We start from the raw sequence: 72,089 nt of genomic DNA on the forward strand, positions 1-72,089 counted from the left end.
GCCCTGGCGCACGGACCGTTTTTCCGTTGTTAAAATAGCAAACGTGGATTTGGACACGCCCTGAGTGTACCTGCGCCGTGCACTTTACACTTTGGGTTTAGATCGTTAAAATAGGGCCCATAGCGTGCACAGCTGTTACTTTTTTAATAAAGTTATTATAGTCTTAATGGTGTTTAGCCAATCATAAACCTCACCACAGGCTCTACTCTTCAGCACAATGGTAACCCTAAAAACTCACACATACCAGAAAACCATTTAAATTCCAAAATAATAGAACTTTAAACATTAAAGGGGTGGTTACATGCGATTTCACTTTTTTAACTTTAGTTAGTGTGTAATGTTGCTACTTGAGCATAAACAGTATCTGCAAAGTTACAGCGCTGAAAGTTCAATGCAAACGGAGATATTGTCTTTTAAAGTTATGGCATTTTATTGCCTACAAAAACGGGTGGTTTGGACTACAACAAGCTTCTTCCCGGGTTGGTGACATCATAAACCCTTGCTATTAACATAAACACGCCCCCGGGAACACGCAACAAAGTGGGCGAGGCCATGTGGCGCAGCATAATGAAAGCGGAAGAGTTGTTTACACCGAACGCGAGCTGCGCGACGCGACGCGTCAAAAGATATAGAACCCATTATAATCTGTGATATTTTCTACACTGGATGAGGCGCTGAAGACAGATTCCAGAATCTACACGAGTTCAATGCTGGATTTACACAAAGGCTTTTACTGAAAGATGAAGCAGTTCCTACTTTAAAAGCAGAAGCTGCTGTTTATTGTCTTCAAACTGTACTTGTACATTTTATTGTTTGTAACTTACATGTCTTTTAAACGTTATGTTATAGTTCTGTTGCTGTTTTTAATGCATCTAGGACATATACAAAGAGCAACTCATTTTTGCTAGCCAGTTAGCTAAGTTCTAGTGCAACAAACACTAACAAACTTCTATGTTCATAGACAAACAGTTGTTCATGCTATAAATTAAAAGATACCTTTACAAAAATGCGACTACTCAGGCATGTATTTACTACAGGAAAGCTTTAATCAGGATAAAACTGTATATTGAAAGCTAACAAACAGCAGTGACAGCATATCTAAACACTTTGACACAAATACTAAATGAAATACCATTCCTAAACGTCCTTTAAAAGCCGCGATTGCAGAGGTTCTGCTTTATCCTCTTCATCTGGGTCTGATTCGGCTCAATTTGATACAGCAATATAGGCGCTTTTATTTACTTTCCACCTAAAGGCCCTTTCACACAGGACGCGGCATGCGCTGCGCTCGCCGCTGGGTTCAGCGCAGCCCTTCAGATACAAAGCGATTTGCGCTGCGCTGGCCAGAGCACAGTAGGCGGAGTTTTCCAAACATGTAGCGGGAGTTTTATACATAGTCATTTGATTGTTGTTCCACCTTTCGGTCAGCAGTAAAGTATATGTCCCGGGCCGTGCTAAGAAGTGAGCAATAGCAATAGCCCTGCTTGTAAGAAGAAAGAGAGCAGCTCTTGACAGTGTCTGTCATGTCTCCATGACACAGCTTTTCTCCCGATGTCACTATACGACCAGCAAACTTGTATTGTATCCACAAGTTTCCGCGGGGCGCTACTGTAAAAAAGAACGTGGGTACAACTTCCGGTGAGGCGGTGGAAGTAGTATACTGACGGTATTTTGTGTGGTAATTAGCGAGGAGGCCAAGTATTTTACGGATGATTTAGTTTATAAAGTTGAAAAAAATGTCTTCACGTCGTTTAGGGACAACATGTGCTGTGCGTGGCTGTACATACAACCGGACGAAACTAATTCAGTGGCTTAAACGGGAGTGTTTTGAACACAAACCGAAAACCAAAGCAGAGTGTTCCTGTCAGCGATGGTACAGTTTCCACCGCCTCCCAAATGACGATGAAGCTAAAAGAATGTGGCTAAAGAATTTAAATTTAAAAACACCCCCCAAACATCTGTTTGTTTGTTCGTTTCACTTCGCTGACAAGAAGCCAACACAGGATAACCCGTACCCAACGCTCTTTCTTGGCTACGAGAAGCCACCGGAGAAGAGACGCAGACCCAGGACTAGACATGTCACAACAACAGGTAACATTAATGTAATGTCAACTAACTTGCTAGATTTGTTTATAGTTTTTTTCTTTCTTTTTCTAAAAAATACCTTAACTGTTCTTCAAATACTTGTTTTTAATATAAGAAAAACTGTCTGCCATGGTGGTAGACAGGTGGCCAGATGTTTTTACCAAATGAATAACTAACTAAATGAACTATTAAAAACTAATTCAAAATCCATAACCACAATGGCATATTACTTAACAATTAGTTAATAGTCCTGTGCCTCAAGTAAAGTCATCATAACACAATGATACCTTTGAAAATTAGCTAATGATTAAAGCAGACAACTGAAAGTTGAAGTACATAGCTTTGACCATTGTGGTAATTAACATATGAATTTACATCATTAGTTAATATATGTTATTAGGGAATTAATACATAAAATGTCATTTAATAACTAGCAGTTCATATGTTACTTAATCTATTAATCATATATAATATTAATTAGTTGCTGATGCAGTAATTATTAATAAATTGTTTAGTTCTTGATGAGTCATACATTATAACTGTGCATTAGTTAACCGTTATTTAATGCATATTAGTGCACCTGTATTGTAAGGTGTTACCAAACAAATCATCATTGAAGGACTAAACACAAAAACCATGGACTGCCACTGCTAAATATGTACTTAATGTATTCCCTGCAGATGAGCCTGATGTGATGGAGGTTTCTGGGGAGCCAGATCCTACCTCACCGACTTTCCATGATGCCCAAACACAGTGGTCAGACCCAGCTGTAATGACTGAGGCAAATCAGACACAATTATTGGTTAGTTAACCAATAGTTTAAGCTCACTCTGGAGTCTGTCCCCATCCCCCGGGAAGTTTTCAGTTACAAGTTTATTGCGCTGAGGAATGTGGTTGCCGCATGGAGAACAGAGTAGAGACACAGAAAATCTGCATCTTCCCTGCATTTTCCACACAGAACACAGACTCTATGGCATTAATGTATAGACAGACTGTGCTATAAATGAACCCTTCTCATGAAATGGTATCCATTATTACTGTTGTTGTATTGTACTCATCGTATTTACATGTTTTATGATTTTTAAGTGGTATGACATGCAAGGTAACTTCAATCATGCCATGTTTAGTGTCTACGGGTTCCCAGCGGGAAGATTTGAATGTTTGTGTATGCGGTATGTCCATACCTGCGCAACACATAAGTATTACAAGGATCTTGTAATAGTCCTTCTTCAAATCTCAGCCAGTTTAATCTTAATCGGTCATAAAAGCCCCAACAAGGGGAGGTGTATGTCACCCGGAAATACAACATCCTCATTGGCCCACATCATTCCTAAGAGGTTGGCTTTGACCAGAGGTTAAAAGTCAGTGGATAGTGCCACTCCCTCTCTTTCTCCTTGCTCCTGAACGACCGAACGGACTGTCCTTGCGGCGGGCCTAGGCGAGGCCTGCAAGGCCTGTAGGCCTCGGCCTACAAACGAGCCATGTGCTCCTCATCCAACATGGAAAAGACTGATAAAAACTCCGGGCTGAATCCTCAAGACCTCTCCTCAGATGGCAGAGCCGATGCTCCTCAGCCTAAGGGCACCTTGCAAGTATCGTACATTTTAACACTAAATAGCAATTTAGTATTAATTTGTAAGATGTACCGTTGCTATTGCTGAGGAAACTGATGATTCCTTTCCAGATTGCCTTTGACATTTCATGTAGCTCTAGTAACAGCATCTCTTCCGGTTCAACTCTATCATTACTCATTCTGACTTGTGTATGTGTGTGTGACCCTTTGTGTATGTTATGTTACGTGTTTGTTAGTTTAGTTATGTGTTTGTGAGTTAGTTAATAAAGATTGTGCACAGGACATGTTTGGTTCTGACTCCGTCTGCTAATGAATTGCCGCTTAAGTGATAGATCCGGACTACCTGCTCTGAGTAGTACAGTACAATAAGAAATATTATTTTTCCATAACTTGGAAATTAACATTTCATAGAATTAATAAACAATCAACACTGAGCGTTCACTGGACGAACAGGTTAACTGATTGTAATATTAATTTTAATGTAGCTATGTCCAGTTAATCTGATTAACGTATTTGCATATTCATAATTAATCATAATTAATAATCATAATGAGTTATGAATAATTATTAATATTTCCCCTTTGAGTTAATTGGCTACACAGCAGTGGAGGACCACACCTACTCCAAAGGCACTACCATCACATGTGGTATGACAACTTCACCATCCTCCAGGTCGCTGCTTGTTGCAGATGTTGTATTGAAAAACGATGAAGACTGTCTGCTGTACACAGGGATTCCACTACTTGAATTCAAAACCCTTGTGTCTTGCTTGCAATGTTTTGCTCCCACATCATCAGCATTGACAGCATAGGACCAAATCCTGTTGACATTGATGAAGCTCAGACAGAACTTTGTTATAGCTGATTTAGCAAGGCGCTTCAAAATGTCACCAGGTCAGGTCAGTAAAACACTGAAATTCTGGATAGATGTGATGGCTGAGCACACCCAAGATCTCATTCCATGGTTACCTCGCGAAACGATAAAGCCACTTTGCCGCAGGTTTTTATGGACAATTTTCCAAACACAACATGTGTAATTGACTGTACAGAAAGTATCTTGCAGAAAGCTAAAAATTTGGACTCAAGAACAGAATCTTACAGTCACTACTATGCTAGCAACACGGTCAAGTATCTAGTAGCAACTGCTCCATCTGGAATTGTTATGTATATTTCAGAGGCATATGGTGGCAAATGTAGTGATAGATTCATCACGCAGAACTCTGGATTTCTCAACCATTTGCGTGCTGGAGATGAGGTGATGGCGGACCGTGGCTTCACCATCAGAGATCTGCTAGAGGAACGGAACGTTCGTTTGATCACGCCAGCCTTTACTCGCAAGAAATGCCATCTGACAAATGAGCAGGTCACACGCACAAGACGAATTGCTAATGTTCGCATTCATATTGAGCGAGCAATCAGGCGTCTCAAGGTATACAGGATACTCTCTCAAACTGTGCCCATTTATTTTGTCCCTAAAATCGACAAAATACTAAGAATCTGTGCAGCACTTGTAAATCTGCGAGGGGAGCTTATTTCTAAAACATGGGTTTAGTCATGTGCATTGTGTAAGATATGGTGTCTGTAAATAAGTACAAGATGTGTAGTAACAGTACTGCAGAAACATGCTCAACAGGTGCCTCTGTGTTTGTGAACACAACAATAAATACTTGAAAAATAGATTTTGCTGATTATATGTTTATATTTTTACTTAATGTTTTGCATGTAGGAATTGTTCCTATTATTACTATTTTTATTTAATGAAATGTTCTGAATACCACTGCCAACCAAATTTGTCGTTAATGTATTCAAATGGCACATTCATTTATTCTTATAAAGAAACTCCAAAGCACAATGACTAAGTGTGTAATTTTTTATTATTATTATTATTTTGTTGTTTGTCAGCTCACAACTAGCTGTCACCATGCCTTAAAATTTGAAAATTGGAACTGGTCTTAAAACTGGAAAATTAACTTTTTTTTCATGAGAACTGGTGAGACAGCAATACACTGTCTTTGTGTAGGTCTATTTCTTCAGAATATCCATGTACTAAAACCCCTAACTACTCATTAAACATCTGCAGGTATGTTGGGCAGAGATTTAATTTCTTGTCAGCAAAATCATCAGCCAACCTAGGTAGCATGTGCAAAAAATAGAAATTCTGCAGCTGTTGCACTTGTGCATCTGTGTAGTTTTTGTCAAACGGAATGTCCAATTCAATGTCCTCACTTGGTGTCCAGATAACCAGCTTGCAGCTCTGTAGGCCCAGACACATCATGGTCAATTGTGTCTGAAAGAAGGATTAAGAGTGCATGTTGGTAAGAAGAATCTGTATAATTAATTCATTATAAGTTTAAAATACAATGTTTGTCTAATAATAGATAATTTAATAATAATAATAAAAAATAATAATTATTCACCTGGAGGTAGTATCCATCCTTTCCTTTGGGATGAATCAGGTACTGTCCATCACCTAATCTTCTGATGTCACCATTTGGCCATTCCAGAAATTCTGCCAGTGACATGGAACTTTTGAAGAGGCACTTGATCTCAAGGATACCGTCTGGGCTGGCTCCCAACCAAGGATGGTCAGGGTGCACAACCAGGCCCCTCTTCTCAACAGAATGCCCTCTGCTCTCCATCAGTGTGATGACATTTCTCTCATTTTCTTTGCCATGCTGTCTTGCTGTATTGCCGGTGAAGGTTGGGTACAGATGCTCATTTAGATATTTTTGGGGATCTGTGGTGCTTCGTTTTGGGACTCGTTTAGCTGTGCTGGCTGTTAGACGCAGCTTTCTAGCATCATGCCATAACTGTGAAGCACTCTGCATCCTGGTTTCTTCCATCAGTGTAGCTGCTTGTGCAGGGGACACTTTGATGTAGGCCTCATAAAACGTTGTGCACTTTAGACAGGTTAGTGTTGTGCTGTGTTCAGTATGACAGAGTGTAGTACTGTGGGCTGGATCATGTTTGCTGGGGCCTGCCTTGCTACTGTCTACATCTGCTCTGTAACTCAACTGAAGAAGACCATTTGTCTTGAGCTGAAACAGTGGGGCCATCACTGATGAATTGCTGTGGGTAATGAACTCTCTGTGGTTCTTAAAAAATTGGGGGGAGGATGTTGATTCTTGCACAGAACTTCCTAATGGAATATATGGATATATGTGATATGGTCTGTGATGGTTAAAATTAATGTCCTTCACCTTCCTCATCCCTACATTCTTCTTCACACCAGAATTCCACTTCCTTTGCACATCAGTGCATGCCATCCCTGTCTTGCCCTGCCTGACTGCATTCTCAACCTAAATTGAATTAGATTTAATTTTATCATGCAGTCTTAGACTAAAGAATTAATGTGAAGGCTACTGTGAAGCAACATATGCAGAACATGAATGACACACAGTAAACATTTCAGTTTAGTGCATTTATTAGGTAATTAAAAATATCACAATACAATAAACAATTTTTGTGCCCTTAATTTTTCTTACTTTACTGACCTTCCACAAAAGTGCTGCTGCATGACTACAAGAGCGTCCTTGCCCTGCAATACATGAACAACCCGCTGTCTGAACTTCACCTGTCACTGACGCTAGCACCCAAGCCTTGTGATGTGATACGTGCAGGCTCTGACTCGGCTCGATGTCCGCTTTTAGATACACAAGGTCGTTTCCGACATCCTTAAACAACACCCGGCCAACTTTATCACTGTGTAGATACTGATACGCCTCTGAGCTTTTCAAATTGCTCATCGCCTTACCATCACAGGCTACTGAAGCAACAAAATAACTAAAAATACTACCGTACGTAATACAAGGCCACTTCTTCATGTCATCCTCCCAACCATCTACCGCGGAGGGTAAAGGTAATATTATTTCACCCTTTTTAAGTTCGTTGAGTTTGTGTTCCCACATAACCGGTTTGGATCGCTATATATTACTGAATGACTTTCACTGTTGACAAGTGTCGAATGAATGAGTGTTACGTCCTGCTTGTTTACTTTGAACCGGAAGACGCTCCCACGTTTGACGCAAGGCCTTATGGGGCGTAGGAAACTTGTGGATAGCTCTGGAAATTACAACTCAGTAGCTGTTCATCCATTTTGCTTTCCGATTGTTTAGATGCTCCGTTTCTATTGGCCGCGCGGGTAATCGTCACAGAGCGCAGCGGCAAAAGTTGAACTATTTTGAACTTTGACCGCGGCGTGCGCGCAAGCTGTGCTGTGCCGCGCTTGCGCTTGCGCTTTGGCCGACGCCGCCCTCGCGCGGCGCAAGCCATTGAAATGAATGGGTTTCATAGCGCAGCGCATACCGCGTCCTGTGTGAAAGGCCCTTAAGCGCGTGATAACGGATGGTAAGGGGCGTGGCGTTTCCAGACACTTCAGCGAATCACGATAGACTGGGCCTGTTACCAACCTGCTAACCAATCTGAGCACATTGCGTATGTCGGAGGGAGTGGCTTCATAGAAGCAGGAAGTCAAATGAGCCGTTCATATGACAGTGGAAACAGAGGTGTAGAATAAAGATAAAATATATGAAAAATACAGCGTTTTCAAAAAAACGAAGCATTAAGACATGTTATACTGTGCCCCAAAAACACAATCAAGCCTAGAAAAAAAAACCACGTAACCACCCCTGTAATAGATCTCCCCCTATATCAATATCGAGCAAAACACATGAAATAACACTTAATTTTAACATTTACTCTCCTTTAACAGTCAGAAGCAAAGCATGCTGGAAACTAGAAGTCTGTTGTAACTGATTGTAAATTCCATGAATGTGTGTATATACAGCTATGGAAAAAATTAAGAGACCACTCCAAGTTCAGAAATCAATGTTAAGTGGTCTCTTAATTTTTTCCATAGCTGTATGTGTGTACAATACATTCACATGTATGTGCAATATATGTACACAATAAAGGATAAAACTTTATGAATGTAATGCTATATTTGTCTTCATTTATAAATATTTTATATGTATCAATATATAGCCATACATGGTCAATGCATATATTGCAGTATATTGAAAAATATAAGCACTAGTTTCCCATATATGGAAATGTATTATTTAATATATCGCATTATATTTTGCAGTATAGTCCCATATATTTTTGTTCCGTAAGGGTTGGATGGTGCTCAGAAACATGAGCGGTCCAGTCCAGTCAGTGGCAGAAGAGAAGAGCAGCGAGTTGTATGCGTGTGAGTTAGAGGGCTGTTCATGCTATTATGCCGTAGCTCAGTTTAAGATAGAAATGTGAATTATTCCTCTTGTAACCCATGTTATCCACGTCGAAGAGATTGTGTTTCCAGCAGAAAATAAGGCTTACATTGTATTTCCTGTGTGAGAGTTTGCAGCATGAGAACCAGGTATGACATATATTTTCTTTAACATTAATTACCTCAGGACCTAGAAAATACTAAAGTAAAACAGCATAAAATCAAATAAATACATAGGCAAAATTGGTAATACATTATTTAATTTAGTTGTTTGTTAATTTGTTCCAAACAAGCAGTTTGCTTTAAACTGGAGCAAGTTCTAATTTTAGATTAGTTGTGCAAATGGCCTACATTAGTGTGCTATTGATATCATGTCCTTGGATTACACTCCAGTGTCATTCTAATGCACTGAACTGTAGTTGTATTTCCCAGAATTTTGTCCTGTAATGAACCATAATCTATGATGGGTAAGATTATTTTACAACAGTGTGCTACAAAAAGATGTAGTTCTGTGCAATAGTTTGTGCTGTGTCATTGCACCACAAATACTGCCATTGTGCAGTTCAGCACTGCACCAGCTATTCTAAAAAAGTCAATAACACTATATCTGCTCTGACCTCCAGTACAGACCACCAATACATGTACTGTTGGCAAGATTGGCCATGCAGTGATCTGTTTATTATGTGCTAGAAACACTATGTGCTAGAAATCTCGTGAACTCAATCTCGACTCGTCTTGTGAGATACCCGTCTAAAGTATCTTAGTAAAAGACAACAATACTCAAGCACTGTAAAAGGTTTTGACTGACTTCTCTTCTGTATGATTTCAGTCTCTTCAGACCTTACTGCACATGATTTATGAGCTTCTACAACTTTTGACCTCTTAACTGAACTCCTTTCCATAAACTGATCATAGAAATAAAAACAGTATAAATAAAAATGTTAACACTTTACAATATGGTCTCATTTATTAACATTAATATATTAACCAACATCAACTAACAATGAGCAATATATTTGCTACAGTATTTATTAATCTTTTTTTATGTTAGTTAATAAAAATAGTCATTCATTGTTAGTTCATAATAGTTCACAGTGCATTAACTAATGTTACCAAATGAAACCTTACTGTTTGTGCTTAATAAGATTAAGAGAAATCTGTTATACATTTTTTATGGTAACACTTTACATTAAGTGCAACCATAATCACACTCTCTCTATATTCAAAGTGCAAATAAGACCAATTTTTTCTTTGATACAGAGCTAAGAGATGGTTACAACTACACTGCCCAGCCTAAAATAGCTTTCATACTGAGAGATATTTGCATTCATCAGGGAGCCGCTTTCAAAATGTGGTGTATTGAAATCGCGTTTGAATGCGCGCTTGTGTTTACTTTCACTTTCACGATCGCGCCTACTCTGTAAATATGGAGCGGTGGCGACCGTTATCCAACTGAATTAAATGTTTTTTAATTAAATACAAAGCTAAAGGACAGTGGAGGCGTAATGTAAATGTAGCAGTGGCATATATATATATACTGTACAGTCCAAAAGTTTGGAACCACTAAGATTTTTAATGTTTTTAAAAGAAGTTTCGTCTGCTCACCAAGGCTACATTTATTTAATTAAAAAATACAGTAAAACAGTAATATTGTGAAATATTATTACAATTTAAAATAACTGTTTTCAATTTGAATATATTTGACAAAGTAATTTATTCCTGTGATCAAAGCTGAATTTTCCAGTCTTCAGTGTCACATGACCCTTCAGAAATCATTCTAATATGCTGATCTGCTGCTCAAGAAACATTTAATGTGTAAAATTGTACAAAATATTTGTGTACAGTATATTTTTTTTCAGGATTATTTGATGAATAGAAAGTTCAAAAGAACAGTATTTATCTGAAATCTAATCTTTTGTAACATTATAAATGTCTTTACTGCCACTTTTGATTGATTTAATGCATCCTTGCTGAATAAAAGTATTCATTTCTTTTCAAAAAAATAAAAATAAAAATTCTTACTGACCCCAAACTTTTGAACGGTAGTGTGTAATGCTACAGAAGCTTTGTATTTCAGATAAATGCTGTTCTTTTGAACTTTCTATTCATCAAGGAATCCTGAAAAAAAAGTACACAACTGTTTTCAACATTGAAAATATTCATAAATGTTTATTGAGCAGCAAATCAGCATATTACAATGATTTCTGAAGGATCATGTGACACTGAAGACTGGAGTAATGATGCTGAAAATTCAGCTTTGCATCACAGGAATAAATTACTTTGTCAAATATATTTAAATAGTACACAGTTATTTTAAATTGTAATAATATTTCACAATATTACTGTTTTTTACTGTATTTTCAATTTATATAAATGTAGCCTTGGTGAGCAGACGAAACTTCTTTTAAAAACATTAAATGTTTGGACTGTACTGTATATAACTTATTTATTTATTTATTTTTTTCTTCTACAGCATCTGTATCTGTGTGTTTGCAGTATTGATAAACAAAGGTGAGTTTAGTAGGAACCACATTTTCATTGGCTAAGTCTGACTGTTTTATATTATGCATCAGTAACAAAATTTTAAAAAATGTAATCAGGAAAGAGGTAGAATTGATTTTCAAGGCTGTGTTTCATTTTCAGTGTGTCTGCAGGCCACTGTTAAAGGGAATATTGGAGGCTTTGCTGTCTTGCCTTGTTCTTCTATTGACAATGACCTTAAATATGAAGATATAACAGTGTATTGGAGACATAATAGCAGCCAAAATGTTTATGACATAATTGAGGGTAAAGGTTCAATGGAGAAGCAGGATCCGGCATACAAGAACAGAGCCGAAACCTTCCCTGAGGAGTATATGAAAGGAAACTTCTCACTCAAACTCAACAAACTTCAATACAGTGATACAGGAAAGTACATCTGCTACATCACAAAGACACATCAAAATCCAAGCACACAGCTTTTCATCGAAGGTATATGCAATATTATTATTGTTTTTACAAGGTTGTCTTTATTTTTTAAAAGAATCCAAATTTGAATACACTGTTAATGACTGATTTAACAAAAAAAAATCTCTAAATGTTTTTCTGATGTTTTGTCTTACAGGCGGCAAAGGAAACCAAGGAGTGGAAACAAGAGCAGAGAGGATTGTGCCATTTTTAATCCTGTTTTATATTCTGCATTTTATTTGAATGGAGGAATGCGCCTTTGCGCTTTTGTTATGGAACGTCATCACTGTCCCGTGTTCTCATTGGTTCGCTGGTGTATGGGTAATTTCATGGCCAGGATAAGCTGTGATCAGATCGCTCGCCTAAGTGGAAAAATTAGCTGCTGCCAGATCTCGATCACTGAATCACATTGTATTTGATACAAAACTAACTAGACTAAAATAAACAGGGGAAAATCATAACTAAAACAATTTTCATAGTATTTCTGTAACGAGGCAGACTCGGGGAGATCCATTTGCAGCTTTATTGAGAAACTCGTAGTCATACAGGCAGGGGTCAAATACCAGCAGAGACAGTGTTGGAACAAACTCAGAGTCAAATACCAGGCAGATAATCGGGACAGACGGCAGGCAAGACAGGGTAAACAGGCAGAGATATCAGTAGGCAGGCGGCGGGCAGTCAACAGGGGTAACAGGCAGTCCGAGATCAAACACTAGAAATAACGCTCAGAATTGTAGCCGGGGCAAAACAAGACTTCGCAAAGCATGATGGGGTGTGTGTGTCTTTTATAGTCCGGGGAAAACAAGGTTCAGGTGGCAGTGTAATCAGTCCAGGTACAGGGATGGGAAATGTAGTCCAGGAATGGTTAGTATTCGGGCGAGGGCGCCCTCAGGTGGTGATCGGAGGGAGCCAGAGAGGCCGGGTTTGTGACCATTTTATTTTCTCCAAAAATAAATAGTTTGAGACAGTCTGTAACTATCAGAGGATGTTAATGGATAGTCTGTCTGTTTGTTGAAGTCATCAGTTTGCATAATTTCAACCTATTTGTTTTAAAGTATACTGATATTTTTATTTATTATAGCCTACTTATATTTAATATAATTACATTTTAATTTTAATTTATAATAGGCTGCTAATACTAATTACAATATACTTATTTTTGATTATTAATTTAAAAAGTACTTCTGGAATACATATTGACACCATGGTGTTTCTTCAACGTACGAAGAAAGTGTAATGCCTTTTCAGTTCAAAATGCTTACACTACGTCCTACACCTTTCCTATTTAACTTAGGGAAAGTGTTTAACTGACATGTCAGGATATTTATATATCTGATTATGTTCATCAGAAAGAAGAAAGTCATATACAGCTAGGATGGCTTGAGGGTGAGTAAAGCTTGGGCTAATTTTCATTTGAAAGTGAACTAATCCTTTAAGTCAGAGCTGGATAGGCTTGTTTTTGGAGTAAAGCTAAACAAGAAAATTCATTCAGCACCAATTGGAAATTGTTAAAATTTGAAAGTGGGAAATATTTAAGAAAATTTAGTTCTAATTTGGCTAAATCAAAACGTGTTGAAGAAATTAAGGTTCTCATTAATTTCGTATATTACCAAGATTTTACCTGAAAATTTATCAGATATTCAGAAAGCGTATTTAGTTGACTATTTGTGCTTTCATTAGGTCAATGCAAAGGTGGCTAGAATATGGAGAACAGGTGTCTTCTTATTTTTAAACTTAAATTAAATGAAAAATAGGTTTGTTTCAGAAAACTCTAAAGAAATTTCCAAGTTTTGTAATAACTTTTATTCAAATTTGTATAAATCTAACTTTAATCTTGCTGATTTAGATACTTTCTGTAAGCACCTTGGTTATGTCAATTCTATTAATCAGGATAAAAAAGTGACTCGTTAATAACATTTTAAAAAAATGAAAATTGTACTCCATCTCAAACGAACGCAAATTCTAGTTTCTCTGAACTGAAATAGTAGGTCAGTCAGGTTATTTTTGCCTACCTTTTTATGAACACTATAAATTCAGATATACTTAGTTCATATACTGAAAAAAGGGGCAGAGCATTCAGGTATTTGAACTGTACTTGGCTAGATGTGAACTTTGAATTGGAACAGTACTTGAGCAGCGATGGATGACAGTTCACAAGTCCAAAAGAACACAAGTACAGACAAGATGCAAAATGCAAATATTCTCAACAAATATTGAGAAATGGCCATTGAATATTTATGTTCAGAAAACGCAACTTAAGAGACGGCTTTCAACAAGGAGGGCAAGGTAAAAAATTTTAGAGCTAACCAATCATTATCTTGCAATTGGAGTATATAAGATTGCTGACACATGTTTGGGTCCTCAGATGCTGACGCAAACCTTCACCTCCATCCTCCCCACCACCACCAGGATGGTCCCTGTCCATACCTCCCAGGGGGGTCGGCTACGCCTCTGCCTTCATCTTCAGGCAGTAAATGCAGAGTCCACAACCCTTTAGGATCCGAGCTACGGACGGGGCCTACGCCAAAGAACTTTATCTTACAATATTTTGCTTGCTGATTTTTAATAAATATGGTTTTCACGTTATCTTACCTCCCCGAGTCTTTCTGGTAGAACTGTAATTTTTTAAAGTTACTTAACTGCCAGTGCGATAATTTACCTGACAGGAAATGAAGCAGTTTTAAATGAGGAGGTAAATTTACACTGCTCACAGTGTTCACCAGTGATCACCAACGAGTGAAAAAAGTTCTAACATTGGTTAACTTTATTATTAGTTGAAGAAAGTTAATATTGAACTTTCAGGTACATAGGTGCCCCAAAATTAAAACTTGAACCAGAGGAAATTATAATAGTATTGGCTCATCTTAAGTTTACAATAAAACATGGCAAGCCAATATGTCATTACGTCTTAATTATAATTAAATATACAAATAAATAATAATAATAATAAAAAATCACAAAAGAGAACATGCATTTCAACGTGATCTCATGAGAATACGTGTATTTTTACGTTAAGTGTGGTTCTACCACACGTACATTTACTAACGTTTTCATACACACAAAAACGTACAACATTGACGTATTTATAGCACTAAAGCGTACAAATACTTACGTATTAGCAGCTTAAAAAACGTAAAACATCTAACGTAAAGTGTGAATGTATATGAATTACCATGTATTAATATTAAAATCGTGGCTTTAATGATTCAAATATGTTGTGTTCAATTGTCATTAACGTTACATAATGTTAAACGAGACTACACTTTGAAACCTTAAAATGAATAACATTTCTATAATCGTTTTGTAATATTTTGCTGTGCGATTTTTTTTCCTATGCAGTGACTGACAATACAACCATAAGATACACCAAAGCAACACATAAATTAACAAATCACACCCATTTTATTTGTTTGCTGTACTCCATATCTTTAGAATCCATATGTTTGCGAGGAACAGATTCAAATTCAGCCCTTTATCTGTCGATCTTCACCTTCATTCTCAGCAACAGCGACCGTCACAGTCAAAGCCCGCGCACGTTATGATTCAAATAAAAAAAATAGCGCCAGTGCGCCTGCGCCACCCTCGAGAAGCGTTACGACATGGTTTACGGCACTGATATCGAACGCTCATTGGTTCTCACCTGCTTCGTCGCAGATTGCGATATGCCGTGTTTCAGTGGATTGACATTTGAAATTAGTGCGCACCTTGACGGAGAGAAGAACAGATTCATAATTTCACGCATTAATAAATTGTATTCTGCTCTGTACCCTATAAAAACTATTACGTTACAGCCAGAGAGGACTGCGACTGGAACTCATCATCATTTTAAAGGTACAATATGTAAAATTTTTGCAGTAAAATATCCAAAAACCACTAGGCTAGTGTTATATATTTTGTCCAGCTGATTACAAACAATATCTCTAATGTTTTCAACTACTTGTAAATCATGAGAAAATTCCCATTCTAAACAGTGACACGGGGCAGTGCAGTCGCCTGTCAATGACGTCAGTTACCTTTGTTACCGCCTTTACTGACGTAGAAACCACATGACAACAGTGCCGTGGACAAATGCGGAAGTTGTGTCTAGTGTCCAGCAAACCACTAGCTTGCTTCAAGCAGTTCCTTATTTACTTCTTGCACGTTTTATGGTGGATTGTTACTTATTTATGGAACATAATTACTGTTTACCATCTGCCGCTGGTTCTGTCGACAAGGACAGCTCCCGTAAACTCATGACCGGAAAAGCGGAAGCGGCGCCGGCGACTGTATCATAATAAAAGTCCCGCTGCTCGTGAGGCGTGTGTTGATCAATCGCTCCAGATCCTCGTTCAGCTCCCGCAACACTCGGTCCTGCTCTGTTTCATACTACAGTTAACGTTAATAATCGCATCCACGAACATGAGTTCTTCCAGACTCCAATCCCTATTCTTTTGCACCGTCCGTTGAGATGGAGACCGCATGTTTTTTTTTTGTTTGGTTTTTTTTATTAAATGTTTAACAGAAGAAAAACAAACAAAAAAACAATAACAACAATTGTCATCATCATATAACAATAAAACATTACGCCAGAGTCCAGTCTTTCAGTCCAGATTAAGTGCCAAGTCCTTAAACACATCCATTGTTCTCAAAGCCTTCAGGTTTTTAGAGAATTCAATAGAGTCAAAATACATTTTCATCTCATGTTTAAATCTTAAAAAAAGAGGTTTGCACTTTGAGAATTTACATTTATGAATGTGATACTTGGCTAACAGAAAAATAAGGTTTATAAAATAAATATCATTTTTCTTTTCACATTCATGAAAGCCAAAAATTACATTTCTATAGGTAAATTTGAAATTTGGATTCACATAACATTTAATAAAGTCACAAATGTCACACCAGAATGTTAGTGTGTAAGAGCAATTCCAAAATAAATGTAAAGTAGTTTCAGGTTTCTCTAAACAAAAAGAACAGAGGGTATTAATATAATTCTTAAGTCTTCTGAGAGAACACTTATCTGGGTAAAACCTATGAATTAACTTAAAGGTTATTTCTCTTATTTTGTTAGTTATCAGATACTTGTGAGGTAATGTCCAAACTTTTTTCCAGGGAATGTTGCTCACAAGTCCATTCCAGTAAGAAATTACATATGGCACAGAAACACATTCCTCCTGAAACAAGACTCTAATTTTCTTATTGTTTTTTGATTTAGATAAAGAAAGGCACTGTTTACCTACAAATGTTTTACATAGATCCACCGAGTCACAAAAGGATGAAAAAGAAAACCCTTTAAAAAGCATAAGAACTCCTTGTGGCACTGCATCTGCCACAATCGCAAATTCTTTTGGAGTAACAGGAATTCCATGCTTTACTAAGAACTCAGAATAATTACAAATTAAACCATTCTCATTGAAAAGCTGAGATACAAAAATAATTCCATTTTTAAACCAATTATCAAAGAAAAGAGATTTATGTTTATACAGTAGATCCTTATTATTCCAAATTATATATGAGTGAGGTGTAAAATTGTGTTTAAAAATGAGGGACCAAGCTAATAACATTTGCCTATGAAACTATTTGATAATAATTTGATAGGGATTTTCATTATGTTATAATTACAGGTTAATAGGAATTTTAGACCACCTAGTTTTGAAAAAATAACATTAGGGATCAAATTCCAGATAGATGCAGGCTTATTAATAAAGTTTTTTATCCAATTTATTTTAAAGGTGTTGTTTAAAGTGGTAAAATCAAGAAAATTTAATCCCCCCTTCTCAATGGTGTTCATAAGTACAGATTTCCTGACAAAATGAGTTTTATTCTTCCAGACAAAGTTGAGGAGCATTGTATCAATTTTTTTGAGAATGGCGCTATCGACACTCAAAGAAAGAGCAGCGTATGTTAATCTCGATAAGCCTTCAGCTTTGGCTAGTAAAATTCTGCCCTTTAATGACAGATCTCTTTGGAGCCATATACAAAGTTTTTTCTGTGTACTCTCAATCAGTGGAATAAAATTTATGGAGCATCTTCCTAATTCATTCTTTGTTATAATAATACCTAAATATGATACCTGATCTTTAACTTGAATATTACAAATTTCTGACAAACTACACTCTTTGATGGACATCAATTCACATTTAGAAAGGTTCAAGGATAAGCCTGAAGCTTTGGAAAATTGCTGGATATTCTCTAGCGCTAATGGGACTTGGTTAGCATCATGCAAAAAAAGTGTGGTATCATCAGCCAACTGACTGATGAGTATCTGTTTGTTAGCAATAGAGATACCACGAAGACTACTATTAGAAATATAAGATGCAAATATCTGGGAAACTAATAAAAACAAATAAGGAGATATTGGACACCCTTGTCTAATACCATGTGACAAGTAAAACCTAGGAGAAGTACCATATTTTAATTTGATTGTACTATTACAGTTGTAATAAAGAGTTCTTACCGCCTTACAAAAATATTCACCAAAACCAAACTTTTGCAATGATTTAAAAATAAAATGATGTTCTACTGAATCAAAGGCTTTATAAAAATCCAGGAAAAGAATAAAACTATTATGCTCCACCAAACTGCTATAATCAAATAAATCTAAAACTAATCTAATGTTATTCATTATATGCCGGTCCTTCATAAATCCAGACTGAGTCTCATCTATAATGTTATTCAAATATTCTTTTAGTCTTTTAGCAAATACTATGGCAAAAATTTTATAATCGTTGTTAAGGAGTGTGATGGGTCGCCAATTGTCCAAATTGGTATGATCTTTCTTTGGTTTAGGTAATTCCTAATCGCGTGATGATACCCTGCGTTAATGTAGGAGGTAAAGCTTCTTTATCAATACTTTCTTTAAGAACATTAGTTAAAAAAGGTGAAAGTTCATCAGCAAATAATTTGTACAGCTCGGCTGTAAGCCCATCACATCCTGGGGATTTATTGTTTTTCAAACTCTTAATTGCACTTAGTACTTCCTCATGAGTAACAATGTCATCACAACACATTCTATCATTTTCAGAGATAACTTTAACATTAACTGAATCCAGAAACAAAGTTGTTTTCTGCTCTGAACATTTTGAAGTATAAAGATTTTTATAAAAATTAGCACTAAAATTAGCTATAACCTTTGGATCTTTTACTATTTTGCCATCAATGCATAACTGCTCAATTGTTGATAGGGTAAAATTACGATTTTCAAGCTTAAAGAAATATGCAGAATTAAGTTCTCCTTCTTCAAGCCATCTTTTCCTGGATCTTATATAAGCACCCCTAGCCTTCGATAAAGTATAAATCATCTAATTTACTTTGTAAATCTGCAACTTCATATTTTTCCTCCGAAGACATACAACTAAAACTACAGGTTTGAGATAATTTCATGATCAGGCTGTCCTCAAGAACCCTTCTCTTTTTTGCTAAGACTGCTCCAACTTTCCTTAAATAAACTCCAATCTCAAATTTTAGAAGCTCCCAATTGATACAAAAAGAATTTTGAATTGTGGCTACTTTCCAGTAGTGAGCAATTAATTCTTTAATTTTATCCTTTACATCTGGTAATTCTAAGAGTGAACTGTTAAGTTTCCACAAAGATGCTTTGCTATGGCCTGGTGCATAATCTGCCGTTAAAGGGGTGTTAATAAAGATAGTTTTGTGGTCAGTCAAAGGAGTACAATGAATGCCAACATGTAGATCAAATTTGGACATACATTTTGATATGAGCCAATAATCAATTTGAGATTGTCTTGACCCATTTTTGTTGGCCCAGGTAAATTCTAAATTGTTAGGGTATCTTTTTCTCCAAATGTCCACCAATTCAAATTTATCCATTAGCCCTAGCAATGCAGGGCTAAAACACGCTGTCGTCTTTGGTGGATACCTATCCAAATAATTATTAATTGATACATTAAAGTCTCCTCCTAATATAAAAAATGCATTAGGGAATTTATTCGACCAATATGCTAATTTCTCATCTAACTTGTCAAAGAAAATTTTATTATCCAAATAAGTATTGTACCCATATATATTTCCCAGAATTACTGTTTGTTGGTTAAGTGAAATCACTAATAAATGAAAGTGGCCCAAACTATCTGAATCTGATCCTAATATATCCCCATTAAATGTATTTCTCAAAAATACTAACCCCAGCAGAGTGTTCAGTGCCATGTGAACTCCAAATATCATTACCCCACTGAGATTTCCACCATTTGTAATCATCTTTAGTAGAATGACACTCCTGAAGGAAACAAAAATCTGACTTGTGTTTTTTAGCGAACAAAAAAAGAGCTTTCCGTTTGACACTATCCCTGAGCCCCCTGGCGTTAAAAGATATTAATGACAATGACATGAACAACGAACAATGCAAATAAGGAAAAAAACAAAAAAACAATTACAACGAAGTAATTGACTGAGTGAACTAAAAGAGTGCACCCGTTCAACTTATTTGTATATCATCTGTATTCAAGTAGTAACCATTTCAATGCCCAAAGTAAAAAAATAAATAAAAGGGATAAGTAAAATTAAACCAATATTTAATCAGCCTTTTAATAAAAATAACAAAACTTATCTATATAAAACGAATTATTGATATTGATATGAAATACCATTAAGATATTAAAACATGTGTTACTAGGAAAACAAAAATTTAACTTTAAGCATCAGTTCCTACTTTTTGAAGGGAAAAAAAAAAAAAAAAAAGATAAGTAAAAAAAAAAAAAAAGATATATATATATATATATATATATATATATATATATATATATATATACACACACACATATATATATATATATATATATATATATATATATATATATATATATATATATATAAGTGTAACAGATCCTAAGCAGAACGCAAGCTAATCCCAGAGAAAAAAACTGCTCATGAGTAAACGTTACTAGTGCACTAAACAACGTTAGGCCTGTTGACTACATCTTTAGCTGTCAGTCTTTTACCCTCAATGACAGCGAAGGGACCGTGAAAGCCAGCCCTCTTCCCTTCCCTTCTAGCCTTCTCCACAGTCGGCCACAGAAGAGTCCTAGCATCTTTGTCTTTTTGCGAAAGATCCTCGAATACCTTAATCTTCTTCTCTCGGAGTAAGTCGGAGGTTTTGGCGTCTTTCCAAACTTTGTCCCGCTGGGAACGCGACGAAAACAGGACTATTATACGACGGGAGGATTTTTCCGCTGCAGACCGAGGAGGACCCAGCCGATGAGCGATGTCAACTCCGCGGTGCAAATCAGCAGCGATGCTTGGAGAGACCTGGCTGAAGAGGTCGATAATCATCTGCTTCACGTTATCTCCTGATTTCTCCGGAATCCCAGCGACACGCAGATTCCACCTTCTCTTGTAAGCATCCAAATCGTCACATTTGTCACGAAGTTCGACGTTTTCTTTCTCCAATTTTCCGATTTTCTTTTCCATTTCGTCAGTTTTTTCTTTCAAACACTTCACCTGTTCACTGTGGAATTCGAGGGAGCTGATTATCTGTTTAATAGAGTTCGAGTTCTCAATAACCGTCTTTTCAACTCCTTGAATTCGGCGCAAAGTTTCTTCGTGCATGGCCTCCATTCTCTGCATGAATATCATTAGCATAGTATCACTCACCGCTGGACTATCAGAACTCGGTTTGCTTTTTTTTTGGCAGGATTGGGTTCAGGTGTATCGGGTAAAGGCACAAAACCACCAGACTGTCCAGCAACGGCATCCATATCAGAGCTCAGTGTTCTCCTTGCATAGCTGTGCATAGCAAAGTGCGTTTCTTCTTTTTCATCCATATTCTCAAATCAACACAGCAGTTTGTGGCTAAAACACGTGGATTAAAGCTAGTGATTAGCTAGCAAAAGGTGCGTCTGTAGAACTTAACAAAAAAGCAAAGAAAAAATAGAAGAAAAAAATACGCTTAAGTGCAGCTATTTAACTCATAAAACAAACATCACCTTTGAATTAGTTCTGAACATGAACATATTAGAAATTAGACCGGGATATGAGCAACGTTTTTTAGAGCCACAGCAAAACCGTCCTCTCACGACGCCATCTTGGCCTCGCCCCCAGATGGAGACCGCATGTCCCAAGTTTCCGCTCTAAAACTTGGCGTCATCAAACTACGCCTTTGTTTTGAATAGGCTTCTAGCGACCTCTAGCGGAAAAAAATATCACAAATTGTACCTTTAACTTTTGGTACCACTTTTGACATATTTGCAAAAAATAAATGATTGTAATTAACGTTACGCTTGTTTGTCTGTTTTTCATTTATTAATAGTATGTAGTTTTAAGAAATTGTTATGGGTAGGTTTAGGGGTAGGTGTAGGATAAGTGGCTCAAAATATCGTTTTAATGTCATATTTTTACTAAAATTAATTTTCCTACACATTTCTGTCCATTATGATTTATTCTTTTAACATTATGTATAAAATGGGTAGGTTTAGGTTCGGGGTGGGGTTTAGGGATATTACATTAATCTAAAAATATTAAAAAGGGAACATTTATATATATTTTATACATATATTTTTATGACATGAAAGATTCGTAAATATTTTACGTTTTATTCGCAGTAAAAACGTAAGTATGTTTACGTTTTGGTGCCATAATTACGTCAGTATTTGTACGTTTTAGCACCATTCAAAACGTACAAATATGTACGTTTTGTGTCTTTTAAAGTTACGTATTAATAACTACGTATTAACAATGAGACCAGGCTGTACATTTTCACTTTCTGACATGTCATATAACACGCAGGAGCAGCTTTCATGTGCCTTTTAGGATTCAGGACAGATGACACACCTGAAGACAATCAGGTTCCTTTATTGCTTTATAACTCTGCTTTCAATAACATTCATTTTATCAATTTGTTGTTAGTTTATTAGTGTCCTAAATGTTTTTCAAATTTTAGCCAATTTATTTGCCAAGAAAGGGACAGAGGGGTTTAATATAACAAGGATTCAGCACACAATAATAGGTTGATGACAAAGTATTACATGACACAGACGGTTTGTATTGAAAACAAAAGCAGCCTTTGATACTGTGTGCCTGTAGGCTGTGGAAATAAAGAGTCAGTATTTTGGTGTATCCAGTGAGGCGATGGATGGCCTCAGGAAAGAAGCATGATGTGCAGTCCTAGTCACTGTGCTCAGTAATGGTGTGGTAACATCTCATTTTGGTGAAAAAAAGTTCTGAATGATGACTGTAGATTTAGATTTAAGTTTTATAAAACATTTAAACATACTGATTAAATAAAGACCAACATGTCATAACTAATTGTTTTAACAATACAATTAACAACACCTTTTTTAACAAACAGGATTTAAACATGCATGATTGGTCAGGTGCTCTTAGAAAAGATGCCATGTGATTTACTAGACATCAGATGTTTTGTGTAAACCACAAATCCTGTTAGACTGGATCTAAACCTATATTTGTATCTACTAAGCAGGAAGTCTCTGTAGTTATGACTTGATAGATACTCATACATCCCTCAGACGGTGGATAATAAAATAAATAGAATAAAGGAGCATCTCCAAATTTGCACCTCAACTGACTTTGTTGATCCTTCATTCAGCAGTATGGGTAAGAAAACTATTTTTTTTTTTTTTTTTTTTTTTTCTTTGCTGAATGATAATTCTTATGTTGCAGTGCATTGATGAATCTGAGAATGATTCTTCTGTGTTTATTCTAGATCATAATCTGACCATTGTGTTATTTGGAAACTCTGCGGCAGTTCAGTTGCAACATGACAATATTTTACTTGGAGAACTACAAGCAGATATTGAAAATGGTGAAATATCCAGGACCGTTTCTTTGCAGATGAAGATGTCAGGACGATGTGTCTCAGTGATCAACATGATTGGCTTACATGAGACTGCAATTGATCTAGATCTGCTCAGTGGTCTACTAATGAATGAAAAAGAAATCATCTCCTTCGTCTTCGTTGTGCAACTGGGTCAGTTAACAGATGCTGATAAGATGGGTATTGAGTGGCTTCAGAGAGTATTTGGTGACAGAGTTCTTCCGTTTGTGATTATTCTCTTCACCTATGAGAATGAGGAAGAGTCTGACTCTATAATAGATGATCTGAAGAAAAACTATGCTCTGGAGCAGCTGCTGAAGAAATGTGGTGGAAGATATCATACTTGCAGCAAAACCATGAATATCCAGTCAGAGATGAGAGACCTGATGAACAGGATTGAGCATCTGTTTATTGAAAATAACCAGCAGTGCTACACTAGTGAGATCTACAAGACTGCATTAAGAGAGAGAGAAGACGTGCAAGATAGGACATGTCAAAGTGGTAAGAACACCGATTAAGTTTCAATGATGTTATGTTGGTACTCTGTTTATTTTCCCCTGACTCTAAAACTTCTATTCATGATTTACCACTTGTAACAGATACTCAGTCGAGCCAAGATTCTGAAGCTAAATTCAGCTTTTAATGAAGTAAAATATAAACAAAGACGATCAAAAACAAAACAAGAACTTCCAAAATAAAATAAATGAACAGACTTGACCAGACTAACACTGTGAAAAGAGTATAAATGCACAATTTCAAAGTCCATGCTCCATACAAAAAGTCCATACAAAAGACTTTAAATGAAATAATTAACTAACAGAAAATAGTGAAACCAAAATAATGAATTCAAAAAAGCTAGAACAGTATCATAGGCCCAAATATGTTAGTGTTATGTTTTGTTAAATATATTTTTTTAAAGGTGCCCTAGAACTTTTTTTTTTTAAAGATGTAATATAAGTCTAAGGTGTCCCCTGAATGTGTCTGTGAAGTTTCAGCTCAAAATACCCCATAGATTTTTTTTAATTCATTTTTTTAACTACCTATTTTGGGGCATCAGTGGTGTAGTCGGGGCGATACGCATGCATACGCCGTATGCTTACTTTTTGCTCAGGGCTGTTTGCGTATTACGACTTCTAAGGATCAGTATTTGCGTATACCCACTTGTTTTTTGCTTCGAAAGTCCATAAAATATTGTCCTGTTACCTTCCTCCCTTTAACTGTGTATCCAGTGCTGTTGTGTAAACTCGTGATTCTTTGATGTAATTGGTGTATGAGCACTTCTGTCATACCTTTTCCCACTCATAGTAGGTTAAAACCCAGGCTTCACAGTGCGTGTTCGCGCTGCAGTGAGAGAACTCCGATCAAAGCCGGTCGGTGTTTTGAGTGGTTCATTGAGCGCATTTCTCTCACTGCAGCGGTCACGGCATAAGAAATATGGTGGTGAGTAAATAAGACTATTAATTAATCATATAGCCTACATCATGCATTCGGAGCTTTTATAAGCGCTAAGTTCCCGTACGAACTGAAAAGACCATCAGCGCAACTGAAGCCTTGTTTATAATGCATTAGTGGTGCGGGAATAGTAAACATAGACTAGGCTGCTACTCTGAATCTTATCACGCTCCAAAAGTTTGATAAAATTTCCATTCCGACACTGATGATAAAATGTGCGGTCCATTTGAATTCTATTGAGAGTTAAACACTTTACAACGCTATAGAGAAAGTCAAACGTGACCAAAAGACTGAAAAGAGGACAAACATCATCTTGCGCCAACATTTATTAGGGAGCTTTTTAAATTATTCATGACCCGCCCTTACTAGAATTTATATCGTTTTATATAGGTAAATTTGGCTTACTTGTAGAATCTATAATCTATTAAGGGAATATATTTTCACTAGATTTATATTACACCTGTGACATGTTCTGTTGTTTCTATAGGCTATGTGTAGGTTGCTATTTTTCATAACAAATGCTATGATAATGTTTGACTTATTATGGCACACTGAAGTAGAACATTCTTTCAAACTGATAAGATTACATGTGCATAAATAATATAAAACTGAGTTTACAGAGGTTACCGGGGAAACAGCTCTATTTCTGCTGTTCCATGAGCTCCACCTACCGACAGAGAGTGGTTTAAATTTTCATTCAGCCTGACTACGGTTTTTGTTTGTTTGTGAAACTCATGGCCACATTTTTATAATGTTAATAAATTAAATTTTGAATAATTGACTTTTTAACATCCTTTTGAATAAAATTAAACTTTAATTTCAGATATATCATTTTTTACAGTGAATATAATTCCAAGGCAGCATGTTTACATAATAGTCAAACTGTAAAGCATTAAAAAAGTCAACCAATTTTAGGATGCACTGTATTTATTTGTTTTTAATTTTGTCATTAAAAACAAATATATACAGTGCATCCTAAAATTGGTTAACATTTTTAATTCTTTACAGTTATGTTACTAAACAACAAACTAAAACACATTTACTGTCATGTTTATGTTGTTTTTTAGTTTTAGTTATGTTGTTTTTTAGTCTTTTTTTTTTCTGGGTAATAGTACACCACTATTTTTTTTAGGACTACACCACTGTGGGGCATAAATAGAAATAAGCCGATTCAGGGTGTGTGGCCCTTTAAATCTGGTGCTCCACGCCCCAAGAGCTCGTGCTTGCCTTAAACAACATAAAAAAAAGTTCAAACAGCTAATATAACCCTTAAAATGGATCTTTACAAAGTGTTCGTCATGCAGCATGTCTAATCGCGTAAGTACAGTGTTAATTTGGATGTTTACATTTGATTCTGAATGAGTTTGAGACTGTGCTTTGTGGCTAACGGCTAATGCTACACTGTTGGAGAGATTTATAAAGAATGAAGTTGTGTTTATGCATTATACAGACAGCAAGTGTTTAAAAATGAAAATAGCGACCGCTCTTGTTTCCATGAATACAGTAAGAAACGATGGTAACTTTAACCACATTTAACAGTACATTAGCAACATGCTAACTAAACATTTAGAAAGACAATTTACAAATATCACTAAAATATCATGATATCATGGATCATGTCAGTTATTATTGCTCCATCTGCCATTTTTCGCTGTTGTTCTTGCTTGCTTACATAGTCTGATGATTCAGCTCTGCACAGATCCAGACGTTAATACTGGCTGCCCTTGTGTAATGCCTCGATCATGGGCTGGCATATGCAAATATTGGGGGCGTACATATTAATGATCCCGACTGTTACGTAACAGTCGGTGTTATGTTGATTCACCTGTTCTTCTGAGGTCTTTTAAACAAATGAAATTTATATAAGAAGGAGGAAACAATGGAGTTTGAGACTCACTGTATGTCATTTCCATGTACTGAACTCTTGTTATTTAACTATGCCGAGGTAAATTCAATTTTTGAATCTAGGGCACCTTTAAGTCTAAAATTATTTACATGAGATTAAGAAAACTTTAGTCATATCAGTCTTCAACAAAAAGAGGAAATGTCATTGTTTCTTTTAAGAGCACGGATTTGCTTTAACAAAATTTTAATATTTCTGTCACCTTTTCTGTTATGTCACAAGATCAAACCACAATTATTGAAAAGAGCATGGACTACACCTCATCAACCGAGACAAGAGAGAGACGTGGGGTAAGTGTCAAGTTAGTGTAAAAATAGAAGAGGAGCAGGAAGTTCGAAGGAATTCCACGAATGTAGACATACAGCTTATCCAAGTGTTTTTTAAATGAGTGGTTCCTTATTATCATTCCTTCCTTATCATAGATTCTCTTGACCTTTTATTGTTTTGGAGTTATTTAGATATTTACGGATAAATGTTAAAAAAAAAAAAAAAAAAAACATTTTTTGGACATTTTATCTGTCATGTGCACTGCTTTCCATAGACAGCTAATCATGTGCACACAGTTGAACATGGATGGCATGAAGGTTTCTTTCCAACAATTACTGGTTGTACTAAGATCCAAATGTTCATCTTTATTTCAGTTAATTGTAAATTGTTTTAAGCTAACTGCCTTGTGCTGTATGTTTCTCAGGGAGAGAAGCAATCAATAGATGGTGCAAGATTGGATCGAAAAGGAAACAGAAGGGGGGATAAAGCAGAGCATCTATTTCACAGGCTTTATCTTGATAAAAGGCTTCCCTTTAAACTAAAAGCTGAAGATGTTCTTCAACTAACTAAACATTCATTAGAGTCTCATGAGTCTTGTGCTGAGGAGGACCTGATTCAGACTTTCCTACAAAAACTACTGATGATGAACTACAGAGCAAGACACATTAAAACTATAGATACACAGCACGATAGACAACAAATAAACAATGACTTATTTGAAGACAATGTTGATCCCGATGTTTTCAGAGAAATATCTTTGTTTCCTGAAGAAACAAACAGAAGAGTTGCTGTTCACCCAATGGATGTTCAAATGGCCTTGTTTCATTGTGCTGATAGTTTCCTAAAGCAGCTCATTGTGACTAAACTGTCTCAGTGTCAATACGCTCTGCCTCTGCTTGTTCCTGATCCATTCACACAAGAGATTGAGTTTCCTCTCTGGACATTCAGACAACTCAACAAAAGCTGGAAGATGAAGAACGCCAACGATAAAATCATCAGTAAAATCCAGCCAATCTGGAAGGCAGAAACTCATATGGTGTCCTTTTTCAGGTTTGGCTCATTGACCTCATCCAAATCTCAGCTGATTAACAATCTAATCAACGAGAAACACAACACGTTCTTTCACATGAACTGCCCTGGCAGCAGCAAAACCAGAATACTGATGGATGGTGTGGTGGAGATCGCCTGGTACTGCCCCTCTGGGAAAGACACAGATAAATTTACTCAGTGTGTTGCGTTCTGTAACCTCCACGGTGATGCAGGAGCCAATGAGAAACAGCTGCAGATCCTCACTGAAATGTCTTCAGTCAATGTTGTTATTCTACCACGACTTGACCAGAATGATAAGAATGCAATAAAAATTCAAAACCTGTACAAGGACAGAAAGCCACTCATTTTTCTTTTTACTGAGGATGAATATAGTGCAACTGAGATGAGGACAGGGAAATACAAAATTGGACTAAAAAACAGAAATCAGTCAGATGTATCTGAGGAACTCACAGAAGCTATAAATGAATGTCTCTCGACCTCGTCGTCAGAATCATCTTCTATTTTTAGACTTGAAAATGTGTCCAAATACTCAGATATCAGAGTAGATGAGGAACATGACAATGACTGCAGAAAAGGAAAAAAAGCAGCCCAACAGTTGATGGGTTTACTGGAGGAAAAAGAATTGACAAAAATCAAAGAAACATTTCTGCCCTGTCAGGGGGAACTGTGGCATCAATGGTGTGAAAAGAACAAAGAACTACATCGATCTCAGGGAAATGAAGTAGACATGGAGCTAAACCAGAAACAAGATATGAAGATAATCCGTGCACAGCAGCATGTGTTGGATATTGGAAGTTTCATGAAGTTGTTTATTACAGAAATGATTTCACAATCTTCAAATGAGAAGATATTTTTTCTGAAATGGCTTGCAATCCTCCTGGATGAATATACCTCAGCCGACCTTTCTGCTCTTCATTACAAGTATAACGAAAAATGGTCAAAATGCAGAGCTGAGCAACACATGACCAATGACCATGCAGAACTTGATAGGATATCAAAAGAACTTCAAGCTGCAACCTTTGGTTTGGAGCACATCCTGAGGGAGATCGGTCAGATCTATGAATCATGTAAATCAGTGAACAGTAACAAGGAAGGACTGCCGTGTCATTTTTCTTCTCTCCCGAGTCTTGCTGCCGACATGATGATCTCTGGATTTCCCCTGGAGCTGATGGATGGAGATGCTGCTCATGTTCCTGTGGTCTGGGTTACTGCTGTTCTACATGAACTCATCAAGAAAGTGGGAGACCAGAGAGTCTTTGTGCTGTCAGTTCTAGGGATTCAGAGCTCTGGGAAATCCACTATGCTGAACGCTATGTTTGGACTGCAGTTTGCCGTCAGTGCTGGCAGGTGCACCAGGGGAGCTTTCATGCAGCTGGTCAGAGTGTCAGAGGAGATGAAAGAACAGCTGAAGTTTGACTATATTCTGGTTGTTGATACTGAGGGGCTTCGTGCTCTGGAACTGTCTGGAAGGTCAACAAGGCATCAAGACAATGAAATGGCCACCTTTGTTGTTGGTCTCGGTAATCTGACATTGATCAATATCTTTGGAGAAAGCCCATCCGAGCTGCAGGACATTCTTCAGATTGTTGTTCAGGCTTTCATGAGGATGAAGAAGGTCAGACTGAATCCCAGCTGCATGTTTGTGCATCAGAACGTTTCAGAAGTCACAGCCGGAGAGAAAAACATGGAGGGAAGGAGGCGACTACAGGAGACGCTAGATAACATGACAAAACTTGCTGCTAAAGATGAAGTCTATGTAGCAGAATGTTTCAATGATGTCATTACTTTTGATATACAGAAAGATGTGAAGTATTTTGCACAGCTCTGGGAGGGCAGCCCACCCATGGCACCACCAAACCCATCATACTGTGAAAACATTCAAGAGCTAAAGACAATGTTTTTTAGCCATGCCTCAAAATCAGATGGCTTAGAACTGACACAACTGAAAAGTCGCATTAAGGATCTCTGGGAGGCTTTACTGAATGAACGATTTGTGTTCAGCTTCAGAAATGCTCTGGAAATCGCAGCATACAGAAAACTGGAGACAGAATACAGCAAGTGGTCCTGGAGTCTTCGCAGCGCCATGCTGGAAATTGAGAACAAACTACACAACAACATAGGAAATGAAACAATTAATGAGGTTTCAGAAAGTGATCTTCAAGGAAAACTACAAGTAAAAAGTGAAGAAGTAGAAAAATCTATGTCAGAATTCTTTGACAAAGACAAAGATAAAGATATATTGATACAGTGGAAAGCATCGTTTTATATCAAAATCAATGAGCTTCAGGAAAACATTGTGAGAGAAACAACACGGAAATTAAATGAGATTCTTCAGCAGCGAGATATGAAGAAAAAGATTGATGCTGAGAGGACACGTCATGAAAATACTCTCTTTGAAAAGAGCAAAGAACTTGCAATAAAACTCAAAGACAAAGCCAATGATGAAACAATCCTGAAAAGAGAGTTTGATTCCTTTTGGAAAGACTGTGTTAAGAACATTACCAGAGCAACTCCTAAAATTAAAAACATTAATGTATTAAACGACATGAAACAACACTTCAGTAACTACAAAAGTGTCCCTGTAAACGCCTGGCAGAAGAGCAGGGATATTTTCTCTGTGCGCCATTATTCAGATTATGTACAGTTAAAGAAATCCAGTGAAACTACCTTCAGATCAGCTAAACAGAAGTTTGAGGTTGAGACCCAAATTAGAAACTTAGTCGATGACACTGCTCAACAAGTAGAGAAAATGATTGTGTCGTATAACATTGCAAAGATGGGCTACAACAACACCTACATTCAAGAATTTGCAAATCATATCAAAGAAAGAATAGAAAATTATGAGCAATGTTCCAGGGACTGTGTGTTAACAAAGGAATTTTACATAGATTTGGTTATTTCCATATGTAAGAAAGAAAACCAAGTAATTACTGACCAGTACAGAAAGTTCAGGGAAGCCAACGATCCTGTTTTGTACTTTGAAAAGAAGAGCAAAGAGTACTATAGTATTTTCCAGAAATATTGTCAAGGTGCAACATCAGCTGCCATTTTTGGTGGGATTATCTGTCAGAAACTGAAAGAGCCCATTCAAAAGAGTGTCCACAAAGATACTGCTAGAAATATGACAGACGAAATTAAGACAAATTGTGAATCGCTAAATGGAAACAGATCTAAACTAGAGAAACACATCCTCAAAACACTGGCAGAACAGGAGGATTTTGACAAATACCTTACATACTTTAATAGTCCCAGAGATCACTTAAAGAGTTTCATCAAAGATGAAGTCAATCGGTATATCACTGATAACTTCAGAGTCATTGTTCAGCCCAAGATGAAGGAGAACATTGACCTCCTGCAGCAGAAGATCATGGCAGCGGCTCACAGAGCAACTACATGGGTCAATACGACCAGCGGAGATGTTCAGAAGTGGTTGGATCACTTCACACTGCAACTCTCAGATGTGCTGATATTCTCTGTAAAGGACCTCAGTGGAGTGAGTCATGATGGTGTTGATGATTTCGATCTCCTAGAAGATGTGATACACAAAGAACTTTGTTCAGTATTATCTGAAATACAACATGAATTCAGCACAAAGACATTTCCAGTAAATCTGGAACATAACGACAGACCAGATGAGATTCTGATGGATCATCTCTGTCAGTGTTGTTGGATTCAGTGTCCATTCTGTTCAGCCACCTGCACCAACAGTTTAGAAAACCATACCGGAGACCACACTGTTCCTTTTCATCGAGTGGATGGGCTCACCGGGTGCTGTTATGAGGAAACAGAGTGTCTCAGTGCAGATTTTTGCACAACATTAGTGAGAACTGGTAAAATGTTCTACACAGGTCAGTGGATTCCATGCAGAGAATACAGAAATGCAGGAAATGTTTATGCAGAGTGGAGCATCACCCCTGACTTCTCTGAGCTGCCGTACTGGAAGTGGTTTGTGTGTAGATTTCAGAAAGATCTGGAAGATTACTTTGAGAAAACATTCCACAGGTGGGATGACATTTCGTATGGATGGAGACAATACACAAAAGAGCAAGCTATCGAGAGTTTGGATGAATACATCTAATGACAGACGAAAATGAGTCACGTGTAGGTCTAATTCATAGACCACAGTTGAGTTTCTGAAATTTTGGAGGAATTTTTTTTTATTATTATTATTCCTATAACATTCAATAATGATACATTCAGGATAAATTAGATCATAAAGTAATGTTTCCATTAATAACAAAGATGAAACTGTAAAGATTAATGTTTGTTAATTTTTAAGAGATTACAAATATTGTATTTTATGAATGAATAAAATATATGTGGATGTAATATTATGTTATAATACTCAAAATACTATAACATAATATTCAGAATATGGGAATGTTCATCATGCGGTTTTCTGCTTCCAGTGTGCCGTGGTCCCGCGGAGCAGCATTCGGTCTGACCTGCATGGACTGGCATTCAGTTTATGTGTGATAACAAGCAGATAAATGCTAATGATGTTTATTGTGCAGCAGTCATAAATAAATTGCCTTTGTAAAATGAAGTGGGACTTGTGTTTTTCACTCAAAAAGACACATAAACACAGAGTGTTTATACAAAGACTAATAAAGATGTAATTTAAAGGGATAGTTCACCCAAAAATGAAAATTATCCCATGATTTACTCACCCTCAAGCCATCCTAGGTTTATATGACAATGTTCTTTCAGACGAACACAATCCGAGATATATTTTAAAATATCCTTAGTCCTACAAGGTTTATAATGGTTGTGAATGATAGGCCAACTTCTGAAGACAGAAAAAATGCACCCATCCATAAAAAGTAATCCATAATGTCTCAAGAGGGTTAATAAAGGCCTTTTGAAGCGGCCTTTTCCATGATTAAAATGAATTGTGTTTCTCCAGAAGTTCAGATGAATGATACTGCAGCTCTGAAACAAAGACAGATGCAAATACAACCCAGTTTAGATTGGGTTCAAGGGTCTCAACATTCACTATAAACATTATAAAAGTCAACTCTGGGTTTGATCCTAAGCAAATGAAGAACACGTGCATATGAAAGTATGATGTTTTCAGTGAACAGACAATTAGCTACATAAAGAAAAAAAAAAAAATGAGTAACAGCTGCCATCCAGTGGTGAAACCAGAAATATCCAGTGTATCTTGGCGAAATTCAGTGGAAAACTACCATTTACCGCCTCTAGAGGACAGCAGAGCAACTGCAGGATACGAAGGTTAATAGTATTTTTTATTTTATTTTTTAAATAAATTTAAAATTCTTTAAATTTTTAAGTTGCACTTTGTCAGAAAACACATCAAGCTTGGAAAAATTAATTTCAAAATGATTTCAATAATTGTTTTTAATCGCAAACATTGGTAAGAACTTCAGATCATGTGAAAATATCCTATAATTGAAGCCTCTCATGACTTGTATGATGCAGGTTTTGTCAGACCGTGTACAGCTTCTCTCTTCTACAGTCAATAACAGATGAAGGAGGTTTTACAGAACAATCAGAGAATCTCACTGATCTATGAGAAGCACTTTAGATCTAAATAATGTTATTAAATGTCATTTCATTTGTGCTTTTGTCACTTACAAAGGTGACAGACCATGTTTACGTATGTCAAGTGAACAAACAACTGGAACAAGTTTCTGGTTTTGGTTTGTGTCTCAGTTGAGTTTAATAACATGCTTTAGCCATCTTTTTCTTTTATTTTCTTTTTTTTTTTTTTTTTTGCTGAAAATAGTCATAAAATAATGTGCATTTATTCAATATTTGTCAAATGTGATCATCTTGTATTACTTGTATTATTATTTTAAAATACTGGAAAAAAAATGCCATAGCACATCGAATCTGAATCATCTTCATAAAACTGAATGTATGATATTGTTATTGTTACATTTTCCAAGGGTCAGCATTCTCCCCTAAAAGTGATCGGGCAGACCAAATCGTAAATCGTAGAGACTTGAAACTGGTAGTATTGGTAGGCTGGTGTTCTCATACCGCCTACAATATCACCAAGACTCGCCCTGAAGGGGGCGCTACAGCAGTCAAAAGCACAAAACGACGCGTTTTTGTAGGCAAAACCCGGAAGCGAGTTAGCCTTTTAGGACTTCTGGTTCCAACGCCGTAAAGTCTATGGGTTTTTTGAATGGGTTTTTGTTAAATCGCCTGAAATAAGGTCTGTGGTTAACAAAGCCTCTAAATACTTTCACGTTTTGATCTATGACATAAAACACACCAGTTATAACCCACTTGTGATTTTTTAAACTTTTACTGTGTCCTAAATTCGGCGGTTGCTAACAAATTGCTAAAAGGGACTACTTCCTTTGGCGGGGACTTTAGACGTCATCATGACAAACGTGACATTTGGTCTCATGAAAAAGTGGATAAGTATTCATACACAGCGCATATATAATCATGTTTTTAAATAGAGTTGTTTTCTAAATAAAGTTTGAGGACGCTTGGTGGTGACGACGTTGATCCGCGACCATGGTGTGCTGTAGGGTTTAAATGCACCGATGACACATGAAGCCGATACTAATTAGGCCTACTTGGCCCCACTGCCAGGGTGTGGTGGATGGGTGCAGCAGGGGCCAAGAGGGTCCCGACTCCGTGTGGTGTGGGTCAGGGGCTGTGACACTGATTGACAAATGGGGTGGACATTATCTCTAATGCCATTATTTTAAACCTGTATAATTTTAATAACTAATCATTGTTAAAACATGCTTTAACCCTAGTTGCACCATAGCCTATGAGTTGATCTATGTCAACAATCTGATATGTCTATGTGATATCAGAGCTTTGTTGCTTTGTTTTAAAAAAAAAAAAAAGTACATTAAAGCTGAAATCCAACCTGAATGATGACAACACAGAATAAAATACTATCACTGGTGATCATCAAATCTTTTTAACAGTTTATTTTACAGACTTTGTGTTTAAGACTTCCACTTTTTCACAAACATTTGCTCTCTAGAAACCCAGTTTGGGTTAACATTCTTTGAAGTTCAAGTATTAGCATTATAAACACTGAATTGATACCAACATATGAAATTCAATTAAGGACATGCATCAGAAAAATTTGTAATGTTGGACAATAAATATATGAATATGACAGCTTGATTTTGCATATGTCTGTTAAAACAAAAGTGTCCGAAAGTGGGGATTATGCGATAACGCACACAGCAATGCATCATGTATTATAAGATCATTATGTTTGCAGCGTGGTCCATTAAAATGTACAATAGCCTATATATATATTTCAATTCAGATCTAGATACCATTATTATTAGTATTCCACTTGTTCCGAAATATATTGTTCACTGCAAACATGATGATCTTAAATGTATTAATTATTAATTTACTATTAATAATTGTGTAAAGTTGCATTAAAATGGAAATACTCAAAGTAAGCTAACTACGTTACCTCAGATGGTTGAATGGTTGGATTCCACAACTGGTAAAATAAAACATATATAAGACAATACAACATTTACTGTAGGAGCCATACAATTTACTGGTGACTTAATTTAAAAAACTGTTCTATTGTGCTTCTGATTTGGCAGTGAAATTCGCCGATTTTGGTTGCGTAAGATGTGAAGGATTCTATGGTCCAGTTAGTATTTTCACCCCATAATGGTAGCCGCGCTACCAGAGCGCCATCTAATGGCTGTTAGCAAAAAAATATCAGAGTGTCACCTCTTGGGTTCTATACTCTTTGGTCGCTCTCAGCTCAGTGAATTCAAGCGTGGTACCGTGATAGGTTGCCACCTGTGCAGTAAGTCCATTCGTCCTTTCTGCAGAGTCAATAGCTACAGACCTCCAAACTTAGTGTGGCCTTCAGATTAGCTCAAGAACAGTGCATAGAGAGCTTCATGGAATGGGTTTCCATGGCCGAGCAGCTCCATCCAACATCACCAAGTGCAATGCAAAGTGTCGGATGCAGTGGTGTAAAGCACGCCGTCACTGGACTCTAGAGCAGTGGAGACATGTTCTCTGGAGTGAATCACGATTCTCTGTCTGGCAATCTGATGGACGAGTCTGGGTTTGGCAGTTGCCAGGAGAACGGTACTTGCCTGACTGCATTGTGCCAAGTGTAAAGTTAGGTGGAGGGGGGATTATGGTGTGAGGTTGTTTTTCAGGGGTTGGACTTGGCCCCTTAGTTCCAGTGAAAGGAACTCTTAATGCTTCAGCATACCAAGACATTTTGGACAGTTTCATGCTCCCAACTTTGTGAGAACAGTTTGGGGATGGCCCCTTCCTGTTCCAACATGACTGCGCACCAGTGCACAAAGCAAGGTGCATAAAGACATGGATGAGTGAGTTTGGTGTGGAGGAACTTGACTGGCCTGAACAGAGTCCTGACCTCAACCCGATAGAACACCTTTGGGATGAATTAGAGCGGAAACTGCGAGCAAGGCCTTCACGTCCAACATCACTGCCTGACCTCACAAATGCGCTTCTAGAAAAATGGTCAAAACTTCCCATAAACACACTCCTAAACCTTGTGGAAAGCGTTTCTAGAAGAGTTGAGGCTGTTATAGCTAAGGGTGGGCCAACTCCATATTAAATCATATCGATTAAGAATGGAATGTCATTAAAGTTGTTAAATGTGCACGTAAAGGCAGGCGTCCTAAAACTTTGGCAATATAGTGTATATTAATGTACCTAGAACAGGAGGTATACGCAACTCTAAATTATCATGAATGACCTGCAGAGGGCAAAAGAGGATAAATAATAATGGTATGATGCATATATTTATTCTGATCTGTCTTTGTTATGAGACTAAATAGATATTAGAAATGATTAGAAAATTAATCTTATAATGATAATAATAATAATAATAACGTGTATATTATAGTTTCTTGATGCAAAAAAGAAAACTATATCCTCCTGGGACCCAGGAATAAAGTTTTGTCCTCTGTAGTAGACATTATATTTTAGTGATTTTCTCTGACATCATACATGTCACAGTTTTAAGTCAGGCTGTCATGTAAAGAGTACATTCAGGGCTTTGCAGAGAAACCAAATTTTTAGAAGTTTCACTATGACAACAACAACTTCTTGGTCTTTAAATATGACTGAAAATGAACTCTTATGGAAATATAATATTTTGTAATTATCATTTAAATCGAATAAATTTTCAAATTGTTTGTTATGAATCAACATCTCAGGAAAATGTTATGGGGTTTCAAATCAAAATATGACTTTCTGTTACGAAACAGGACATTGATTTCATACATGACCTCTGTAGAGGACACCAGGACCTAAATCATGTTTATCAGGCATTTTAGGAGATACAAGAAGTGAATAGGGAAAGAAATTATATATCAATATTCCTATTAATTATTAGATATTATTATGAAAATGTTGCCAATTATTACTCCCATTATTACACTTCTTTTTTCACTGCATGTTGCTCCAAGAATACATTAATATGCAAATTAGATACAGTGAATAGTTACAGTGTATTGAATGGAAAAACCCATGTATGGCCATTTTACCCACATATTGCATAAAGTAAAATGGTATATCAATAAATTCCATTACATCTTTCATAACATAGTTGAAAATCATCTTTATACAAAGTTTGGTTAAAAACTGAACCCTAAAAATTGATTGGTGATTAAAAAGAAATCCCATTGTTTTTGCCTATACATGTCATTTCATGCCATTTTATTTTTTTTAAACAACTTAGTCCTGGTGTCTTCTACAGAGGACATAGCATAAAATATGAATAATATATATATATATTTTTAAAAATATATATATACTAAATTCAAAAAACTTTTTTTCTGGGTATCAGGAGTATATACCAAGTTTTGCCTAAAGATGTCGCTAAATGAAAAGTGACCGCACGTAACCAAACTGCAGCTGCATACACAGCAAGACAAATGGCTCGTATTATCTCAAAATAGTTCATTATTTTGTGTTGAAAGATGCAATTATTTGTGTTTGTAAATTAAATTATGAAATATTAGCAAAATATTTAAAATGAATTACACCATACTGGAAATTATTAATGTTATAAAAATACTGTGTTATACAATATTGCAGATTACCAACTAATTTTCTGTTTATATTTTGCACAAAACATCAGTGGCTAAAATAAAGAGAAACACGAGGCACTTAATCTTTTTTTTTTTTTTTTTTTTTTTTTTTTTGACAATCTTGGTGTTTATTGTAAGTATTGCATTTTAACTCACAGCTAGAATCAGAGTGCATGTTTACAAAGAATGGCCACAAGTTCATCAGGACCTCTGTCCTCCCAGGGTGGAAAAGCTTAGCCTTTAACAAACCCCTTTCCCCGAGTCTCTTAAGAAAAAAAAAAAAAAAAAAAAAAACACAGATGCTGTTTCAGGATCCGTTAAACATTTTTCTTTTCCTCAGGAGCGACTTAGATCACAGAGATGTCGGAGAGCTGATCCCAGACAGGCACCATTTCTCTTGGAAGTGTCGTTGAATACGGGCCTGGGTCGGTACGGTGGCCTAAAAAGAACATGGCCCATTCTCTTCAAAAAATAAATTAAACAAAATAAAACAAAAACAAAAAAAGCACTGGCATCTAAGTATGGGCCCTGGCTTTAAATAGTGCAGATTCATAAACCAATAAAACAATATGAATGAAAAGGAGAGACAATGAAAGAAAGAAAAAAGAACCGTGTCCTCTGTGGAGGAGGACGACGATGGAGGTTCTCGTCTGTGGTTTGGCGAGGTGTTGATAGAGCAACGCTTTGAATTCGGTTCCAACGTGCAAACAGTGACTTTCCTCCGCACGACCGAAACAGTTTCTTCTAAACACAATGAATTTATACCCGACTAAAACAGTCAACACTTAAACTCTCTTAACAGGGGTGAGTAGAACTACTCGACACATATGGGCTGTTCAGCAGCCAAAAGCATTTGGTTGATGCTGGATCGGGACACTAGCAGATGTCCGTGCTGCTCTATTGCAGGCAGAACGATTACAAATTAGACTTGGCTTTAATATGCACTAAAAAGCAGCTCTGCATTTGGGAAAGAACAATAAAATAAAAATAATACATCACAGATGGAGTGGATTTACGGTTTTCAACAGAACTAGGGAACAGAATTGGGAGGGGAATGCCATCATAGATTTGACTAGCAAAATAAGTTAACCTTTTTACCTCTGATTTCAGATCAAGGAAAGAAAATAAATACGACTTGAGGAAAATCTGAATGCTTCTTTTCACACAAAATAAAGAGAAAAAAAATGAATTTAACATACAGTACAGCGGGAAGAAAGAGCTTGAAGCGCTTCGTGCCGAGTTTGGAGGCTTTCACACTGGGCAGGTTTGCTGCGGTCCGAGTCCGATTTTGTTCCCAGCGCGACCCCACAGCGTTGGTTTGGTTTCACACTTAATTCTAACATTTGCGATCATCGTACGTCATCACAAATGTGCACGGTGCATGATAGGGTCAATATATTGTTTTTTTTTATTAATTTGGTCCTATTATGCGCACCAGAGTGAAGGACACTTGGGTTTACTGTATGTGCGTCGCAAGGCGGCTTTCTGCTGCTTGCAAACAGAAACTTTTGAGGAGACAGCGGATTGCAAACCATTAATTTGCCGCTCAGATTGCACTCACTCACTTGTATCCATGGTAAATCATCACCAATGTCATCCCTTACATGCATTTTAACTAATGATTTTGCCATTGGCTAAACTGCATGCGCAGGTTACTCCGCTTCCTGAACGAGTGCGCACCCGAGCCCAAGTTGCATTCACATTCATGCGTATCGCACCACAGTTCCAGTAACTGAACTCAGAGCACCTGCTACAGGTAATCTAGGGTTCAGTACCCCGGTGTGCTCAGGGTTCCGCATGACAGCTTTCACATTACCAATTTTTCATGCGAACCGTGTCCCGTTTTGAACTGAACTGCCAGTGTGAAAGCACCCTTTGAAAGCGCCGCTCACTCCACGTCCACAGCACACGATACAAGTAGTGGAATGCCTTTCAGCTATAAAACAATAAATAATGAGCGCCACTCAGAGTTAGCATACCTTCTACAGAGGTCCACGCCTTGGCGTCCCATGACCACTGCCTCTTGTGTGATGTCCGATTTTAGTACTTCAGCGTGTTGTTTTTCTTCTCGTTTAGTTTTAAAGAAAGTCATAAAATTCCTTGGGGCAGCCAAAGAATTGAAACCATTTGCGATTCATCCAGCATAATGAACAAATAATACTGTCCATGCCACCACAAAAGACTCTCAGGAGGAAGATAGTCAATCTTTGCAAAAATATAATTTAAAATGCACAAAACACAAGACAACAGAGGCAATTTCTACCCATGGGTAACTACCTTTTTTCAACTCATTTTTTATTTTAACTTTAATTTATTAAACTATTGTATTTATGTACAAAAACGAGCAAGTTGGCATTGCTCTTTTGGACGGACACAAGCGTTGTGTCTCAGGAGTAGGAGTGCTAATGTGTTGTTCTGACTACAAGAGTTTATTGCTTATTTCTGCCAGGAGAGACATCTAGTTAAACGCAGGGGTGGATATTTCTCTGACGTGGCGCCAGTTCTACAGAGGGCTCTATGCGGTCGAGTGCAAAGATCGCTGGGTTTTAGCTGCAGCGTGGAAAGTGGTTCCACGGTTTAAATGCACCAAAAATTCCCACAGCCATGGGATAGTTGTTTTTCTGTTGTCTTTGATGAATGCAGTAGATCTTTCTGCTTTATTGGTTTTGTCACGTAGCACCAATGACAGTCCTTGTCGCCGTTGAGCAGCGGCGTTAGAACCATTAGACCGGATGAAAAGGAAATCGACAGGTTTGGGGCTTCTTGTGTTGATACGCTTCTCAGGTGATCCACTTTGGGTGGGTTTAGTTGAATAGTTTCCCTAGTGACCAGTTCACGACCCATTCATATAGAGAATTAACAATCAGGGGTTTGAATTAAAAATCAACATCTATTTTTTTATACATCTTAGCTTTCCTTTCGGAAAAAGGGGATTTAGATGCTGACAATTTTCAGAAAAATCTTATTCAGGAATAAAACACCATCTAATAACCCAATTAATTCACAATCACAGATTGTTTCCATCTCATTCATATTCTCTCAGATACATTCACAAACTTAAAACAATAAATCAGGCATTCTATAGGGCGGTGGTGTTCTGGTCACCTGACTTAAAAGTCTCTGATTGGTTAAGGAGGGAAAGGGACTCATTTCAAAGGCTGGGATAGTGTGTGTGTGTGTGTGCGTGTTTGTGTGTGTGTAAAAGGGAGCTCGTTTTATGAGCTGAAGGCCAGTTTGATGCTGCAGGAGGAGTAGCCCTCATCGCTGGCAGTGCTCTGTAGACTGCTGTGGTCGTCCAGATCGCTGGTGCTGGCTGTGCTGATGCTGTCCAGCTCTCCATGAGAGAACTCTGTGCTCTCCACGTCCACCTCCATCTCTTCTGTGCCCACAGAAAGAGAGTGAAACAAAGTCAGACAACATTTTCCTTACATTAGATAGACAGACAGACAGACAGACAGATACACAGACAGATACACAGATAGATACACAGATAGATACACAGATAGATAGACAGAAAGACAGATACACAGACAGACAGACAGACAGACAGATAGATAGATAGATAGATAGATAGGCAGACAGAGATAGACAGACAGATAGACAGATAGATAGACAGACAGACAGACAGACAGACAGACAGACAGACAGACAGACAGACAGACAGACAGACAGACAGACAGACAGACAGACAGACAGACAGACAGACAGACAGACAGACAGACAGATAGATAGATAGATAGATAGATAGATAGATAGATAGATAGATATTATTTATTTTTTATTATTATTATTATTACTAGCTATATAATAGATTATTATCATGAAGCTCCAACCTTGATCTGAATCAGAGCGATCTGATCGCTCGGAGCAGAGGGTGGAGCCTACGCTGTCAGTGCGTATCCTCTCGCCCTCCAGCACGCCCTCCAACACGTCCTCCAAAATGCCCCCGCCGCCCCGCAGCAGGTCCAGTCGCCGCTGGAGGTGACGCTGCTCTCGCTCCAAATTCTCCAACTGATACTGAGACTTACGCTCCGTTTCCTCCAGTTTCTGTGGGAAGACAAAGAACGGTGACTCACGGATAATTACAGAAAATCCCCAACAGCACATACAAAAGAATTCACAATGTTATCAATGGTTATTACAACTAATGCATAAGTAAAGACATATTTGGCACTACAAGACTTTTAATTTGTTTTTTCCTTTATCATTGCTTCAGGATTGGGAAATGTTGCAAGCCAGATTCAAACCTGTGTTGACCCCAAGAGCACTAACCAGTTGTCACTAAAAAACCTTCTGATAACTTAATTAACATCATGCTACATAAAACAGCAGGAAATGATGGAATGATTTAAAGAGGTGTATGTTTTGTCAAGCTCATGTGATTGATGGATTTGTTTACTACAGTTCTGAACCCAGTTCAGATCAATAATCCCTTCACACATGACCCTCATGACCTTATAATACATTATGCTAGAACAATACAGCATGATCCCCAGCTAAAACCACGCACACACGTGCGCACACACATAACTGGTCGGGACAGCTAAACCTGTTATGGAAGGGAAAACCAGTAAGACATCAAAACGAAGACCAAACTGAAAATAAAGGGTTATCTTCACATACATATTTTCAACAATAGCAAGTATCTGTCTGTAGTGCTTGACATGTGTTTTACAATAAAGCTCTTAAGGGATAGAAACTAAATTGTCACATTAAGGGACGTGGCTCTATTTACAGGAAGCGGTGTGTTCTTTTTAAGGATTAGTGGCTGTTTAAATGTGTGGATGTTAATAATGTGAATATCTTAGGTGTAATCCTTTACATACTCTATGCATTTTGGCTTATGGTTGATGACACAGATTCAGATCAGAAACATATATAAAGCTAATACATATGTGATGTAGACTAATACAATTAGTCATGTGATCCCAACATTTTGGCCCCCGACTTGTGTCGACTTGATTCATGTGAAATAAAACAGCTTGTATTTGGCTACTGATCACCTTAGGCAGAGATATTCTTATTTGTGATGCTAAAGGCTACTTTACTGCTCATCATTGTGATAATAAATATACACGTTTATGGAAAATACCAGAGACTGCTTAACTCATATATGATTATAATTATTTACATGAATATATTATTTATTTAATACCCAGTATTTATTTGGTTTAATGTTTTATCTGTCTCTTCCCTGTGCCTTTGTTAATACAAGACTAATGCATCCACCCTGTGCCTTTGTTAATACAAGACTAATGCATCCACAGATCTGTCACACACTCCGGTTAACTCGTATAACTAATAACTCCTGTTTTCTTCTCATGAGCTCCTCTGTTGCTCTGGCTGAAAGGATAACAGTATAGAGAAGGAGAGGTAGCTCAAACCTCCTCGAATTGCAATCAGAAAGAAATGCTCAGAGTTGTTTTGTAAAATGGTAAAAACCAGTTTGATTCAGCATGATCATTAACATTAACATTTTAACAGTAACATTTTTTACTGTAAAACATTGGTGAAATATTGATGTTGGAATCTTAAGTCTTTAAGTAGAGACCGAACGTATGCTTCTGTCATGTTCATTTTGCGATCTAGCTAGTTTTCAGTCAGCTGGTGAAATGGTGTGACATTGTTCTTTGGTGGTGTTTTAGGGTAGAACTGTTGGGGTACTGGCCCAATAGTGGAAGTGCAACTTGATTTTGGCCTCTGTGCTTGAGGTGCGAGGCTATTGGCCCCACCCGGCAGGTTGTTAGCCCTGGCTCGCACTGGCCCAGCAGTGGAAAAGCATTCATTTGCTTAATTTAGGAGCATCAGATGACAATGGGAGCACTTCACAAGTGTCTTTACCTTTATGTGTGCTTTGGCCTTGTTGAGCAGTCCCAGAGTGGTGTGACGGCTGCAGTCTGGTCCCAGCGGGATGAGAGCCTTCAATCGCTCCAGACACAAACGAAGGTGGGCTCGTCTGAAACATGACAAAAAAAGAACGGTCAGCCTCATTCACACATGCACACACCCTGAAACAAAGCAATGAACTTGCTGCGCATGTGTGGTTTGGCCAAAAGCTTACAAGACAACACCTCTTTATCTACCTTAAACACAAAGCACGCACACACACCCACACTACTTGAAGATTACATTCTAGGAAATCAAAGTGATCAAGGTTGAAAACATCTCTTTTCTGACATAGAGGTGAGCTGCAGAATTCACTCCATACATCCAACGGGGTTATTTCAATAGTCTGGTTCAGTGTTGTGATAAATCTATTGATCTGCTGTAGGCTAGTCCTGCAGTGCTCTGAAACCCTCCACCTCCCCCAGCTCCACCTGCCTAGATCTGTTACAAGATTTATGTGTGTTCATGCAGCAGCAGCATAACAGATCTAGTCCTCCAAGCCCAAATACATTAACACTGCCATTTTAATTAACATGCTTAAACTATTTTGAGAGTTGTCATTACTGAACTGAATATAAAATATAAAAAACTTCTCATAAGTAAACATTTCTCATTTCCATTTAGTTTAAGTTGAAGTACCAAAACTTTATAAAAACTATAAACATAGTAAAAAAAGCAATAAATTTACTAAAGCTTATCTATAATTAAAACAAAAACAGAAAATATCAAAATAAACATACAAATTATTAACAAAAACTATAATAACTTAAGATACTAAAATAATATTGATGTCTAACACCCCTTCGTAAAATACAAGCTGATGCTCTGTCTACATTTTACAACGCACACAGGCATGAGTGTGCTTGCGTATGGGTGATCGGTATCAGTGAGCATCTCTCTAATTGTGTCATTGAGGCTTTTCAACATTAATTCCGTTTGCATTCCTCCTTATCGGCAATGAAGATGGCTGCTCTCTTTCTTTCACATACAGTCTGTATGGCCTGCGACAATGGCGGTAGATTTATCACAAGCCTTATCGCCATGACTGAGCACCACCGAGAGGGCACTGTTATCAGGACAGCAGTCACACACACACACACACACACACACACACACACACACACACACACACACACACACACACACACACACACACACACACACACACACACACACACACACACACACACACACACGTTGTAGACGTTCCACTGTCTGCCTTCAGTCTCTGTGGACATTGATTGATCAACTTAGTGCATTAATGGCTATAGGTGGCAGACTAGTATTTTAGACTTATTTGTAGCACGTACAAATTACTGCACCAGGCCTCCAGTTCATCTACACCGATTTTGCCCTACAATCCCATTAGCATGGCAACCACATGTAACCCAAATATCTTTAAAATACTTCTCACGCTATCCCCCATATCATCTGTCTCCAGACATAATGGGCGTCACTTCACACACACAAGCAGTGCTTGCTGGGAAGGCTGTATGTATATATATACACGTGTTTGCTTTGGTCTGTGTGTGTGGCATGATAAATGACTTCACTTCAGTCACCAGACAGAGACCGTGTCAAACAACAATCACCAAGTTCGTCATCTCAAAGGCAAAGTGAAAAACGACATCTTTAAAAGACCCAATTATGACATCATGCACTTTAGATTCTGTGATTCCTAAAAAGACCCATTGCATAACATAAGAAAACAAAACTGAAACAAAGCAAAAACATGCATACACAACAGCTAGACGTCAAATGGTCTATTTAAACGTAGGTGTGTTTCCTGTGTGTTTCTGTTACTATGAATTACCTGCAGTGTGAATTACACAGCAAGGTTATGTAACAGATGAACTTTATCACATTAGCTTTGTTCCAAAAATTAACAGATTGCTTCCCATATAGGCAGCTGCCTTCTAAGGTGGCATCCTAAATCTCAAAATAAAGGTTCTTTATGTGCATCTATGGCTCCATGAAAAACCTTTAAAATCCATGGAACCTCTTCATTCCACAAAAGGTTTTTTTTTTAAACAGAGGAAAAATTCTTTAGGGAACCAAAAATGTATTGCTACAAATGTATTGCTCATGATTAGTTCATGTTAAATTTATAAACTAATGTTTAACTAATGAACCTTATTGTAAAGTGTTACCATGAAAACAATAGTTTCCACTGCAATTAAGAAAAGATCTCCGTCCACGCTATACTCTCAAAAACACATGTCACATGACCATTCACACTTGGCATGCCAATTGCTCTAATATTAGATTGCATCTTGTAGGTAGCTGCAGTATTATGAAATGCAGAGTTTAACTGCGCAATGGCTTCTACAAAGGACAACAAAGTCAGCAAAGCTTGCAGTTCCGTCTCCATGTTATTGTTTACACTGGTCTGTTATTGTCGTCTTCCAGTAGCGTAATGGTCATATTATAGGGGCTTGGCGAATCAGGGAAGGATACGCAATGATCCAGAAGAGAAGACCCAATCAGGAAGTGAATGTGGGCAGCCATACCTTCATTTTCAAGTGTCTCCGTTTTGGTCCATCACTAAAACACAACCCTGGAGTTTTCAATCTAAAATGGGGGTGGCTGCATTTCCAAAAGTCTCAGTTTTCAAGGGTCGAAAACTCAGAAGTAGTGTGGACGCCAGTAGCAAAATTAATGCGTTTTAAAACGGAAAAGTGTAAACGTTGCCTAAGAAAACCCTCTTTTGGAACCTTCATTTTCAAGAGTGAACAGTGATGGAACATGGAAGTGGCTGATTCGTAGCACTACATGAACAGACATAAATAAAAACAGCCCTCTGCAAGTAAGACTTGACCAATTCCATTTTTATCAACTATTCTTAACGCAATGCTTTCTGCGATTGCATTCTCCACAAAGAAGCATTTGAATTTTAATAAAACAATTTAACTACGATGCCTTAAAATGCTGCCTCCGTAGGCAGTTAATTTAATTTTAAAACAGAGTAAATGAATGGCCCTTGATAATCGTGGGTGTGCAGAATCTGTGCTTCAAAGCTGTAAGCTGAGTGTATTCTTCTGGTCAAGATCTGGCTCTGGTTAACAAGCTGAATTTTACACTCCTCTGCATTAGTCATATAGAGAATTCTCCACAACTCAGTTTAATAATAACTCAAATCAAACATGCCCCTTATGGTTCTGCATGTTCAGACATGCTCTCTCTTACACCCTAAGCAAGAATCTTATTACGACAAAACATCTTCACATGCTCTTGAAATGACTCATAAAAATAAACACATAGGTTGTCACGATCATGAAATGTTTGTTTGCATTTAGCTATGCAAACAATGTCTGTTGCATTGATAGTACTTGCATTGTAATATAAACATATATCTTTATTTCTTTATTTACACTGGGAAATAATAAAATTAAGATTTTTAAGTAAATGCAGCACATTGTAAAATAACATGAATGTTAGACACATATGGATGGAATGTGAATATGGACAACAGTAAGACAGTGAAACATCATATAGTGTGAGTTTGGCCCTCTAGTGTGTGTGTGTGTGTGGGGGGGGGGTTTATTAGGGGTGAAAACACATGCTTGCCCCAGATTCAGCGTAGTTTATTGGTAAATAATGAATTGAGCTGGCATAATGTCAGGGGCTTGACATGGTAATAACTAAAGTCAAGGTCAAGAGAGGGACATAATTCTACATAAACACATTCTCAAATTGTAATCTGCATCAAGAACCCAAAAATCTACATATTCTCTCCCACAAAGCGCATGAAAAAAAAAAAAAGGTGCATATTATGTGTAGGCTTGGCCATTTGCCAACTATACATATATACTTGTGTATAAACATAGCTTGCTTCATCCACTGCAAGAAATGTCACGTTTTCCCACGCAGAATCAGCACCTCTGTCTGCACAGCAAACAGAAATCCGCACAGCACTGCACTGATAAGAAATGCAAGAAATGGAGGTTCCATACAGCAATGCATGCACTCTACAAAAGGCAGGGTTTTCCTACAGATTCCCCTTTGATAATGTGTTTTATCTAAGGCCTCACATGATGCCTTTGGAGCGTTAGGTCACATGACTGGGTTATTGCACACCAGTGCACAGATTATAGAGCGAGAACAGACTCTGAGTTCTCAAGCCCTAGTTTGGATCGGATCAATACAGTGGGACTGACAGCTTCATCTGGGTTACCAGCTTGTTTAAGCCTTGTTTTATTTAAAGGTTTGGCCCCATGCTTCTGTCATGATGTCACAATGAGTGAGCGTCAGAAGTGTTCCCATCATATCAGTAATAGTCCCGAGCTCTCAAACAGCTCTCAGATTAAATGAGAGCGGTATCCTCCCCCACCACGTAAACGCACACAGATGGGTGGCCATTATTGCTGCTAGTCTTCCGTTCGCGTGTAATCTGTCCGAAAACTGGACGAAAAGCTATGTTAGCATGACATTAAAGAGATGTACCAACCTAAAAGCAACATACACTCATGCTGGGAATAAAAGCAACCTTTAAATGTGGGCAGAGAGCGAGGGAGGGAGAGGGAGGGAGAGATGGTTACAGATGTAAAGTTAGAAGGTGGGGGTAGTCAGGATGGAGAGAATGAAAAGGAGATGAATAAAGAGGTGGGAGGAAGAGAGAGATAGTGGTGGAAATACAGTACACACAGACACTGTGACGGCACTCTATGTAAACATGCTCGCAAACAAAGAAGCCTTTGAGCCGTGCATGGGGTGAACCAATGACAGCTTACTGTATGACACACAAAGGGGGGGTGGGTGTGCAAAAATACATTTCTTCAAAATCAACTAGTGGGTGGGTTGCGTAAATATCTACTTGACTGACTAGTAGTCAACATCAACAGAGCACAACATAATGGAATGGGCTGCAAGGGTTTCAAGAAGGATTTTTAAAAGTTGGACTATGTTTTACTTTTTGCAATTCTTGTGGTGGGATACTCAAAAAACTGTGATGCATTGAGATGCATTGCAATGGCCAAAGTCAACCTTCTGTACATGTAAGGTTGTTGCAAAGTTACTTTAAAGGATTAGTCCACTTTTAAATACAATTTTCTTGATAAATTTACTCACCCCATGTCATCCAAGATGTTGATGGAACGAACGCGGCGCCAGAAAAAAGTGTATTCAAAAAAGGACTAATCCTTTAAATGAGATTAATTTAAAGACACAACTTTTCTATTAACTATTAAAGGTTTCGTTCACCCAAAAATGAAAATTCTGTCATTAATTACTCACCCTCATGTCGTTCCACACCCACAAGACATTTTCGGAACACAAATTAAGATGAAATCGGAGAGCTCTGACTCCTCAATAGACAGCAATTTAACAACCACAGTCAAAGTCCAGAAAGGTACTAAAGACATTGTTAAAATTGTCCACGTGACTGCAGTGGTTCAACCTTAATTTTATAAAGCGTCGAGAATACTTTTTGAGTAAAAATAACGACTTTACTCAACAATATCTTCTCTTCTATGTCATTCTTTTATGCTGTTTACGTTCAGCGCTTCCAGGTTCCACTTCAGAACATTGGCTCAGTATTGGCAGACGCTGTTTTTGGGTGAACTAACCCTTTAACAAACTAAGGCAAAGCATGCTAATTATAGAACTATAACATAAATATAAAAACTAAAAACAAATGAAATACATGGATAAACTAGTCATACTTCCAATCATCTAGTCAGTTGTTGAGCAACTAGCTGAACATTGGGACTCATCCCTATTAGGGGGAGACAGAATGATACTTACATTAGGCCGAGGATATACCACTGTTGCACCCCTGATTAAACACATGTACATAAACACACTACTGGCAGAGTGATGGCTACAGACCATAGGGAAATAAAGAAGCAAATATAAACTCAGACAGTAACAGCTGTGGAGGAGCAAGGCCCGCTCTGGCCCATCAGTAACACATGGATTAGTTCACACGTGCTGAGCTGTAATCTGCTCCACACAGCCCAGACCAGCAGACCCCACTCACATGAGTTTATGTGTGTAGTCATGTGATTGCTTCCCCCATCCTTAAAGCTCCTGCAGATGGCCATGTGCATGACAAACACAGATTCTCTATTATACGGCTCTTTATTACGTGTATTTCAATTGGCCAGAACGTTGTGGACACTTTGGTTAATCTAATAAACGTGAGGTGATCCCAAAAACAAACGGGATGAAATCAGAAAACAGAAACGTCACCAGATGTTTGGATGACACCACTCTCTCTCTCAGAAAATCCATTCAATCCACTTTACTTCCACAGAAGGATGCCTAATCCAAACACAAAAAATAAACACAGCGGTGGTGGAAGGGCAAACGGCCATAGGACTCTTCTGTAATCAGATCAAAGGCCATGACACACAAAGAAATGGTGCAGATCCCTGTGGCTGGTTATGATTGGTTGACCTTCAGGGGCTCCACCAATTGGATAGGTGGACAGTGTGGCTTTGTTCAGCTTGCCATGATGATTCCATAGGCCAAGCAGAACTCACTATATGACACTCTGCGGTAGGCCCCAGGGCCACAACCACAACCATATTCACATTGAGAACGAAACATCACCCCAATATTTCATATAAGTAGTTTGCCCAGTCATTAAGCAATTACATTTGTTCCCTGCCCAGTCCTGTGGGTGTTTGGTTATAACCTTGACAGGTTTGAAAAATTGTCACACTTTGACACAAATGTATAAACAAACCATAAAAACTACATTATCAGGTTTTGAGGGTGTTGCTGATGACATCCAACTGATTTTGCTACTTAGGAATGTTACTTGCTTTTAGATTTCAGCCAGCAATTCATGAATTTGCTTGTGTGTTGTATTTTAAGGGACACTGGGTATCTTTATGCAATGAAACACAGTGTTCTTTTACAGAACACAGTAAATGTGGGGCAAGGCAGAGCATTAGTGGCCCCCGAATCTCAAATGTCCTCTGCTATACCCTTCCAACAGAACTTGAAGACTGCCACAGGGTGTGTGTCCTTCCTGACTCACCCAAAACACCCAGAGCTTTGTCAACCTTCCATAGCATGAGTGTGCGTCTACGCGTGCATTGCAAACATGCCCTGGCACGTGTACGAGTCTGCATTGCTTACTTGACCAAAGATCACACTTCCTAAGCTGCTTTTGCTGGCCAAGAAAAGCTTACAAGGCATCAGGTCAGCGAGAACAGCCAGTTCTGGCTTCCCTTCCAGAGGGTTTCCGGAATTCCCAGGGGAAGCAGAATGTTCTGACTCCATCTTCCTCTGAACTGCCTTAGAACATGGGGAGGACAACACATAAGGTCATCGGCAGCGAGTTCTTGAGGAGAACACCTTGACTACGGATGACGTTTTATCTTCTATGACTTTATTCCTCATGATTCTCATTGAAGAGTGTTGTAGCCAATCAGCCCGTGCTCCCCTTCGTTCTGAAAGATCTTTTCTTAGGGCTGTTGGTCTATTTTCAGTAAGCCAGCTTGGCAGCTTTATTCCTGAGCCTTTGCATTCTGACTGTCAAACACACCACGGCCCACACAACCACGACAACGTGCTTAACACACAAACAAACACCCTCACTTGCACATACCCAGTAATTAACAACCACATAACACCCATAATTGGAAATGAAATCAGTGATTTCAGTTCAATTCGACATCTTCCTTAGCCCATAATACATTCTGACATCCGAACTCAGCAACCTAACCCAAATTCAGGAAGTTGAGGCTCACCACATTTGTTCAAAGCCATCATAAGATCAAACAGCGACATGCTTGTATGAGCACACATGTTATCTGTATATGTGCTGCGGCTTGCGAGAAGCCGGAATGCGGTCACAAGGCTTTCATCTCCTTCCTCTTCCTTTCTGACAAAAACAAAAACATTATGATCTATCTTACGTGTTCATCAAACAGAAAGTGTATGTGATGCCTGACACGAAATGGCTACCGCTTGCCACTCGGGACTGCAGTAAGGCTTTGGCAAGCAGTAAACTGTCCTCTTGTGCTTCCGTATGGGCCGACCAAGGCACTTGACAATTTCAAGGTATTGTTGTGTATCACAAGCTAGAAGGAATATTAGGGTTATTAGGTCAAATAAAATAGGAATATTAGGTAAAATAAGAATAATTGGTGTCCAATCTTTGAGAACAGTAATAGATAGTATATTAATGTGGAGTCAGGGGAAATATGGTTTAGTGCTGGGTGTAGCTGCTCGTCATTATGTGTTGTGTAATATTTGTTTGTGCTGACACTAAAGGCTGTCCAACAAGCCCTGGCATCTTTATCTGCCCCAAACCCATACAACCCCATGTCGGCACAGTGACAACCCTTCAAATGTGTTGACATTATCTGAGAAACACAGCTGGTCTGGGAGGAGATGAGACTATTTTCAAACACATACATATGGTGTATTTAAGACTGTTTGAAATAAAACTGTGTTTTGGTCCACCAATAAGTCTCTGCTCACTTTGGACAACCTTGGAACCTTGGAAGTTTTTTCGTCTCACCCATGTTCCATACAAAATGGCTGGCAAGCAAATTCACATGACACTCCATGTAGGCTGTGCTTAAGGCAAGTTAATAGAGCTCCAGGTTTTCAGATAAAGGGTCACAAAGGAGTTCCTGCTCGTCTAGACAAGAGTTATTTTGAGTCTTTGAAGTGGAGCCTCCAGTATTCGCGTGCACAGTGCCTAAACAGCAGGCCCCGCACTGCCGGTGTCGAACGCCTATCAGATAAGAACTTGTGAGACTAGAACTTACAGTGCATCATCTGTAAACACTCACGCATTATGCTCACACCACACATGGGTGGTGATTTCAACGAAAAACTCCACCCATGGGTTTGGGACATTTCGAAGAAATAACCACTATTTTCTTAATAATGTACACCTACAACAATAGCTAGCTTCCTTCTGTGAATTTTCTTCATATTATGCAACTGACATTGTGAAAGAAAGGACATATGATTATGTCTCTGGTTTCTGTTGTCTCTCTGCACTCTGGCTAGTAATCTGTGGCTGCAGTAGTTGTTTAGGACCGAGGGGCAGGCGAGCCAGGAGGAGAGGGAATGCCCTTAGATTAGCAGAATTGGGTCAACACTTACTTTCACTTTTATTTACCTGTTGCTGCAGGGACAAGCTGAGGACAATTGTAGTACTATTCTTCAGCTTCCTGATAAAACTCCTGAATTTTTTCATATATTATGAATTTTAAAATTTCAATTTGGTGTTTCATTTACAAGACAACAGCCTTTTGAGGACCTGAAAATGCTTTTGAAAATGATACTGTCATCATCTCAATATACACACCAAAAATGCTAATTTGTGATGTCATGTGTATGCATATTATGTGTTCAGTCTATAGGCGCAAAATGTTTCTTTACAAAGTGACATTGCCAACTACTGGCCTGGCATGTATAACACAGCGTTTTTAGTCATTTTTGAGGATCTTTTGACAATGTTGTCGTCTGTACACAAAAAAAGCAGAGGAAAAACGTTTCCGTTTTTACTAAATTGTTGTCATATAGACATACCCTAATAATTTAGTTCCTGAACAGCCACAGTCCTACAGAGTTTACCTTCAACCTTAATTAAATGTACCTGATCCAGCTGATTAGGTCCTTCGGGCTTAATTGAAACCTACAGGTTTGTGTGTCGGAGCAGGGTTGGAACTAAAATCTGTAGGACTGTGGCCCTCCAGGAGCTGAGACTGACACCCCTGATCTAAACCAATGTTCTCATATTGGGGCCCAAATATAAATATAATATCGTATCACAGCTCCTTGCAGATTCTCACCTTTTTTCTAATCATTTTTATCCATTTGTAATCATGTGGTCAATTAGTGCACAAGTTTGATTCATGGTGCTCATGAGGCTAATGCAAGTTTAAAGTGTTAGAATTTTCATTTTTGGCTGAACTGTCATTAATTACTCACCCTCATGTCGTTCCACACCCGTAAAGACATTACGTTCATCTTCAGAACACAAATTAAGATATTTTTGATGAAATACACAGACATTGTTAAAACACTCCATGTGACTACAGACCCTGTATTGGACCCTGTATTGCACTGTGTTTACAACGTGAACAGCGTAGGAGACCACGCGGTAGGAGAACGAAGAAGGCCTTATGGGTTTGGAACAACATGAGGGCGAGTAATTAATGACACAATTTTCATATTTGGGTGAACTAACCCCTTAAGTATTATACTATCAAGTATTATACTATCAAGACTAATTCACAATGAACCGTCAGACGGCGACAATCACCAGATTACAGTACGTCACTTCTCAGACATTCCACAACCCCACAAACACAGACTAAACAAGTTCAATCAGTGTAAACATGTGCAGAGCAATGACAACAAACACCTACAGGGTTAACACAAAGATTCAACAAAACCTGAAGAACATATCTGTTGATGTCTGTCGGTGCAACAGGAATTAGCCTTAAAATTAAATGGAAAAAACAAAACGTAATAATCGTACTTACCGATTTTTCTCCAACTCATTGTGTGTGGACCTATAAAACAAACCAGAAGCAATGAATGAGCAAACTTCAACTTTTTTGTGAGTCTGTGAGGAATTAAGTGCACTAAAGGTATTTATCATAACCCTCATCATAAACACAAGCTCATTTCTCGAGCACTTAGCTCCTAAATTAAACATCAGCTCTCATCTTGAGACCAGAGACCGTGCAAAAGGAAAAAAGCTTGGCCGCTCATAAAGATAAAGACTATACGTCATTAAAGGTTCCAATGGATTTACTAATTAATCTTTATTGGAGGGTTGAACCAGCTCCCCCATCATAACTGATCCAGTGGCTTCAGAGGGAATTATAAAGGCTCCTCTAAATGACCCACATGTCACTGCAACTCTTTGTTTGCAGCAAAAAGACAGAGAAATTAAGTGTGCAGAGCAGAGAAAGCGAGCACAATGACCAGCCTATATGCGAGCACGTGAGAGAGCTCTCCTCTTCGTACAATGAGTGAGTGCCAGTGGACGCTCTCTCTCTCGCCCTCTCTAAGAGCACGAGTCAGTGTTATGTTAATAATGTAAAGTGAATCAGCCGTCCCCCTAAGAGGCTCTTTGTGTGGCAACATGCTGAAAGCTTTTCCAAAGCTCTAAATGGCCGGCCAAACTGATGCATGGCAATGCCGTTGCAGGAGCAGCAAGACGTGGCTGCAGCGAGGGCCTACTTCTCTGTGGGTCATGTGACCACTTCTCTTTATTGGCAACTATTAAAACCAAGAGCATGTTTTCCGGCATCCTGTATCTGACCTTATGGTATTGCCGCTTCACACGGGAGGATGCTTGTGAGCTCAGTGGGGAGGAGAAATGGAGCGAGGGAGGAAAAGATGTGAAAAAAACAAACATTAACAGTATGACTCTGTTTTCATAGTCTTAATTTTGTGTGATACTTAAAGTTTGTAAAAAATAGAGTCAAATATACTGTTTAAATATGAGGGAATTTTTTGTATTTTTCACAGGTGTTTGAATTACACACTGCATTGTGTCCGTAAACTTAACGGATAATTTTTACTTATAGCGTATATACTGTTGTATTTGTAATTATTATTCACAGCACAAGTGTAACAATCTTGTTTGAATGCACAAAAATGCATTAAAACCACTATCGTTCCACCATCTCCATTTTAACTGATGCGGCCTGAATGAACTCTCCTCGGGTCAGTCTACTGAATCACCTACACACAGGCATGCCAGATGATCAGATAGTGTTTCCTTTACATTCCCTCCATCAGTGCTCGCTTTGTGTACAGTAACACAGACCTGAGACCAGTCATCAAGATGTCTGATACTTAGAAATGAAGTGAAATGAAACAGACGGCACTGACATAACCCTAAACATACTAACACGCACACATTGTCTCAAAACCATGTGAGCTGCTCACCTAGATGGCATTTTGGGCTATCACAAAACCTGGAAAAATGCCTACAGAAACAGAAATTTGGAGCATCTCTAAACCTAGTGAAGTACTTAACCACAGCATTTTAGGCATCATAAAACATGAGTTGCCTCCTATATCCATTAATAAACAAGAGTGAACTGCCAAGTCAGTTGGCATTTATTGCCATTTGGGCATCTCAAAACTAGTAAATCATCAACCAAAGTAACATTGTTGGCATTATAGTGATGCACCATTTTTGTTATTCAAAAACTCTCTTCTAATAGACAATTTAAATGCCTGATACTGTATTTTCAATTTGTTTCTTTCAGTAAATTGACATTTAGTGGAAAAGGACTGAGGATAATTTACCAAAACATGTTTTACAAGGAGATTAACGTGGAATTATCATTTAATAGAGAGAGTATAGCCTTTTAAATGAATTATGCCTGCATTACACAGAGTTGGCATTTTTTGGCCACTACAAAACCTAGTGAGTGGACTACCTAGATTTATTTATTGATTTATTTATTTTTTAGGGGGTCTCAAAAGCTAGTAAACAGTCTACCAAATTAATGTTTATTATTCTTTTTTTTCCCCCCCATCATAGTCGCGTGCACCATTTTCGAGATTCAACAAAAGGCGGATTAAAAAGCCTGTTAGTACTTTTTCGATTTGTTTCTTTCATTAAATAGACATTTAGCGGGATATGATGGATGATAATTTTCCAAAACAAGTTTTAGAATGAGAATAACGTGGAAAGATCATTTAATAAAGACGCCTCAGGCTGTTCACCTTGGCAGCCTGAAAACAACAGTTGCTGTAAATAAGAGCCGTGTGTTCAAGGGTCCGAGCTCAAATTAAAATAATCTTCTCTTGATAAACAGTGCAAAAACTAATTTGGTTGTTTTTCTTTAACGGAACATTTGGCAGATATTTAGCGATTACGGGTCAAAATAAACCGAAAATGTCCACATTACAGACTTTCGGTTCAAACAAAACGAAACCCCATGGCGTCTAAAGGCGAAAACAGGACGTGAGTTTTCGCACGCTCCCTAACCTCAGCGCTGCAGCAGTCCCGTTTGACAATCAGCTGATGAGAGTTCCCCTCCCCCCAAAACATTGCAAGAAACATAATGAAGATAATAATAATAATAATAATAATAATACAGCACGCTGTAATGCCCATTTGACAACATATATGTGTACATTTAACTAATTATAGCAAGGTCCATCATGCATTTAAAAGTTTATACTGCTTTTAAACATGACAAAACCAAACCAGAAATTAAAAGGGGTTTAAAAAGCAAATAGAAAATGCTCAAGAAAATACAGCAGCAATAATTCATGGCCATATAGTGCAGTTATCGGTCCTGACAGATGTCATAGCAGTGTGAGTTAGTATGCACACGTCTCTTCCTGGCTTTTCTCCAGCATTTTTTCCCTACTTGTGGAAGTGGAGTCAGATCATGTGCTTACCTGTTGTGGTTGTTGTTGCACTTTTTATTTCGGAATTTCCTTTGTCTCTGGTAGCTGGAGTGCTGAATAGACGGAAAGGTCGAGGCATATCCGTGTTCACACTCTGAAAAAGACACCGCAGAAACGTGTCACACCTCTGATCGCACAGAATAGGTCCAAGTCCCTTTAAATACCACATACACTTCAAAACACGTTGATCTGTAGGACACGACAGGTGCCATGTTGTAAAAGTTATTAATAAACATCAAATATCATGTACCTCTTTCTCTCCTTTCTATATATTCGGCTGCTTCCAGTAACCTCTGGATATTCAGCACAGCAGTCATCGTTTGAATCAATCTAGAGATGTTTTATCTGATATGTGATCAGGATGACAGCTATCGCGTAGCAAAACGTAGCATTGAATAACCCTCCGAAGATTCACTTGTTTTGTGTTTTTGTTTCTATTTGCTGAACCGTCGACTCGAGGTATTTCCTTCACTGTTAACAAGCTAGCTACCGGAAATTAAACACAAATAAAACATCCGACGCCTGAATATCAAAGTAGTAAAAGTGCTTTAGGAAAACAGTCGAATACAAAGTGTATAAAATTAATAGAAACAGGTACAAAAGAGTCCCCGAGAGCCCAGCCTACGAAGTCCCTGATGCTTGCGCTCTTTTCTCCTCCCCCAGTTTGTTTACCTACTGTTTTAACAGCTGAGCGGATAGAGACCTCGGCGCAGGGCATTGTGGGAAATTGAGTCCTTCACCCAACCGGCCCTTTAACTCGGAAAACACAATCTGATTTAAAGCCTGCTGATACATATTAAAAGAATAACCTTGCTTAGATTGTTAAACTCTATCCTTGATATTAGTTCAATAACTATTATTGCCGATTGGGCACATTTATACACAAATAAGACAAAGCTACCTAATGAATATTTAACATTTTCCAGCAATTAAGAGTAAACCATACATACATATATATATATATATATATATATGCGTATGTTTTACTCTCATTTGTATGCATGTTTTACCCTTATATATAATGTATGTATGTTTGTTTTACTCTTATTTGCTGGAAAATGTTAAATATTAATTTTATACATTTTTATACATTTTATATTCATTAATACAAAACTAATTACAGTTTTCATTATTTTTTTTAATAATAACCGTACCGGGCGATGCTGTTACTGAAACCCAGGTTTCCTACATAGCAGTTCAGTCTAAGCTAATAACAATATTTCAAATTTCAATATTTCATGTATACATTTATTTATTATTTCATTGGTAAGTAGTCATGTAACAAAAGGGAACTTTCATCTGCGTTATGTATTGTAAAAGGCATAATAACGCTGTTAATCTTTTAAAAATTCCGTTTTAATGCTCTTTTCCAGTTTGGATACAGCGCACTTCAACTCCCACAACCCCTCACTTCCAGTCTCGTTTAAGCCAGGCCCAGCAACATATGACATCACAGCACCGCAGCTCTGTGATTGGCCAGAGGCCCTAGTAAGCGTACGCCAACGCAAGACGCTCTAACCAATCAGATCAGCGCAATGTGCGCCATGTGGATGTCATGTGAACACACCCCCTAAGAAACAGGAAGGCAATAATGAGAACTCTTTTGAAGTAAATGCAGTCTGCATATAAAATTTCAGATTTAACCGGTATGATTCGTGCTTTCTTTAAATAGCAATGAATAATGAAAATAAATTGGGCGATCTAATGGAGCGAATTGATGAAAGTACAATTAAATTTTATTGTTACTAAAGTGCTGTATATTAACCTTCTCATTATAATATTTTAGTTTCTATTCAGGGACGATTAGTCTTATACGTTTAAAATGGATAATAATAAACAATTCTCTATCTGGACAAAGCACAATTTAATGCTCAAACAAAATCAACGTCATATGATCAAGTGCCTTTATTTGTACGATGAGTGGGTTTCAATCATCATTCATACACAATTAACTTATACGTGCGCGATAGAGAGTTATAAGCTGCGAAACGCTGTACCAGTAAAAGGTGACGTCAGTGTGTGTATTGTGCCAGCAAATGTTATTTATTTATTTATTTATTTATTTATTTACTTGTTGTTCCTCAAAAGAGAGAGAGAAAGAGGTGGCAAACAGCCTGGCATGTCTCACTGCCGAACAATGCTAGACTCTGAACTGCCCCATGACAGTGCATGCCAGCTTGGGACAGTCAGTGTGCGATTTGGGACATTAAGTGCGTTGCAGAGGGAATAACTCACCTGTATTTTGTGTGTTTGATTATACATGAACATTATAAAATCTGGCATTATATCACTTTGTGCAGTTCAAAACAGCTCTGAAATCAACCCAAACAATTTAACTATCTGCATTAGATTATGTGTATTATAAACACATGTTAAAATATGAAAAGGGCTCCTTTTACATTTTGGAAACTTGATCCTTTAAAAGCATTGTGGCTGTGCATCGCATGTCGGGGTACAATGTTCCTTGTCTACTTGGCTGATTGTTCGTTGAACTCAATCCTTTGTTGTCTGAGTCTATTGACAATGAAACAGTTTCTCTGCAATACGCAAATGAGTCAAAATCACTCATAAGTGCACTATAATTTCACTTACTTCCGTCTTTTCTCTCGGCGCTCTCAATGTAACTGGCAGCCTCCAGTAAAACTTGTACATTTTTCAGGAAAGTGTTTATCATGGAAGAGTCTCTGGAGTTGAAAACGTCATTGAAAGGACAAGTAGACATCTCAAAATCTTGCTGATCCAAAGATGTTTCAGACTCCAGAAAGAAGTCTTCGGTCTTCACCTCTCTTCGTTGCCTTTCACTCCTCACCATTTTGTTCCCGTGCAGCGAATATGGTTGGAATTGAAACTGTATGTGAGTTATTGTGCTGTGCTGCGCTCAGTGGATCTACAGAATAAATGAGGGGAATGTAATGGATGAGGAGATAAAACACTTGGACATTCCCGGGTCCTAGCGCCCGCCTCGTGCTCGCCTGTCACGTCTACGATGCGACCCCCAATCAATGACGTCATTAACGTGGACCCGTGCCTTCGTAAAAAATGTTTCAGATAAAAAAAAAAGAGTTCATTTACTTTTTAGCAAATAAAACTTTCCTACATAACCATGGAACTAAAGGCTGCTTTACATTGAAAACATGCCTACAGAGCACATGCCTACTAAACATAAACAAATAATAAGAATGCACATTTAAATGGCAGTATGCTTTGTCTCATTTTGAAGGCTTACAAAATGACATTAGTCAATCATCTTCCCTTAACACATTTTAGAACTTTGTTTATGGGTTGTTAAGTTTATTAAGCTTTATAAAGCTCAAACATGCAGAGCTTGACATTAACTTTTTTTGCTCACCAGCCACTGTGGCTAGTGGTTTTCCAAAGTTACTAGCCACTTAGCATTTTCGCTGACCACAATTTTTGCTGTTGAGCAATTACACTTTATATGATTGAAGTTGATTTTGGCATGCTTAAATTACTTGATTTTGAGTCATTTTACTTGATTTAGAAGATTTAAAACACTTTCGAACTTTCAAATGCAGAGTGACCACCCAAATCAAGACTACATTGTATATCAGCTGGAATGTACAGGTAGGCACGGGGTGGGCAATATGAGCATAGGCTAATATGAGAAATTTTAAGTTTAAGTTAATTTCAAGTTGTTGTTTTTTTTTGGCTACATAAAAGAACAAAGCAGCAAATTACAAAAACAATAAAAAATCTATTTTCAGATATGTTATTTAACATGTATACATTTATTTAACATCTTGTGTTGTTTGATTAACATTAATGACAGACAGGTATTGCATGGAAGTAATATACTGACACATATCCAGTTTTTACTCACCTGTTTACGTCCACTTATGCCATAACCAACTGAAGCCTTCACATAACTGAAAATGCAAGGTCTTCCCTGAAAGAGACAACGTCTGGATGGGAGCATATGTTGTACTAAAACTTGGATATACCTTTCAGCATTGATGGTGCCTTTCCAGATTTGTAAGCTGCCCATGCCACATGCACTCATGCAACCCCATACCATCAGAGATGCAGGCTTCTGAACTGAGCGCTGATAACAACTTGGGTTGTCCTTGTCCTCTTTAGTCCGGATGACATGGCGTCCCAGTTTTCCAAAAAGAACTTCAAATTTTGATTCGTCTGACCATAGAAGTTTTCCACTTTGCCACAGTCCATTTTAAATGAGCCTTGGCCCAGAGAAAATGTCTGCGCTTCTGAATCATGTTTAGATATGGCTTCTTTTTTGACCTATAGAGTTTTAGCTGGCAATGGCGAATGGCACAGTAGATTGTGTTCACAGACAAAGATTGTGTTCCTGAGCCCATGTTGTGATTTCCATTACAGTAGCATTCCTGTATGTGATGCAGGGCCATCAGGGCCCGAAGATCACAGGCATCCAGTATGGTTTTCCGTCCTTGACCCTTATGCACAGAGATTGTTCCAGATTCTCTGAATCTTTGGATGATATTATGCGCTGTAGATGATGATAACTTCAAACTCTTTGCAATTTTTCTCTGAGAAACTCCTTTCTGATATTGCTCCACTATTTTTCGCCACAGCATTGGGGGAATTGGTGATCCTCTGCCCATCTTGACTTCTGAGAGACACTGCCATTCTGAGAGGCTCTTTTTATACCCAATCATGTTGCCAATTGACCTAATAATTTCCAAATTGGTCCTCCAGCTGTTCCTTATATGTACATTTAACTTTTCCGGCCTCTTATTGTTACCTGTCCCAACTTTTTTGGAATGTGTAGCTCTCATGAAATCCAAAATGAGCCAATATTTGGCATGACATTTCAAAATGTCTCACTTTCAACATTTGATATGTTATCTGTATTCTATTGTGAATAAAATAAGTTTATAAGTTATAAGTTCCTTTATTATTCACAATTTGTACAGTGTCCCAACTTTTTTGGAATTGGGTTTGTGTGTATATACATTATATACACACACTATATTATATACATTATATAAATCTACACACTATATTATATACATTATATACACACACACACACACACACTATATTTACAAACTTTTATGTTAGATGCAATTAATCAATTTGACAGCACTAATACGTATACATTTTGTATATATATTTGTATGTATATTTGTCATATGTTGAATTTATGTTTTTTAAAAAGGTGCCACAGAGTGTGACAACATCTCATCTGTTGCAGTGTGCTCCAAGTTAAGCAGAATCGCAGCTTTAGTTGTAGTTCTGATTCAGAGACAGCCTTTGAGATGCACTTAAAGGTTTAATTTTTACTCATGATAGCACATGGCACATTTTATATTTGAAAACCCTCTTATAAGCACCCATTTAGACTGATTGGTCTCTCTTTTATAGGTTATGAATGATTCTGGCTAAATGAAACCTTGAAAGGCCCAAATCCTGACACATGCCCACACCTTCACTCATGGCTGACAGAAGCACTGAAACATCATTATCAAGAGTGGAATATGTTTCAAAGACTCCGAGGCTCCATTAGGTGTACAGGGAGGGCGGAGTGGGTTGAGCTCACTGTCCGTTCCCTGCGGTCTTTGACTTTTTTAGCATGGCAGCTTTTTACCAGCGCCAACACAAGGGGATCGCAGAGCTCAGCTCTCCCCAGCACTTCAAAGCCAGTGCACAGGGCTTCAACCGTTTGATGTTAAGTTCACAGGGAACTTGAAAGTCGAAAGCACAAGAAAGCCAGCGACGTCTAAAAAGAGAGGAATTGGTAACGTGGCCTTCAACCCGATGTGGATGCGTGCTAGTCACACACCTGACGATGATGCAAAGCATGGTGGGAGATGAACTGAGCTGAATAGGGTTTTATATTTGAACTAGTACATCAGTGAAGTTATTGCGTCCTTGTTGTGGTCTCTAGAAGTAGTGAGTAGCAAACTGCACTAGTCCTGTATTATGTAATATCACTTTCAAAGCAAATGGATTTGATGTCTCCCTATACAGCATAAAGACATTCCTTGTATTTGGACAAGACCAAAAAGGTTGCAGCCTTTGCTGCTTCAATCTGTTGCTGATTTGTTTTAAATGTGTATAATGCTGTTAATGGCATTTTACAAACCCCAGCACTCTACAATCAGGCACGTTAAAAAAGCCTTTTGAGGCCTTAATTAAAGGGGAACTGTGAGTGGACCAGTGCTGTTGTTAGAGCCAACATGACCAACCATGCACTGCAGGCTATCTGGGGTCAGACTACTTCATAACCGCTGTCATTCGCGTGAGTGTGTCTGGGAGCCATGACAACAGGCACCAGCCAATCCTCCACCCCCTGGGCTCCAGACTGCATCCACCTGCTTAAATATTTAAAGCGCTCATTCACACAACCTGCAGCCCAGACTCACACAACCAAATTAAAAAAGTATCCTCTTGCTGGGCTGGCAGCATTTAAAAAAAAACAATAAGCTGTGACTGTGAGTGGAAGTCATCGTTGAAGCTCTGGGGCCCAACAACATTTTCCAACAACATGTTTGAAATTCTTCACTGAGGAATTCAGAAGCTCTCCTGTTCGAAGTCATCAGGTCCTGGGGGAAATAAGATATGTAATTGTGATAATAGAGTGCGGATGAATAAGTAGCTAATACTGTCAAAATGAAACTGCTATAATCGCAGTCTCCACCCACGTGCGTCCATACTGACGGTGTCTCTCCACCTACATGCTCACTCTGTGACATTCAAAATAAATGCCAGCAATCTGTGGCTCTCTAGGGAAAGCTTCACTTTAGGGGGTGAGCATTTGATAATTAGCTTCGAGCCACAGCCTCCAACAAAATCACCGGTGTGAGACAAAAAGAGTATGAAAGTGGATCAATATAACTGTACATTTAATTTCAAGTTCTATGGCCGTAAAAATCCTACACACTGTAGAAAATTTCCAGCTAATTCAAATTAAAAACTTACGAAGAAAGTGTGAAACTCTTGCAGTTCAAAAAGCGCTACGTCCTACGCCTTCCCTATTCAACTTACGGAAAAATGTAACTTATGCGACGCCAGTTTACACTTTCTTCGTAACTTGAATACGGAAGGCGGTCTGGCGGAAGCTATATTTTACTTCGTAACTTGTTAAAAATCTATATTTTTTTTACAAAAATGCATCGTTTCGCTTCAGATGGCCTTTATTAACCCTCCGGAGCTGTGTGGAATATGTTTATGATGGAGGGATGTGGATGGAGACACTTTCTTCAGCTCATACTCGTGAACCCTGTTCACTGCTATTATAAAGCTTGGATGCGTCGGCATATTTATTAATATCTCTACGATTGGGTTCATCAGAAGAAAGTCATATACACCTAGGATGGCTTTACACCTAGGATGGCTTGAGGGTGAGTAAAGCTTGGGCTAATTTTCATTTGAAAGTGAACTAATCCTTTAAGTTCAGTTATTTACCGAATTGGCTGTACAAGTCATTTCGACTCTTTTCGACTCTATAAATTGTCTAGCTGAATCTCATATAACTTAAATAAAAAAATAAGAAGTTGTTTAAATTATTTTGATGAAAGAAACCCAGCTAAAGCTGGGTCGGCTGGTCTTAGCTGGTTTAAGCTGGATGCTGCTGGTTTAAGCTAGCCAAGCTGGTCTCCCAGCCTGACCATCTAAAAAATGTCCAAAACCCCTCTTAAACCAGCCTGCTAAACCAGTTATGACCAGGGTCTGGTTGCATAATTTGAATGTTTAATTTGAATCTGAAAAGTAAGACTGATTAACCTCAACTAATGCTAGTTGGTCAGACTAGTTCTTAAAGGTGATAAAGAGGATCTTTTCGTCGACTGAGAAACCAAAGACTGTTACTGAGTTTTTTAAATGAGCGCATGCGTGAGAACAACCCCCCTCCTTCACAGCTCATTTCGAGGGAACGCCTTCCAAAATTCGTGCACGAGTATTGGAACACGAGTGTTTACCACCGGCATTCGCTGTGTCGTGTTAGTGGATTCATTATGTCGGACTCACCGCAGGTAACTCATAATCTGCATTGTTACTCCTGTCTCCTGACAAAAACATTGCATGCGGCGCCTATAGAGTGTGGAAAGTTACTGGAGCGCGCAGCCGAGCTCGTCTTTCACAAGGAACGTCACGGCAGTGATTGACAAGCCAGAGGGCCAATCGTTTACGCGATGATCGTGTAAAGGATTGGCTGATGTTTTTAAGGCCCTACCTCGTGCACAGATGATGTATATTAATATTATTCCTTTCAGTGCACCTAATAAATAGTCTTTTATCTTTTAGTAAAGACAGTTTCAAGTAATATTGCAAAAATGTATAAAACAAAACATCCTCTTTAGCACCTTTAAGACAAAGTTTTAACTTAGTGGCTATGTTTATGCAGCTAAGGCCAGCCAACCAGCTTTGGCTTATTTATTTATGTTTTTAGCAGGGTTGCCATGACTTATTGATCATATATTTTTTTTACTGTGCAAACTTAACACTGACTCAAGCCATAATAAACCAGAATATTGTACAGAAAGTAAGCAGCAATCCTTCTTTAACATATAGCTACCGAGATCAGATTTACTGTATTTTGACAAGCTGTGAGTTGCAGTGTTAAGTAATAGCTTGTCGAATGCAACAGGATATGCAGTTGTTCTGAAACTTGTATACCATTGAGCAGTGACGCAGTGCAGTTCAAAACCGTGTGTCTTCTCACATTTGGTGCTACATTTCACCGCTATGTGTGAATTAGTGATGCTGACCTTCCCTGTGTTTCTCATTCGGGTTTTGTATGTGCATGTTGGTGTGTGTTTACACTGTAAAGCTGACCCATGAGTATAAAAACACCACTACAAATATTCTCTTAGCTGCTTTGTTGTTCTATCCTTAATGATGGTGATCAGTGTAAACTGCAAGTGACTAGAGGCATTTACTAAGCAGACTGCACAAACCAGCACTGTTTAACTGGCCTTCTTTGTCTAAAGTGTAATCAGCTGTGTGTGTGTGGCCTTTATTCATCGAGTGTTGTTGGATTTTGCCAGATCATGTTTAAAACAGTGAGGCTACTATTCACAAAAATTAGCTGCTAGCGTCTGGATAGCACATTAATATAGGAGTTAAGTGGGTTATTCCTGCTCTGCAGTAACTTTGAACATTAAAACTATTAAATATGTGCCAACCAAGATAATTCTAATCTATTTTCATATTCTTATGACATTTTTGATAGGATTATGTCAATTGTGGATGTTATTGAACAGGATGGAATAATTTTAAAGTGAGACAAATACCACGAAATATCAGAATTCACAGAAATCCATTGCTAATACTCACTAAAGGGTTGATGTCACTTCCTGAAGATTAAGTCATTAGGGAACTGGCTTTTGCTGGTTACGGGTATTACAAAAGACTCAGCATTTAAACAAAATTACTAAGAAAACATGTTTTGTTTGAAAGATTTTGATTAGCAAATGGAAAATGAAGAAACACCTGAAACACTTCTGAATAAATTGCCAGTTTTCATGTTAGAAGTTAGTGGTGCACAGGGATATTAAAAAAATTGGCAATATCCACTCAAACTAAACAAGTGAAATTATTCAAATCACATCTATGTTTATCCAGTATATTCACACATACTGTATGTGGACATGAAAATCACATAAAAATGAGCTGCATAATAGGAATGACCTGACTAATACTTTTGGGCCCTCAGGTGCTGTATCATGTTTGTTTGGGTCAGATGCTGATCAAATGTCACTCAGGGGGTCTTTTGTTTGACCAGATGCCTCCGAGACATCCTGGAAGTTATCATGGCTGGACTATCATAACAGCAGAACCCCTCTCTGGATTTCTGCCATCAGCACACACATCTCTCTCACACTCTCATACACGTAAGTCCGTCCACACGCACCGCCAAACCCTCCTGACATGACTACGCACTCTCTCGGCAGCACGTAATTGCCCTTTGGCTTTTGTATCTCATTGTCTTCCTGTGTTCCCAAGGAGGGACAGCTGGCGACAATGGACTAGGGAGAGAAAGATAAAGAGAGGGGGGTGGTGTAAAAGAGGGGTACAGACTCTCCTCCACTCAACGCGATCTGTCTCACTCTGTTGCGGTTTGCAGACTTAACCAGATAACCAGTTATTATTTGTGTGACACTCAGCCACAGACACCTGTCTCTGATGAGACATCTGTCTCCCGTGTCATCTGGTCTCTAACTATGAGTAAACGAGTTTCTGCCTTCGGCTCTTTGAGGGGGTGAGACTTTGCCGTAGCACTGGAACTGTTAGCATGAGGCCTCCTCGGAAAATTACAAGGAAGGAAAGGAGATGATTAAAGAAGAGGGACAGGTCGAAGACCTAATGACTGCCTAAGGCCAGGATGTTGTGGAAGTTGTGAACGTTGAATGTATCCATCACCTCCTTTAACAGTAGGACAAACATATTTAGGTGGGGACTTTTAATCAGTGATTGAGGCTAGGAATGGTGACACACTTGTTTTTAATGGTATAGCTGGTGAGAAGCTCAAAACGGAAGCTTTTATCACTGAAAAACAGTAGCAGGAATCACACCTACACTGCTGACACAATCATTGTGTTCCAAAGCCTAATAAGCTGCCTAACGAGACGGCAATTTAGGCCTCATAATACTTGAAGTCTGTTCCAAAAAATCATTAGAGTTTGATGTTAGCATGGAGCTAACATGATAATGGAATACTTTAAAAAGCAGACAAAAGTGTGCAGTTTTTATGCTTATTAAAGTGTTGTATTGTTAGCTTAGCAACATGCTAACTACAATCTCTTACGTGATACATTACCCTGTTGAAATAACCAGCATATGCTGGTTAAGGTAGGTTTTGAAGCTGGTTTGAGCTGGTTAATGCTGGTCAAGTGCTTGTCCTATGCTCAAACCAGCATACCAGTTTCAAAACCTACCTTACCAGCATATGCTGTTTTTTTCAACAGGGTAATAAGCCTAAAAATACATATTTGTGTGCTGTTTTTAAGTTTATTAAAGTATTGTGATGTTAGCAGCATGCTACTTACAACTTCTTATGTGATACTTTAATAAGCCTAAATGTACATATCATGTGTGTGAGCTTTTATGCATATTAAATAACATGTTACTAAGCTAGCAACATTAAACTACAAAATCTTACATGGTACACTAATAAACCTAAATATATAGAATATTACAGTATTACATTGTTAGCTTAGCAACATACTAACAACACATTCTATTGGAAACAATTGAGAGTCACATTATTAAAGTGCACAGTCTTTATAATTATTAAATCATTGTGTTTTTAGCTTAACAACATGCTAATTACAAACTTTATGTGAAACTTTAATAAGCCTAAAAATACATTAAATATTTGTGTGCTGTTTTTATGCTTAAAAGTATAATGTTGTTCACTTAGCAACATGGTAGCTACAAAATTGTATGTGATATTTCGATAAGCTTAAAAATACATAGCATATTAGAGTATCACGTTGTTATTAGCAACATGCTACCGGCAAACTCTATCGGAATGAATTGAGAGTCACATTTATTAAGGTGCACAGGGTTGCTGCCTATGTAGAGATATCCAAATCAGTCATTTATGAGGGAGTCATGTAGGGAGTAAACAGCAAGAAAGCTCTCTAAGTTTTGGAACAGAGCAAATATTAAACTGAAGTCGTAGATGATGTAGTTCCTGGCATGTAGTTTTCTGTTTCCATAATCTTGCTGACTGTTTTTCTGTTTGTTTCTTTGTTGATTTCTGTTTTTCAATGCCCTCACAGTCTGATGTCACTCCATGTGTCACAGTTGTTAGCTGGTTTTATTAGTTTTGGGTGTTTAAATGTAATCTTCATGTCTGACTCAGCTGCTCTATCATGTGATAGAGTCTAGTGGTGAATCATTTAGCTTACGTGTGTTTAACAACTGGTAGTTTTTCCGGAAGTCAACCACAAGCAAATGCACACTCATGCACACTGCAGTCAGAATCTAGGGCACTGTTTTTATTGTGTTAGTGATGTTTGCTGAGGCAAGCATAATTACTATTGTTCATACTTAGGGTTTGGGTTTTTTCAGTATTACATTTTGGTGCATGACTCGTCTCACACCATTTGTTCCACGAACATGAATGATTTGTCAAATTGTGTGGCTTTAGTATGCAGTGTGCATGTGTTTGCATATTTATTACATTCCCAAGTGAAGACTTGGAGGTGGGATTTGAGTATTTGGATTATTTGTGCTTGTTGATTCTAGAATAAGAAAATCACAGTGAAAGCTTATCAAAGACTCAAGACTTCAAGCTTCAGGTTGAATCAAAAACTGAGGACATAAGAAAAAGAATAATAAAACATTAGTACCACCCAAAGGGTTACATCATTCAAATGATTAGGAGACAGAGCAGTTGACAAACCCTAAGACAAACACTAATGTTCCCAGGTCTTAAATTTGCTCTGACAGATGAAGCAAAGCCTGTCTCCTTTAGTATGATGGCTGTTGATTGTGATTCTAAGAGAGACCCCCAGTCTGAATGAAATGGCCATTATTCACATTCGCATGGATCAGAGGCCAGCATCGCCCCAGAGCAACAACAACCTCATCATTCGGTGCCCTGACCCCGCCTACAGCTCATCTCCCTGACATTTTAAACACCCTAATTTAATGCCCCCCTCTCACAAGGACATTTTTGTCCCCCAACCCATAGTCACCTACATCCAAAACCTTCATTCTTTACATCATGCCATTGGGGCAAAAAAGCTTTCATTGATAGTTTGACATCACTTTCGACAAAGTCGCATGCTTCACTCTGCTTACGCGGCAGTCAAATTCTCATCATTTACATGGACATGGCTTCAGACAGATGCACATATTCCTTCACCCGTCTGGTTAATGCCACCAGTCCTGAAGTTTAATCCCAAAATCAATCTCCTCTCCAGGGCATCCGCTTGCTTCACCGTGGCCTTGACAGCCAATAAGAGCCCGAAGAGAGATAGAGAGCGAGAGCGATCATCCGTCTGTAAAGTAGGTCTTCCATTCAACCCAGCTCACCCTTATTCTTCCCATTCATGGCGTTAGGGATGGCTGTTTAGGCCAGACAATGCTTGGTGGTTTGCTGGGATCTAAAAGGCCCGTGCAGACTCTGGCAGAGGTCTGTCGTCTGGGCCAAATTGAAGAGAGACGCTGGGGCACCTCTTGCTGAGGAACATCTGGACGTCATGCGCATCTATTCACTCACTTAACAGTAGAATAGAGATTTCACGAGTATTGTGGAGATCTCTTCAGTAAGAGGACATGCACTCAGAGGCTTAAAGATTTACATGCTTTTGTATGTCTGAGTTTGAAGGTTAATGCAAATTTAAGATGGCGCCATGTAAACTTCGGATTATCTGGCTGTAAGTTTCTTCAAGGACAGAGTCTTTCAAGGTTTAGGTGCAATATTAAAACCAACTAGAGAAAAAAAAAACAATACTTACAAATCTAGTTAGCTTATTTCTGACTTTTGCTTCAAAACCCAGATTTTATATTGGACATCAAGTAGCAAACCAACTCAGAATAACATTGGTCCATCATACAAATTTAGTTCAAAAATGTAATAATATTTGCAATTTTTTTCTGACATTAAATGGTGGTCATGACAACCTGTCCATGTTGGCAAAATGAATTTCAAATATGGCAGCGTATGATTGGATATACAACCTTTGACATCAACAACAAAATAAGCATTTTCTCCACCGCTTTAAAAGTGGGTTAAAATGTATAAGCATGATAATACAATTATTTGCATAAGCATTGTTTTTCCCTGTCCTCAACCTCTTTTTCGGGTTGTAACCTTGCAGTTCTGTCATAGACAGCAATGAGATTAAAAGGAGAGAAAATGGACATGTGAGATTGCGTCGCCAGCAATCTCACATATTTAACCACTAGAGTTTCAAAAAATGTTTTAAATATTTCTACCAAATGTTTCTGCAAGATACAAAAGTCAACCAATTTTCAGAGATATGATTTCAGAGATGTTTTTAATCAAATTCTTCTAATACCAAATGATCTGAAATATACTATGCATAATGATGACTCTGAACATGTGCTGTATGTCAATAATTGTCTATTTTCATTTATCCCAAGAAACTGCAGAAGAACCATCTTGGACAAAGTCTCCTGCAAAATTTTGTATCATATCACAAAGGCTTAAATAAACTCTATAAACACAATAACCATAATTTGGTTGACCAAGTCCATTGCTGCTATCTCTGTCTCGCACATCCACTGTCATATTGTCCCAAGAGGATGGAGGGGGCGGTAAAAAAAAGTTGATATTTCATACAGAAAGGATAAGCACAGCGGTGTGGGCTAAGGATAGTTTCTGTTGAAGTGCGATTAGTACCTTTAGGTCTTTGAGCTGGTGTTTTACTTCTCAGTAAGTCATGTTTCTTCATTGCAGTTGGAATTACAGACCCCTGCCCCCTTCCTCAAAGCTGATTGTGTGTTTATGCAGGGGGTGGTGGAGCCTCATCCTCTGCCCCAGACAATGGGTGCAGATGGCCTTCAGGGTGGGGTGAATGTGGGGTGGGTAAAGACGGACATCTGCAAGAAGTAGTGGGAGAG

General features: G+C 38.1%; 3 protein-coding genes and 1 long non-coding RNA gene across 6 annotated transcripts in view; 2 read left to right on the top strand and 2 right to left on the bottom strand.

Annotated features, from left to right (window-relative positions):
* The first annotated feature begins 8,801 nt into the window (after positions 1-8,801).
* LOC137029030 (V-set domain-containing T-cell activation inhibitor 1-like) lies at positions 8,802-14,388 on the top strand. Of its 2 annotated transcripts, XR_010896251.1 has the most exons (5): positions 8,802-9,016; positions 11,340-11,377; positions 11,510-11,836; positions 11,970-14,098; positions 14,178-14,388. XR_010896251.1 is itself a non-coding variant. In XM_067398530.1 (4 exons), exons 1-4 carry the CDS (start codon positions 9,006-9,008, stop codon positions 12,053-12,055), a joined length of 462 nt encoding a protein of 153 aa, XP_067254631.1. In that variant the 5' UTR covers positions 8,802-9,005; the 3' UTR covers positions 12,056-14,388. The 2 variants fall into 2 exon arrangements, 1 of the variants encoding a protein (XP_067254631.1); XM_067398530.1 differs by having other exon boundaries at positions 11,970-14,388.
* An 8,515-nt stretch (positions 14,389-22,903) lies between these two features.
* zmp:0000000606 (interferon-induced very large GTPase 1) lies at positions 22,904-32,326 on the top strand. The gene is made up of 6 exons (XM_067398531.1): positions 22,904-22,928; positions 23,269-23,356; positions 23,466-24,077; positions 24,992-24,993; positions 27,177-27,238; positions 27,652-32,326. Exons 1-6 carry the CDS (start codon positions 22,926-22,928, stop codon positions 32,324-32,326), a joined length of 5,442 nt encoding a protein of 1,813 aa, XP_067254632.1. The 5' UTR covers positions 22,904-22,925.
* Positions 32,327-38,423: 6,097 nt separating this feature from the next.
* On the bottom strand, positions 38,424-60,435 carry mxi1 (max interactor 1, dimerization protein). 2 transcript variants are annotated; one of them, XM_067395912.1, is made up of 6 exons: positions 60,141-60,435; positions 57,540-57,642; positions 54,647-54,676; positions 44,142-44,256; positions 42,134-42,347; positions 38,424-41,679 (listed from the first exon to the last, which is right to left on the bottom strand). In XM_067395912.1, the coding sequence occupies exons 1-6, from the start codon at positions 60,358-60,360 to the stop codon at positions 41,516-41,518; spliced, it is 846 nt and encodes a 281-aa protein (XP_067252013.1). In that variant the 5' UTR covers positions 60,361-60,435; the 3' UTR covers positions 38,424-41,515. The 2 variants fall into 2 exon arrangements, with proteins under 2 accessions (XP_067252013.1, XP_067252014.1); XM_067395913.1 differs by lacking the exon at positions 60,141-60,435 and adding an exon at positions 57,799-58,228.
* An 11,439-nt stretch (positions 60,436-71,874) lies between these two features.
* Positions 71,875-72,089, bottom strand: part of LOC137029032 (uncharacterized) — a 906-nt gene continuing 691 nt past the window's right edge. Inside the window, exon 3 of the long non-coding RNA XR_010896252.1 lies at positions 71,875-72,068. This is a non-coding gene — a long non-coding RNA (uncharacterized lncRNA). The remainder of the gene's footprint in view (positions 72,069-72,089) is intronic.

Source organism: Chanodichthys erythropterus, chromosome 10, assembly GCF_024489055.1.
Source record: "Chanodichthys erythropterus isolate Z2021 chromosome 10, ASM2448905v1, whole genome shotgun sequence".
Lineage (NCBI taxonomy): Eukaryota > Metazoa > Chordata > Actinopteri > Cypriniformes > Xenocyprididae > Chanodichthys > Chanodichthys erythropterus.

Coding starts and splice junctions, on each gene's coding strand:
- mxi1 (XM_067395912.1), bottom strand. CDS start 60,360: ATGGTGAGGAGTGAAAGGCAACGAAGAGAGGTGAAGACCGAAGACTTC. Junction 54,677..57,539: donor TGCAACAACAACCACAACAG/GTAAGCACATGA, acceptor TTTGTTTTATAG/GTCCACACACAATGAGTTGG. Junction 44,257..54,646: donor AATGAGTTGGAGAAAAATCG/GTAAGTACGATT, acceptor GTCATGTTTCAG/ACGAGCCCACCTTCGTTTGT.
- zmp:0000000606 (XM_067398531.1), top strand. Junction 23,357..23,465: donor TCCTTCATTCAGCAGTATGG/GTAAGAAAACTA, acceptor TGTTTATTCTAG/ATCATAATCTGACCATTGTG. Junction 27,239..27,651: donor GGGGTAAGTGTCAAGTTAGT/GTAAAAATAGAA, acceptor AGATGGTGCAAG/ATTGGATCGAAAAGGAAACA.
- LOC137029030 (XM_067398530.1), top strand. Junction 11,378..11,509: donor TGCAGTATTGATAAACAAAG/GTGAGTTTAGTA, acceptor TTTCATTTTCAG/TGTGTCTGCAGGCCACTGTT. Junction 11,837..11,969: donor CACACAGCTTTTCATCGAAG/GTATATGCAATA, acceptor TTTGTCTTACAG/GCGGCAAAGGAAACCAAGGA.